The sequence below is a fragment of the Coregonus clupeaformis genome, unplaced genomic scaffold (genome assembly GCF_020615455.1).
Source record: "Coregonus clupeaformis isolate EN_2021a unplaced genomic scaffold, ASM2061545v1 scaf0660, whole genome shotgun sequence".
Lineage (NCBI taxonomy): Eukaryota > Metazoa > Chordata > Actinopteri > Salmoniformes > Salmonidae > Coregonus > Coregonus clupeaformis.
Window position 1 is genome coordinate 42,602 of NW_025534115.1, and position 72,089 is coordinate 114,690.

The 72,089-nt window shown below is 42.8% G+C and overlaps 1 protein-coding gene and 2 pseudogenes across 1 annotated transcript; all 3 read left to right on the forward strand.

Annotated features, from left to right (window-relative positions):
• The window catches only part of LOC123485354, a 21,277-nt pseudogene extending 15,953 nt beyond the window's left edge, over window positions 1-5,324 (forward strand).
• Window positions 5,325-31,506: 26,182 nt separating this feature from the next.
• LOC123485351 lies at window positions 31,507-43,972 on the forward strand (annotated as a pseudogene).
• Window positions 43,973-47,579: 3,607 nt separating this feature from the next.
• Window positions 47,580-50,064, forward strand: LOC121568085 (UPF0728 protein C10orf53 homolog). The gene is given in 5 exon segments (XM_041878675.2): window positions 47,580-47,733; window positions 47,909-47,932; window positions 47,935-48,027; window positions 49,954-49,973; window positions 49,975-50,064. Coding segments are annotated over 5 exon segments (321 nt in total). The 5' UTR covers window positions 47,580-47,639.
• Window positions 50,065-72,089: the final 22,025 nt, after the last annotated feature.

The window sequence follows — 72,089 nt, forward strand, 5'->3', positions numbered from 1 at the left end:
TGTGACAAACTGGTGTGATTATCCGGCTGTCTGCTGCATGTGTAATGCATTTAGCTAGGCTGGCCTGGCCCATTGTGTAATGCAGCCTGCATGGTTAATGGCTTGTCCAGGCTGGAGCAGAGCAGTGCTGGGAAAGCATTCAGCATTAAACCATCAGAGTCACCAGAATGCAGCTGATTGGTCTGTGGAGCTATAGCACTATACTACATCAAATCAAATCCAATTTTGTTTGTACAAACATGTGTTTAGCAGATGTTATAGCGGGTGTAGTGAAATGCTTGTGAGATAGAGACACGTAGGCGACTGTGTTCACATACACACACAGGGTCAAACAGCACACACAGGTCACCAGATGAGTTAATTAAACTGTAGGGTTACGTGTTTCACTGCTTTGTGTTGTTGTGTATTTTACTGCAGCCCTTTCAATTCCCTGTCTATAGCTAGGTTCCCATCTATTATTCAAACATCTGCATAAAAACAATATGTACATTTTCCCACCAGAGATGTGTTTCCATCACATTGATTTGTTGCGGATAATAAGCTGTGCGTGTTGACGTAGGGCATATCAAAATTACTTTTGCGGTTAAATTCCTATGTTCCGATACAAGTAAATGGGTTTCCATCGCATTTTCAACTCTACTGATGGTTTTGTCACAAAAAAATGTTGCGGTTGTTAAGCAAATGTGGTCTTTGCACGTGCGCTCTAGCCGACAGCTGTCAGATACAGTGCAGGTAGGCTACCTACATTATGAGATTATTATGGACAAAAAAGCAAGATTATTTGTCAAACAGCAGCCAAGCATCGATCATCATGTCACCATCAAGCTCATCACCGTGCACTTTTACCACCCTGGGAAGTTCATCATAACTTATTTCACCTGTAGCCTAATAAACTGCATGCTTTCCAGTCGTAGTGGAGGAACACACAACATATCATTGCGTGACACTAAGTTTACTTCAATATAATGGTTATATCAATATTTATGCGCGTAAAGGCGTTTCCCACCGCCATTTCTCACATAATACATTTTACAGAGACAAGATCCCAAGCATTTTGCTTGGGGACATTTGGAAAGTTTACCGTCAGGCCTGTGTGACATTTTAATCCGAGGTACTTTACTCCCATAAATAGGTTGGATGGAAACTTGGCTTTATGATGCTATTTTTACACGGTGATTTCATTTTATTCTATTTCTTTAGTGTTTGCCAAAAGGAACAAAAATTTGGAGGAGTTTGCAAGTAATCACCGGTTGAGGAGCGATTTACTGTTTTATGACATGTTCTTTTATTTTTCTCTGAAGGTACCCACCGTTTTTTGATGACAATCCTTTTGGTATTTATCAGAAGATCCTCGCCGGAAAGCTGGAATTCCCGCGGCATCTGGATTTCTATGTAAAGTAAGTCAGTACACACACACACACACCCAAGCACAGAGGATTGTGGGTGAAAAAATGGAGGCAAAGTACCCAAGGTCTACCACTACCTCGGCACAAATGCATTCCACTATGATACGTTATCGACGATAAGCCATCTTATATAATTTCAAGTTGTGAGGAGTCATCTGAATTTATGGAAGTTGATTTTCACATCACATTTCAATCAGACTTTTAGATTTAGGGTCTTGGTATGACTGACAATAGAGCCCCAAACACTTAAACAATCTATCTTTTGGCCACCAGACAGACAGAAGGGTTTTATTTTTTTAATATTCCCTCCAGCTATATCACTGTCACTTTGACCCTCTCCCATCCATCAGGGCTGATGGGTAGAACCTGAGGCAGAGGTGTCTGTCTGTCCATTGCACTAACTATTTTCTATCGCATAGAAGATAAGATGTGTTACAGTATTACTAAACAGGTATTAGACCTACTTATTGTAAGGTGTTATATGCCATTCAAAATATACTGTATTTAGTATCCAGAGTATAGCCTAATTCCACTGTGCCAGGTTTTCTGCATAGAAAATTATTTTTCAGGCCGCCTTAGTCCAAACCGATAGATAGGTATAAAATAATTTTCAGGATGGTAAAAATGTTTTCAGTGCTCTATTGATTTTGTTATAATGTTTGAGTCACTCAGATAGCATAAGAACACGCATAAGCCATGGCAAAATGTGTAGATTTGCAGGAAATTTGCTTTAAAACTGAAACAATATTCTCTCCGCCCATGGTATAAAGTGTAGAATTCCTCAAAAATGTTGGTGGTGACCGCATCATTGGACACGCCCACTGCCACACCCCTGCCATTCCCACCACCAAAGCCCCATTTTGATCCAGACAAAGCCCTGCTGTGTGGTATATTTCCATAGAAATGTACAGTGACATTGTTTATCGCCATATTGCGTAAGATATAATTCTCTCAGATTGGGCAATCAGTTGGGGGTTAAGGAAAGTCAGGCTTTATGACCATATTTTTATTTAACCAGGAAATGACTGTTGATGTTAGAAATGTATTTTGTGAGGGAGACCTAGCAAGATGTCAGCAGGAAGTAGTCAGTGTACACACCACACACAATACAATACATTGGAACAATTCAGTGACATTTTCTTTGATCAGAGCTTTAAACTCAGACACTCTCCTCTAGTTTTAAAGTATTTTGTAGTTCGCTCCAGGACCAAGGAGTATTATAGGAGAAGGATTGTTTCATTTCAGTCCTTGCCCTAGCAACTGCAAAAGAGAGCACTGAATGAGAGCGTAGGCTGTAGGATTGTGAAGTTGTTAGTTAGGAGGGTTTAAAAAGATAAAATGCACACTGTCAATATTCTGCTAGGATATTTACGTCTGTGCTGGCAGCTCGTTGGTTGTGTGATACGGCAGCTTTATTGAAAGCTCGCTCTGTCAGCGCCGGTCGCATATCATCGGAAAACTTACTGTCATTTTAAAGGCATTGTGAATCATCCCAAATTCATCCCTAAAGTATACCGCACGCCTAACATCTTTATAGTTGTGAAAAGTTGAACTTTAAAACCTGTCACTTTCCCTCAATTAAAAGAGGGAGAGAGAGAGCAATAGAGAGAGATGTTTCTGTCAGGATGCACCTCACACACACACACACACACACACACACACACACACACAGGATGTATGTCTCTGTTACCCCATGGCATCTTTATGAGTCCGTCGGGTTATCTGTTGTTCCAATGGCCAAGCTCATCCATCTTGTTGTCAGCTTTTGGACGGAGACGGACCTCTTGGCTTCTGACTGAAGCTGCAGAGCTGCAGCAGATCTGCTGTCTGGAGATAGATTGTTAGTGTGAACTCATTGTGTATGACTGTCTCCCCGACTGTCTTTCTATTGTTTTCCAGAGATCTCATCAAGAAATTCCTCGTCATTGACCGAGCCAGGAGGTTAGGCAATATGAAGGTGAGTTTCAAGATCAAAGCATTATTGAGATTCAGATTCAGAAAGCTTTATTGTCCCAAGCTGTACAAAAACATTACACAAGAACAGATACACAGTACAAATTAAACTGATTTAAAGTGTTTTGTTGACTCGGCAGGATGTGGAGGGAGTCTTTTGAGTTTGAAGTCACAGTCTGAACACAGACAGGAGAGGAAAGGGAGTGACTGAATGTCTGCATTTGGTTCCAATTAGCTGGATACATAGAGGAAGTTAGTTGTAGAGGTAGTTTGCACCCTTAAAGGGGGTGGGAGAGGGGGGCAGGGGAGTTTAGGGTGGATCACAGGAAAACAGATTTCCCCTTCCTCTGCACTGTCAGTTGAGTAGTTAATCACATGGAAGATCCAGGGTACCAGTTAATTACTTAGTCCTGCCATTTCAACAAATATATATATAGTATCTTGCTGAAAAGATGCCCCATTTGGTAGCCAGGATGTCCACTGTAGTAGTAGGAGTGAAGCCAGTATGCACAAGCCATCTGCACAGGAAATGTATAGAATGCGACAGAGAAGCTGTGTTTGCACAGTGAGCACTGGAGCCTCCTCCACAATGAACATGGTCTCTTGGTAACACCATATTCCCTTTATAGTGCACTCACGCTTGAACAGGGCCCATAGGACTCTGGTCAAAAGTCGCCTGGATAAGAGCGTCTGCTAAATGACTAAAATGTAATGTAAAATGTAATATGGTGCCATTTGGGACGCGGTGTCACTCAGTAGAGAGATCTGTAATTCCTCTTGAGTAAATGAATGTATTTTTACACCCCTGTTATGAATTTGCTCTCAGTTATAACAGGAGGGATTTTCTTTTTAAACTGCACAATGCTTCACATTCGACTAGACTCTTGTATAAAATGGGTAAAACATGTGAGAGATCCAAAGTAGGTGCTATGCACATCTTAAGTCTCATGACGCACTGATTATTCCTACTTTGCTTTCCACCGTTGTGTGCTTTATGTATGTATGCCTCAGGAACACAGCAGGCCTGGTTTTTACTCATCTACCAAAGATGGAAAGACCGAAAGTGAAAGAAAAAAACGAGTGTTTATCAGTTTTAGACTTCTAGTCCCTATAGACTACCGCCATGTTATGATTCATTAATTGGAATCATATATGTATCTGGCACTGACGTTCAATCAAATGATGATATCTGAGTGTTTTGAATTACGCTATTCAAAGGCATAAGAGTCAATGTGGGATTATATGAAGGCTCTTTTCAATATAACAACTGTTGGTAAGCACAATGATTAAATCAACAATTCACCACACAGTCTGTTATTAACTTGTGCCTCAAAGGGTTTTCTGATGAAAATGTGCTAGTTAGCTGACTAGCTAGCTGACTCATGGAGTGGTCTAGCTACACACTCGCAGTATACAGTGTGAATCACCACAGACACCACAAAGTGTTTAGAAAGAATGAAGTGTTTTGCTCTAATGATTATTATTTCAAACCATTTATTTCAGACGAGAAGAACGTATTCATCTTGATTCCAGATTGTATTGAATAGACCGCCCACAGACAGCTCTGATGCACAATGTCTTCTCTTGCAGAACGGGGCCGACGTATGTGAAAAAGCACAGATGGTTCAAGTCTATAGACTGGGATGGTGTTCCTCTGAGAAAACTGAAGGTCTGTCACGTTGGCTTTATTACACACACAAACATCGAGACACATCAATAGGAACACACGAAACGTACACTTTATTTTCAGTACATACTGTTTTCATTAAGCTCACCATTTTAGAGTTGATATACTTTTAGCTCTTTGATGTATTCAGCGTACATTATTTTGTTCCCTCAGCCACCCATAGTTCCCAAGGTGTCCACGAAGGTGACACGTCTAACTTTGATGCCTACCCCGAGGACGAGTGGAAGAAAGACGCACCTGTGCCTGCAAAGGATTTAGAAATCTTCAAGAACTTCTAGGAAAGGCGGAAGCAACGACAGATATACTTCAAAATACATATAGGTCTTGGAGAAGTAGAGAAGACTTCAATAACTTTTAGATCTTGGAGAAGGTGAGTGAAACTTCTAGATGTTGGAAAAAATAGAGAAAGACTTCTGGATCTTGCTGAATAACAGAAAGACTGGTAAATCATCTGAGATGTCACCATTGTATGGTCAGCAAGAGAACTTAAGCTTCCAAGTCCCAGAACTTTATCTTGCTTGAAGACATTGAAGTGTTCCCAAATTGGGTGGAAGAGAACTCAAAGCATCATCATATCGCCACAATATTTATCTATCATTCATTTCCTTTTTTCACTCAACTAAAACCTCGATCCTCAGTCCTCAGTTTATTAATTTTTTACGTTATGCAAAAAAGAAAATGATGGTCCTCTTTGAACCAAAAGGACATTGTTACTGAAATTAATATGTTTAAAATGCAATAATCAGGAATTTTATATTTTGTTGGGCCAAAAAGGTTCCAGTTTTCTTTGTTGGAACTTTTGGGACTCAACCAACCGAGCAAAGCTTATGATCCAAAAATTATTACGCATACAGTAGACTCAGTATTGAGCTGTACAATAAATGGAATTTAGGTATGTGATTACTATATCTTTACTTAGTAGTTTGTACTGGATATTTGTCAATGAGAAAGGATGAAACATGTACAGGAACGACTAATATCATGCCAAGCAAGCTTTGTAATATCATTTTATTGACTGGCCGCTAGTCAAATAGGCTGTTAAACTTTTCATTTTGAGCTGTAAGTACTTGGCTATCTATCAGCTAGACATCAGTGCATGTGTGCACTCAAGGCCAGACCAGAAAGCACTTGTAAAGGTGCCTTACTTACTTCAGGAGGTTGGATTTGACATATGTCTTCTTCTTTGCTCCTGACAAGCTATTTGATTTGAAGTCAGTGGTACTTTTTCAACTTTATTTATATAACACACACTGTTTATACTTGAGCTGTGCTGTTGAAAACGTTGACTGTTAATAATAGTATACGTGGAATAAGTGTCGTAGGACGAAGTGTAGCTAGCTACTATATGTGGACTCAGTTTCCTCCCATCTTTTTCTTCCATCCTCTTTGTTCTATTTTTGCTGTTCACACAATAACTAAAAAATGTCCCTGTATATTAACTGGTATGTCTATCTTTCTCATGTCTCTTTCACGTACTATAAAGAACTGTAGAATAGAGATCTCCAGCTGGTTTCATGTATAGCCACGCAGGTAGTAGTCTCAGCAGGACACTTGGCCATCTGCTTCAGGCAGCCAATAAACTCTGTTATCTTCTCTCCACCAATCATATCACTGGCCAGTAGAAGGCACATCATGACTAGACACATCATGGTACAATCACAATCTCTCGGAAATGGACTTAGTAACTCTCAATTATTTCTGGCCCTTCAGTCAACTTAAATTATTTGAATTGAACATTTGATTGCTTGTATGTAATGTTTTATGTAATTTTCTTAATAACCAATTATGGAACAAAACTCAGTGTGAGTTTATTGGTCTGTTTAGTGTAATTAGGACTTTTGGACAACGATGTATTGTTTTTTTACGTCTTGTTTTTTTTTCAGTGTGAAGTGTGTCTCTAGGGCATTTGTTTTACAATCCACAGCCTTTTGCCTTTTTTTTAAGATGATGTTTTTGTTTATGTATTAGCAAAAAGAAAACAAATAGGAAAGAAGGAATACTGTACTTTTAGGTCAATACAAGCGTATGATATTTTATACCCAATACCATTTTGCCAATGCCTTTTGTCAAAGTGTATAGATTGTTTTATTATTATTTAATAGCCTACCTTACAAACTTTGTATGGCCTTTCACGTGTTGATGTTGCAGTACTGTATTTAACTTCTTGAGATACTGTTTAAAAGATCCACACAACCTGGATTAAAAACACCACCTATCCACTGACTCAACAACTGATTCTCTTTCCTCTCAGAAGTGTGGTTATAATATACTGTAATGTGTTAATAGTGTGTTAACAATTTGGTAATTGCTATACTTTGCTTTCTGATAGGCTAGGTGGAATTCTTCATATTGCTTACATCTATGTAATTGTTTAAGATATACCAGAGTACTTGGGGTGGTAGGAGCCAGGGTTACATTTGAAATTCAGCATAGGATGTGATTTTCTAGTTCCACATTGGTTTTGTATGTACTGGTAGGTGACATGTAAGTGATGTGACTGATGGCTGTCTGGTATTGGCACAAAGCTATTAGAGTATCAACACCTTTAATCTTCTCTGATTCAATAACTCTTATCTGGCCTTAGAAGTATTAGCGACTCCTATTTCAAGTCAGTTAAGACAAATTAACTTTCCGAGTGTTTCCGTCGGTTGGTAATTTGTCTTCAAGTTCACCGGCCTAGTCTGTATCTACCCAACATTGTAATTGAGTTGCATGAACAGTTTAAACTGCACAGCAGTCATCAATTCTGGAGCTTTATTATCCCCTCGAAGGATCTCATTCATCCAAATGAATCTAAAAGTTATAATTTGGTCATATGAACGAATCTAGAGGCACCAATGTACCATTAAAGGTGCCCTATTTCAAGAAAGTCATTAGTGTTTACAGTGGAAAGTGACTGTGTTGTCTGGACCTCCTTGTGTTGCATGCTGGGTGATGACATCCAAGACCGCTCCAGAGACTCACAGCAGAGTGGAGCAGTCTGGGTAATAACTGACTATTCCCTTATATAGTGCACTACTTTTGACCAGGGCCCATAGGCCTTGGGTCAAGAGTAGTACACTATATAGAGAATAAGGTGCCATTTGAGACAGACACTCTTTCCTGAACATCCCAGGAAAGCTGTGTGTGTGTTCCTCTGGGAATATCACATCTTCCACCCGCTGCACAGTGCAGCTCATATCCTGTTAGTTACTGTAATGGGCGTGTGAAGTCATTTGTACATCTGTGTTTACCATTTATGTTTCTGTGTTGTTCAGCAGATGCTAACGGTGACTCATGTTTAACACATTGGGGGGTTGGAGATCTGGGGAGACAGGATCCAGTCCACCACCATGTATCACAATGACTCAACCATATCACAGTCTTACCATAGACACCCATTAGGCATTGAAGGAAATTAACTCTCTCTGAATCATTCCTCATTACGAATGATTGTGAATACGTTTATTTAATTAAACCCTTAAAAAAAGGATTATGTTCAGAAAATTGAAATTCAAGCCTTAGGAGACTAAGTGCTGTGTGGTACCTGTGCTCTGTCATTGACACAATGCTAGAGACCTAACAACACGCTTTAGTGTTAACCCCTCAACTCCAGTCGGGCGAAACAGGAGCCCCGGCTTGGACACCTGACCACCAATTATAAGACTAGAGTCTCTCCTTAGAGCATCCCCCACGTACCCCTTAATGACAAGCGGAGGTCCTTTCTGAGGCACTTTAAACGTTGTTAAGTCAGATTGTCAACAGCACCGTCATCAGTTTAGCGTTGCCTTGTGCCACTGCCTTGTCGAGAGGTGTAACAAGTACATGTACCCTCCTCAACGCTATACTTGACTTAACCACTGAATGAACGCATCAAGAAGACTAGGTGACAGTCAGCCACTGACGAGTTTTGACTTCAGTGTCTTGTGTCTCTCTGGTGATGGCAGCCTATAGCGGTGCGCTCACTATGACTTAGCCGGCAGTTCAGGATGGCTGCTAGGCCTGCTGTTGGTGGATGAATGCAGTTAGCCAGTTGTGAAAGAATACCTGAGACGGAGGACTGAGCTAGCAAATGACCTTAATTACAGGGGGTCTTTTAGTGGGAGCACGGAGCAGGAACCACTTTAATTTGAGAGGTAGCGTATGTCTGTGCCGCTGGGCCAATAGCCAAGGGGTGAATGGCCTAAGAGGATGGGAAAGGTCTGAATTTGAATTCCATTACTGATGTTCTCTACAAGGATTCATCACCCAGCTAGTATCACTATTCAGAGGTTGGTGGATTACATTTTTTTGAAATATATATAGTACCAGTCAAAAGTTTGGACACGCCTATTAATTAAAGGGGGTTTTCTTTATTTTCACTATTTTCTACATTGTAGAATAATAGTGAAGACATCAAAACTATTAAATAACACAAATGGAATCATGTAATAACAAAAAAGTGTTAAAAAAATCAAACAATATTTTAGATTTTAGATTCTTCAAAGTAGCCACCCTTTGCATTGATGACAGCTTTGCATACTCTTGGCATTCTCTCAACCAGCTTCACCTGGAATGCTTTTCCAATAGTCTTGAAGGAGTTCCCACATATGCTGAGCACTTGTTGGCTGCTTTTCCTTCACTCTCCGGTCCAACTCATCCCAAACCATCTCAATTGTGTTGAGGTCGGGTGATTGTGTAGGCCAGGTCATCTGATGCAGCACTCCATCACTCTCCTTGGTCAAATAGCCCTTACACAGCCTGGAGGTGTGTTTTGGGTCATCATCCGTTCACAAAGACACGGCGGTTGGAACCAAAAATCTCAAATTTGGACTGACTTCATGTCTTAAAGTAATGATGGACTGTTGTTTCTCTTTGCTTATTTGAGCTTTTTTAACATAATATAGAATCTGTCTTTTACCAAATAGGGCTATCTTCTGTATACCAGCCCTACCTTGTCACAACGCAACTGATTGGCTCAAACGCATTAAGGAGGAAAGAAATTCCACAAATTAACTTTTAACAAGGCACACCTGTTAATTTAAATGCATTCTAGGTGACTACCTCATGAAGCTGGTTGAGAGAACGCTAAGAGTGTGTAAAGCTGTCACCAAGGCAAAGGGTGGCTACTTTGAAGAATCTCAAATATAACATATATTTTGATTTGTTTAACACTTTCTTGGTTACTACATGATTCCATATGTGTTATTTCATAGTTTTGATGTCTTCACTATTATTCTACAATGTAGAAAATAGTAAAAATAAAGAAAACCCTTGAATGAATAGCTGTGTCCAAACTTTTGACTGGTACTGTACATACTGAACAAAAATATAAACGCAACATGCAACAATTTCTAAGATTTTACTGAGTTACAGTTCATATAAGGAAGTCAGTCACTTTAAATTCATTCATTAGGCCCTAATATATGGATTTCACTTGACTGGGAATACAAATATGCATCTGTTGGTCACAGATACTATTTTTTTTTAAAGTAGGGGCGTGGATCAGAAAACCAGTCAGTGTGTGATGTGACCACGATTTGCCTCATACAGTGCGACACATCTCCTTCTCATGGAGTTGATCAGGATGTTGATTGTGGCCTGTGGAATGTTGTCCCACTCCTCTTCAATGGCTGTGCAAAGTTGCTGGATATTGGCGGGAACTGGAACACACTGTCGCACATGTTGATCCAGAGCATCCCAAATATGCTCAGTGGGTGACATATCTGGTGAGTATGCAGGCCATGGAAGAACTGGGACATTTTCAGCTTCCAGGAATTGTGTACAGATCCTTGCGACATGGGGCGTGCATTATAATGCTAAAACATGAGGTGATGGCGGTGGATGAATGGCAGCGACAAGGGGCCTCAGGATCTCATCACGGTAAATCGATAAAATACAATTGTGTTTGTTGTCCATAGCTTATGCCTGCTCATACCATAACCCCACCGCCACCATGGGGGCACTCTGTTCATAACGTTGACATCGGCAAACCGCTTCGTCCATATGATGCCATACACGTGGTCAGCGGTTGTGAGGTCGGTTGACGTACTGCCAAATTCTCTAAAACGACGTTGAAAGAAGCTGGTAGAGAAATGTGCATTCAAATCTCTGGCAACAGCCTCTGGTGGACATTCCTGCAGTCAGCATGTCAATTGCACGCTCCCTCAAAACTTGAGACATCTGTGGCATTGTGTTGTGTGACAAAACTGCACATTTTAGATTGGCCTTTTATTGTCCACAGCACAAGGTGCACCTATGTAATAATCATGCTGTTTTCTCAGCTTTTTGATATGTCACACCTGGCAGGTGGATGGATTATCTTGGCAAAGGAGAAATGATCACTAACAGGGATATAAATAAATTTGTGCCCAACATTTTAGAGAAACACTATTTTTGTGCGTATGGAAAATTTCAGAGATTTTTGTTTTCAGCTCATGAAATTTGGGACCAACACTTTACATTACATTACATTTTTACATTTTAGTCATTTAGCAGACGCTCTTATCCAGAGCGACTTACAGGAGCAATTAGGGTTAAGTGCCTTGCTCAAGGGCACATTTACGTCATTTAGCAGACGCTCTTATCCAGAGCGACTACAAATTGGTGCATTCAATCCTATAGCCAGTGGGATAACCACTTTACAATTATATATTTTTTTATTTTTTGGGGGGTAGAAGGATTACTTTATCCTATCCCAGGTGTTCCTTAAAGAGGTGGGGTTTCAAATGTCTCCGGAAGGTGGTGAGTGACTCCGCTGTCCTGGCGTCGTGAGGGGAGCTTGTTCCACCATTGGGGTGCCAGAGCAGCGAACAGCTTTGACTGGGCTGAGCGGGAACTATGCTTCCGCAGAGGAAGGTGGGAGCCAGCAGGCCAGAGGTGGATGAACGCAATGCCCTCGCCTGGGTGTAGGGACTGATCAGAGCCTGAAGGTACGGAGGTGCCGTTCCCCTCACTGCTCCATAGGCAAGCACCATGGTCTTGTAACGGATGCGAGCTTCAACTGGAAGCCAGTGGAGTGTGCGGAGGAGGGGGTGACGTGAGAGAACTTGGGAAGGTTGAACACCAGACGGGCTGCGGCATTCTGGATGAGTTGTAGGGGTTTAATGGCACAGGCAGGGAGCCCAGCCAACAGCGAGTTGCAGTAATCCAGACGGGAGATGACAAGTGCCTGGATTAGGACCTGTGCCGCTTCCTGTGTAAGGCAGGGTCGTACTCCGAATGTTGTAGAGCATGAACCTGCAGGATCGGGTCACCGCCTTGATGTTGGCGGAGAACGACAGGGGTGTTGTCCAGGGTCACGCCAAGGCTCTTCGCACTCTGGGAGGAGGACACAACGGAGTTGTCAACCGTGATGGCGAGATCATGGAACGGGCAGTCCTTCCCCGGGAGGAAGAGCAGCTCCGTCTTGCCAGGGTTCAGCTTGAGGTGGTGATCCGTCATCCATACTGATATGTCTGCCAGACATGCAGAGATGCGATTCGCCACCTGGTTATCAGAAGGGGGAAAGGAGAAGATTAGTTGTGTGTCGTCAGCGTAGCAATGATAGGAGAGGCCATGTGAGGATATGACAGAGCCAAGTGACTTGGTGTATAGGGAGAAAAGGAGAGGGCCTCAGAACTGAGCCCTGGGGGACACCAGTGGTGAGAGCACGTGGTGCGGAGACAGCTTCTCGCCACGCCACTTGGTAGGAGCGACCGGTCAGGTAGGACGCAATCCAGGAGTGAGCCGCGCCGGAGATGCCCAGCTCGGAGAGGGTGGAGAGGAGGATCTGATGGTTCACTGTATCAAAGGCAGCAGACAGGTCTAGAAGGACAAGAGCAGAGGAGAGAGAGTTAGCTTTAGCAGTGCGGAGAGCCTCCGTGACACAGAGAAGAGCAGTCTCAGTTGAATGACCAGTCCTGAAACCTGACTGGTTTGGATCAAGAAGGTCATTCTGAGAGAGATAGCAAGAGAGTTAGGCTAAAGACGGCACGCTCAATAGTTTTGGAAAGAAAAGAAAGAAGGGATACTGGTCTGTAGTTGTTGACATCAGTGGGATCGAGTGTTGGTTTTTTGAGAAGGGGAGCAACTCTCACTCTCTCTTGAAGACGGAAGGGACATGGCCAGCGGTCAAGGATGAGTTGATCAGCGAGGTGAGGTAGGGGAGAAGGTCACCGGAGATGGTCTGGAGAAGAGAGGAGGGGATGGGGTCAAGCGGGCAGGTTGTTGGGCGGCCTGCAGTCACTAGTCGCAAGATTTTATCTGGAGAGAGAGGGGAGAAAGAAGTCAAAGCATAGGGTAGGGCAGTGTGAGCAGGACCAGCAGTGTCATTAGACTTAACAAACGAGGATCGGATGTCGTCAACCTTCTTTTCAAAGTGGTTGACAAAGTCATCCACAGAGAGGGGAGGAGGGGGGGGGGGGATTCAGCAGTGAGGAGAATGTGGCAAAGAGCTTCCTAGGGTTAGAGGCAGATGCTTGGAATTTAGAGTGGTAGAAAGTGGCCTTTGCAGCAGAAACAGATGAAGAAAATGTAGAGAGGAGGGAGTGAAAAGATGCCAGGTCGGCAGGGAGTTTAGTTTTCTTCCATTTCCGCTCAGCTGCCCGGAGCTCTGTTCTGTGAGCTCGCAATGAGTCATCAAGCCACAGAGCTGGAGGGGAGGACCGAGGCCGGCCGGGAGGATAGGGGACACAGGGAGTCAAAGGATGCAGAAAGGGAGGAGAGGAGGGTTGAGGAGGCAGAATCAGGAGATTGGAGGGAGAAGGATTGAGCAGAGGGAAGAGATGATAGGATGGAAGAGGAGAGAGTAGTGGGAGAGAGAGAGCGAAGGTTGCGGCGGCACGTTACCATCTGTGTAGGGGCAGAGTGAGAAGGAAGGAGGAGAGCGAGAGAGAAAAGGATACAAAGTAGTGGTCGGAGACATGGAGGGAGTTGCAGTGAGATTAGTAGAAGAGCAACATCTAGTAAAGATGAAGTCAAGCGTATTGCCTGCCTTGTGAGTGGGGCAATACATTTTGCATTTATATTTTTGTTCAGTAGATATACGTTGTGTTTTTTGCTTGCTGCTTAGTTTGAAATGTGACCATATTTAGTGACATTTATTTATTCTCACTCTCTTCTTCAAGTTTGTTCCTATCCTAATAAAGTGAGAGAGAAAGAGAGAGCGGGGTAGAGGAGATAGAGAGCATATTTGTATGTTTTAACTATTTTGCCTTAACTCTTTCACTAGTAAATGATTACATATGCTTCACACAAATCATCCATCAACATGACAGCTGAACAGCTGGATGTGATTGTGTCTCACAAAGTCTTGTCCCTAAGCTACGTCCTCTGGTGCTGAAGGCCCATATTGGAGCACTTTACAGGGAGCTAAATCATTCACGACTCCAAATACCTCAAATCTCAATGTGTTTTGAAATATTGGCATATTTTTCCAGCATCGTTATCCTTATTAGTGGAGGTCTATTTTCATAGTTTTGATTGGTTATTTGATCAGTTCTTAGGTCAGACGGTGCTCAGACAGCGGCTGTAGAAATGTTTGGATGTTCATACATGCTCGTTAAGAGTTAAAGCCGGGTAGCTTTTTAACCTATTGACACACTAAATAAGCAGTTTTGGCTGACGCCCTGGCATCGGTGTAATGGAGAAATGTCAAGCAAGATTTGGAATCATCTCCAAAAGAAATCTTCCTGGCACGGAGGAAGCAAACATTAAAACAGAGCCTGATGGCTGGAAGACAGCGGTGAAATGTATCATCCCTCAGGCAAGGAACAGGTCCAAACACAGCCTCTCTTCTGCCCACTGTCTCCTCCCTCTCTCCCTCTCCCCTCTTCTCTATTGCTGTCTCTCTCAAGCTAAGCTAACATATGGAATTGTTTTAAGTTGGTCATACCATGGATCATTTACCTGTATGATTTTGGATCCTTTAGCTGTTTGATTTGGAATTTTAGGACCCCTTTAGGTATCCCCCCAAAATATATAAAAATATTTGATACAATTTTGAATTTGGCCTTTGGTATTATAGCCAATAGAAACACATTGAATAACACATTTGTAAATGGCAAAAAAACACAGTCAAAAAAAGGAATCATAAGGAATACGTTTTGAAATGTCTGTCCTATATCTGGGAGATATAAGAAAGCTCAGAAAATACATTTGACACATATTTAACACCTTATTTTTTGTTGGCACAAAACTACCTCCATACTTCCATTTGTTTGTATGGGTTACCTTTAGACAAGTCCAAAACAGAGAGATTCGTGAGAGTCTCTCCCCTTTCCATGTTGGGGTCATATTAGTTTGTAGGCCAAATTGTTCGGACACTACAGATATTTCCGTGAGAAGACCGATTTTCGAGATGTCTCATGATCTGACAAACACCGCTGGAGCTCGGCCACCTTCCACCGCAGATGTGGATGACATAGGCGGATGCGGTGGATTGAGACACAGCCCATGGAAATAATATCTGTAGCTTAAACTGATGGATTTTGATGGGGATTGTTTTATTATGTTAGATTTACACACGGGTGCGTCAATAGACTCTTAATTAATATCCAAAGACAGTAGTAAATGTATTCTCTCGGCTATACCTAGGACAGACATCCAATAACGGCGGTGGCGATTTGAGACCTGGCTGGTTTGAGATGCTCTTCTTGTATAGTTTTTGGCAGGTTGAGAACTCCCCGCTTGTATAGGCTAGTAGTATAGAGCAGTATGTGAACGCCCTCCCTGTATAGTTGTATCATATAGGGCAGGTTGATCTTTTCTCCCCAAAGCAGTGACTGTCATCACCCTGTTATTATTGCCTGGCTGATTTAGTGTCCTCGTTCTCTCTCTGTCTCTCTCTCTCTCTCTATCATATTCATATTCAATATGCTTTATTGGCATGAAGGACAAGGTCAATTTTGCCAAAGCGAAGTGATACACATAAAAAAATATGAAAACAACAGTGACAACCATAACAATAGTAGATATTATACTAATGGAAAAATACATACACTGGGAAAAAAAGTATTTAGTCAGCCACCAATTGTGCAAGTTCTCCCACTTAAAAAAAGATGAGAGAGGCCTGTAATTTTCATCATAGGTACACGTCAACTATGACAGACAAATTGAGAAAAAAATCCAGAAAATCACATTGTAGGATTTTTTAATGAATTTATTTGCAAATTATGGTGGAAAATAAGTATTTGGTCACCTACAAACAAGCAAGATTTCTGGCTCTCACAGACCTGTAACTTCTTCTTTAAGAGGCTCCTCTGTCCTCCACTCGTTACCTGTATTAATGGCACCTGTTTGAACTTGTTATCAGTATAAAAGACAACTGTCCACAACCTCAAACAGTCACACTCCAAACTCCACTATGGCCAAGACCAAAGAGCTGTCAAAAGGACACCAGAAACAAAATTGTAGACCTGCACCAGGCTGGGAAGACTGAATCTGCAATAGGTAAGCAGCTTGGTTTGAAGAAATCAACTGTGGGAGCAATTATTAGGAAATGGAAGATATAGAAGACCACTGATAATCTCCCTCGATCTGGGGCTCCACGCAAGATCTCACCCCGTGGGGTCAAAATGATCACAAGAACGGTGAGCAAAAATCCCAGAACCACACGGGGGGACCTAGTGAATGACCTGCAGAGAGCTGGGACCAAAGTAACAAAGCCTACCATCAGTAACACACTACGCCGCCAGGGACTCAAATCCTGCAGTGCCAGACGTGTCCCCCCTGCTTAAGCCAGTACATGTCCAGGCCCGTCTGAAGTTTGCTAGAGTGCATTTAGATGATCCAGAAGAGGATTGGGGAGAATGTCATATGGTCAGATGAAACCAAAATATAACTTTTTGGTAAAAAACTCAACTCGTTGTGTTTGGAGGACAAAGAATGCTGAGTTGCATCCAAAGAACACTATACCTACTGTGAAGCATGGGGGTGGAAACATCATGCTTTGGGGCTGTTTTTCTGCAAAGGGACCAGGACGACTGATCCGTGTAAAGGAAAGAATGAATGGGGCCATGTATCGTGAGATTTTGAGTGAAAACCTCTTTCCATCAGCAAGGCCTTTGAAGATGAAACGTGGCTGGGTCTTTCAGCATGACAATGATCCCAAACACACCGCCCGGGCAATGAAGGAGTGGCTTCGTAAGAAGCATTTCAAAGGTCCTGGAGTGGCCTAGCCAGTCTCCAGATCTCAACCCCATAGAAAATCTTTGGAGGGAGTTGAAAGTCTGTGTTGCCCAGCGACAGCCCCAAAACATCACTGCTCTAGAGGAGATCTGCATGGAGGAATGGGCCAAAATACCAGCAACAGTGTGTGAAAACCTTGTGAAGACTTACAGAAAACGTTTGACCTGTGTCATTGCCAACAAAGGGTATATAACAAAGTATTGAGAAACTTTTGTTATTGACCAAATACTTATTTTCCACCATAATCTGCAAATAAATTCATTACAAATCCTACAATGTGATTTTCTGGAATTTTTTTTCTCATTTTGTCTGTCATAGTTGACGTGTACTTATGATGAAAATTACAGGCCTCTCTCATCTTTTTAAGTGGGAGAACTTGCACAATTGGTGGCTGACTAAATACTTTTTTTCCCCACTGTATATAGTACCAGTCAAAAGTTTTGACACAACTATTCATTCAAGGGTTTTTTCTTTATTTTTACTATTTTCTACATTGTAGAATAATAGTGAAGACATCAAAACTATGAAATAACACATATGGAATCATGTAGTAACAAAAACGTGTTAAACAAATCAAAATATATTTGAGATTCTTCAAAGTAGCCACCCTTTGCCTTGATGACAGCTTTGCACACTCTTGGCATTCTCTCAACCAGCTTCACCTGGAATGCTTTTCCAATAGTCTTGAAGGAGTTCCCACATATGCTGAGCACTTGTTGGCTGCTTTTCCTTCACTCTGCGGTCCAACTCATCCCAAACCATCTCAACTGTGTTGAGTTCGTATGATTGTGTAGGCCAGGTCATCTGATGCAGCACTCCATCACTCTCCTTCTTGGTCAAATAGCCCTTACACACCTGGAGGTGTGGTGGGTCGTGTCCTGTTGAAAAACAAATGATAGTCCCACTTAAGCGCAAACCAGATGGGATGGCGTATCGCTGCAGAATGCTGTGGTAGCCATGCTGGTTATGTGTGCCTTGAATTCTAAATAAATCACCGACAATGTCACCAGCAAAGCACCATCACACCTCCTCCTCCATGCTTCACGGTGGACCACACATGCAGCGATCATCCGTTCACCTACACTGCGTCTCACAAAGAGACGGCGGTTGGAACCGAAAATCTCAAATTTGGACTCATCAGACCAAAGGACAGATTTCCACTGGTCTAATGTCCATTGCTCGTGTTTCTTGGCCCAAGCAAGTCTCTTCTTCTTATTGGTGTCCTTTAGTAGTGGTGTCTTTGCAGCAATTCGACCATGAAGGCCTGATTCACGCAGTCTCCTCTGAACAGTTGATGTTGAGATGTGTCTGTTACTTGAACTCTGTGAAGCATTTATTTGGGCTGCAATCTGAGGTTGGTAACTCTAACTTATCCTCTGCAGCAGAGGTAACTCTGGGTCTTCCTTTCCTGTGGCGGTCCTCATGAGAGCCAGTTTCATCATAGGTTTTTGCGACTGGAGTTGAAGAAACTTTTAAAAGTTCTTGACATTTTCCGTATTGACTGACCTTCATGTCTTAAAGTAATGATGGATTGTCGTTTCTCTTTGCTTATTTGAGCTGTTCTTGCCAAAATATGGACTTGGTCTTTTACCAAATAGGTCTGTCTTCTGTATACCCCCTCTACCTTGTCACAACACAACTGATTGGCTCAAACGCATTAAGAATGAAGGAAATTCCACAAATTAACTTATAAGAACGCACACCTGTTAATTGAAATACATTCGAGGTGACTACCTCATGAAGCTGGTTGAGAGAATGCCAAGAGTGTGCAAAGCTGTCATCAAGTTAAAGGGTGGCTACTTTGAAGAATCTCAAATATAAAATATATTTTGATTTGTTTAACACTTTCTTGGTTACTACATGATTCCATACGTGTTATTTCATAGTTTTGATGTCTTCACTATTATTCTACAATGTAGAAAATAGCACAAAATAAAGAAAAACCCTTGAATGGGTAGGTGTGTCCAAACTTTTGACTGGTACTGTATATAACAAATAAAACAAATAAATATACAATACAGAAATGTAATAATGGTCAACGTTCAGACATATTGTCTATAACTTATAATACAGTAGTAAATGTTATGTTTCCTCCCTTAGCTTGTGACCAGCTGTGACATACCGTGCTGCCAACTCTAACATCAGACCTTTCCCCAAAAGTTATACAAAGTGTCTCTTTGTTTGATTGTTCTGTGAATTTAGAACTTTTCATTTTGAATTTGGGGACGAAGGTGTCTTTAATGAATATATATTTTGGGCAGGTGATTAGAAAGTGTTCTTCACTTTTTTATCTCTCCTGACACAGTGATGACAGAGTCTGTCCTCTCTGGCTAACCATGTTTTTTGATGACGTCCGGTTTCAGTTGCCAGGCTATGATCACTTATTCTGTATTTGGTTAACGTTTTTCTTTGTTTGGGGTCTTTTACAAGGGTTAGGTATTCATAAATGAAGTCTCTGTCCAATGTTCGGTAGCATTCCAACTTTCTCTGACCTTTGATCTCACTCCACCAATAGTTGATGTATGCATTCTTATTTTCACCTCCAGCTGTCTTAAGTTTTGCCCTTGGGGCCAGATCACTTGTGCTAATTTCCATCTTGTGTTTTTGGACCAGTTTTGTTAAGGGGTCACTCTCTGGGCAGAGACTGTTGTCCATAAATGCTCTGTCTCTCTTTCTCTGTCTCTCTCTGTCTGTCTGTCTGTGTCTGTCTGTCTGTCTGTCTGTCTCTCTCTCTCTCTCTCTCTCTCTCTCTCTCTCTCTCTCTCTCTCTCTCTCTCTCTGTCTCTCTGTCTCTCTCTCTCTCTCTCTCTCTCTCTCTCTCTCTCTCTCTCTCTCTCTCTCTCTCTCTGGCTCTCGATCTCTCACTCTCTCTCGCTATCTCACTCTCTCATTCTCTCTGTCAGGGCCTTTGAAGTACTATTGTTCACTTCAAGATGTCTTATCAATCCCGATTAAACTTCAAGGAAGGAGCGTTATTGGGTGGTTGAGATCGAGGTGATGTAATGTTATTGATGGTGCGTCTTTCAGTAATTGAAAGACTTTGTATCAGTTTCTCACTAGGAAACATTCCACTGGGCAAAAACTTGTGGGATTCAACGTTGTTTCCATGTCATTTCAACAGCAAAAATAATTATGTGATGATGTTGAATCAACGTGGAAAACTGATTGGATTTGCAAAAAGTCATCAACCTAAAGGAATTGTGTCTTTTTTTCACCCAACTTTTAACCTAAATCCAATGTCATGGTGAATTTTTTGGTTGATTTCACGTTGAATTCACGTTAGTTGACAACTCAACAAAATTTAAGTAAGTAGACGCTGTAAATAGACGTTGAACTGACGTCTTCCCAGTGGGATATCAAATTGGAGAAAATGTAGCGATATGTAACATATTATAAGCCTTTACAAGATGTTATAAAGGTTCATACATGCTTATAACAAGTAATAAAGCAGTAACCTGTCAGCTGTAAATTAAGTGTTACTCTCCAGCTGAGGGCTATTCCTAAGGCCATTCTCTCTCTCTCTCTCTCTCTCTCTCTCTCTCTCTCTCTGGCGGTGGTCCCACAATCCTCTTTCCATATGCTCACCCATCAGTGTTCCTCGAGAGGTACCCTCCCATGTGGCTATGTTTAAAAGGTGCATCCGTTGAGGTCCCAATGCACTGGGCTACTATTCCATCTGCCTCAGTTTTTTTGGAATCACATATTTTGTCATGAAGCGCTGCATCAATGTGTTACTGTTATGGTTATGCAAGCGATGCTGTGTCCAGACAACCATCCTGGCTTGGTCTTTCTTTTCCAGGAGTGGGGCTTTAAGCCAGACCCTCCCTCTATAGCATTGCAGAACTAGTATCTAATGAAGTTTAGATAGTCTGAAGAACCCAGCTTAGAGGAAGAATTATCATACTTTAGAATTCCTTAGAGTAAGTTTCCATTTGTCACGCCCTGACATTGAGATTTCTAGTTGGGTTGGTCAGGGTGTGAAATCTAATTTATATATTTCTATGTTGGCCGGGTGTGGTTCCCAATCAGAGGCAGCTGTCGGTCGTTGTCTCTGATTGGGGATCATACTTAGGCAGCCATGTTGCCTACATTAGTTGTGGGATCCTGTTTCTGTTTTGGCTTGTTTGATGTTTAGCCTTTTGAACTTCACGTTCTGTTGGATTTTGTTATTTTGTCGGTGTTTATTAAAATAAACGACTATAGTACGCATGCCACGCTGCACCATGGTCCGATCCTTTACACAACAGACGTGACAAAGATCCCACCACCAACGGACCAAGCAGCGTGAACAGGAGGAGCAGACATCATGGACATGGGAGGAGATATTAGACGGAAAAGGATCATGGACGTGGGAGGAGATCCAGGCAGGTATGGATCGCCTTCCTTGGGAGAAGACGGAGGCAGCGAGGGAGAAAAAACGGCGACTCAAAAGGTCCCGATCACGAAGGAAGCCCGAGAGGCAGCCCCAAGAAAAATAATTGGGGGGGCACACGGGGTGGTTGGCGGAGCAGCAGGAGGCCCTGGAAGGGCTGATTGTGGAGAGGGAGATGGCGATAGAAGAAGCCGCTATGATAGATGCCCTCCAAGACCTGCAGCTCAGTACTCTGAGAGAGAGACCACCGCCTTACGGTTAAGAGGGGAGCAGGAGCTCTCCCTTCAGAAGGAGGCGCTGCAGGAGGCCCACGGGGAGAAGGAGTCAGTGGATGCGCGGAGAGAGGAGCTGAGAGGAGGAGTTAACACTCCAGCAGCAGAGAGCTCGGTCCTTAGAGCAGAGGCTGGCGGAGCCAGGTTTAGCAGAACCAACTCCCGTACTCGCTTTGAGGAGCGTGTGACCGTGCAGGCACCAGGCTATGCGCGGCTACGCACTGTGCCGCCAGTGCACCTTCACAGACCCGGTGCGGCCCGTGCCTGCTCCTCGCACCAAACCAGTGGTGCGTGTCCCCAGCCTGGTACGGCCCATGCCTGCTCTCGCATCAAACCAGTGGTGCGTGTCTCCAGTCCAGTACGGCCCGTACCTGCTCCTCGCACCAAACCAGTGGTGCGTGTCTCCCCGGTGCACCCCGTACCTGCTCCTCGCACCAAACCAGTGGTGCGTGTCTCCAGTCAGTACGGCCCGTACCTGCTCCTCGCACCAAACCAGTGGTGCCTGTCGCCAGCCCGGTACGCCCGTACCTGCTCCCGCTCAAGCCTGTGGTGCGTGTTCCCAGTCGGTGCGGCCCGTACCTGCTCCTCGCACCAAACCAGTGTTGCGTGTCTCCAGCCCGGTGCGCCCCGTACCTGCTCCTCGCACCAAACCAGTGGTGCGTGTGTCCAGCCCGGTACGGCCCGTGCCTGCTCCTCGCACCAAACCAGTGGTGCGTGTCCACAGCCCAGTGCGTCCTGTGCCAGCGCCCCCACACTTGCCGGGCTCCTGTGATGATCCATGGCCCCGAAGCCTCCTGTGATGACCATGGCACGAAGCCTCCAGTGATGATCCATGGCACGAAGCCTCCTGTGATGATCCATGGGCCGAAGACTCCAGTGATGGTCCATGGCCCGGAGCTCCCTCCTGCGACGGTATGCAGTCCAGAGCCTCCAGCGACGGTCTGCAGTCCAGAGAGTCCAGCTCCGGCACCGGTGTTTAGTCAGCTCCGGTTATCTGCTCCACTCAGTGCCAGAGCAGTCCACTCCACCGGTGCCAAGTCCAGCTCCGGTCAGCTGCTTCACTCCAGTGCCAGAGCAGTCCACTCCACCGGTGCCTAATCCAGCTCCGGTTATCTGCTCCCTACCAGAGCCGGGGCAGTCCGCTTCACCGGTGCCCAGTCCGGGTCCGGTCGTCGGGGGGACTGCTCTGGCACTGGAGTGGAGGGGGGTACTGTCACGCCCTGACATTGAGATCTCTAGTTGGGTTGGTCAGGGTGTGAAATCTAATTGATATATTTCTATGTTGGCCGGGTGTGGTTCCCAATCAGAGGCAGCTGTCGGTCATTGTCTCTGATTGGGGATCATACTTAGGCAGCCATGTTGCCTACATTAGTTGTGGGATCTTGTTTCTGTTTGGCTTGTTTGATGTTTAGCCTCTTGAACTTCACGTTCTGTTGGATTTTGTTATTTTGTCGGGTGTTTATTAAAATAAACGACTATGTACGCATACCACGCTGCACCTTGGTCCGATCCTTTACACAACGAACGTGACACCATTGATGTTCAGTTGCCATCCATAGGCATATCCCTCCACCACTCTACTCACACCACACATACTGCCATACAGTCGTATATTCATGTAAACACCACGTGAACACTCCACAAATCTTCAATTACTGTCACATTATAACACACTGCATACAATGGCCTGTACAGTAGCATCATTTATTTAGCAAGCTGGTGCAGTAGTTTAGCAGAGTCAGTGGTAACTCAGTGGCAGTGCTCCACATGGTAACAGCTGGAGAGTTAATTAGCACTGCACGGTAGTGTCTCTCTGTCTCTGTCATTTTGCTAATGTTCCCATTACCCATTAGGTAATGTTCCATTGACTAACACATGGACCATGGCTCTGTCTCTAGTTCAGTTAGTATGCATACAGTATGTACTGTACTGTCATCTATGTGCGAGGGCCTTTGTTGCCTTTTATGATTCCAATTAGCCAGTAGCCTACATTGTTTGTGGAACTACATACTGTACCGCTAACAGGTAAATAAGATGCTTTATGGTTATATACCGTACAGTGTTACGACTAACAGGTACATAGGATGCTTTTATGGTTATATACCGTACAGTGTACACGGCTAACTCGTACATAGGATGCTTTATGGTTATATACCGTACAGTGTAGCATGGCTAACAGGTACATAGGATGCTTTATGGTTATATACCGTACAGTGTAGTACGGCTAACAGGTAAATAGGATGCTTTATGGTTATATACCGTACAGTGTAGCACGGCTAACAGGTAAATAAGATGCTTTATGGTTATATACCGTACAGTGTAGCATGGCTAACAGGTACATAGGATGCTTTATGGTTATATACCGTACAGTGTAGTAAGGCTAACAGGTACATAGGATGCTTTATACTGTATAGTGTATACAGCTTATTGCAACATTTATCATCAACTAGTTTCATTTTCATCTCTCTCCCCCTCTCGCTAGTCCTCTCTCCCTAAGCTCAGCTCAGGTCATCTACCCCCAAAGCCCAAAGGTTTTCACAGCTATTACTCTGAACAGTGTCAGTTCAGCAGCTTCGCAGTTCCTCCAAGGTTCCTTCAATATTCAACATTTTCCTGGCCAACCAACCTGACTCAACCTGTTTGCTTTAAGAAAGCTGATCTTGTTTTCTTTCTTCTTAAAATGTTTCATTAATGAGGCTCTTGCTGCTAACCTCCTTGACTAGGAAGAGATTGAATGGGATTGATGCATCAAACTGCCATTCCACAGATGGTCCTCATCAGGTTGCATTTTCATTATCTCAGGTGTGGCTCCCACCTCCGCAGGCCAGTTCATTAGCAGTGAAAAAACGATCGCAGGCAGACCCACATGGTCGGTCACACACACTGAGCTACACATGCACGTACGCACAGACACACACAGACGTAGAGTGCATGCTCGCACACACAGCCACACCCACACCCCCACACACACACACAAAGGGGGAGTTAGTCTGAGTTGGGGCTGGAGGATGAGGCTTGATATCCCCTGCCTCTTTGAACCAACAATGGTCGTTTGACAACCCTCTCCATTTTCTCAAAACAACAGAACCGATTCCCTCAGGCTATAACAGGTTAAAGCTTGCGAGGTACAACATAATCACATGATGGAAAACAAGAACACCGTGCCACATACTGTGCTTTATATTGCACGCCATATAGAATGATTACATCCTTCTGCGAGCCTGCAAACCTATAGTTAAATCATAATCAGAGGCTTTGAAAACAGGCAGCCATTCCTGTAGGCCTAGAGCAGTACAAGGTTAAGTGAAACTGTCGTCCCTGAGGTATGATAGAATGTTGAGGGTTATTCTCCAGGGCAGAATCAGTCTGTGATGCAGACAAATCAGCCTTTAGAGATTTCGCATCCATAGTGATGGGAATTGAGGTGCTGGTACACTGGGGATGGTAGATAGATATATAGAAACTCAATGCTATAGACTGTCTGCTCTGGGGGAACTGAGTTATTAACAGTGTAAAGTCTAGGGGAATCTGTGTCACTCTGAACTTATCCATCCGTGGTATTGAGATGTAAAATGACTGTGGGTAAAAAGAGTAATGTGAGATTTGACTGCAGACCAGAAATTAAATGAAATTGTAACTCTATACTTCAATTTGGATGTAGGCCTATTCAACTGTAGTTAAACCTGTTTAAATGTAGGACATACTGTATGCACACTCACGCACGCACGCACAGAAGGTTTCCTGTTTTTTAATGTAGCATAGGGAGCAACAATTCATTTAGACTTTGAACTCATCACTTGATACTTGATGGGTGATATACTTTCCCAACATAAATATAAATAATGATTTATCTCCATGATAATGATGAATAGGCATTATCACTATTGTCCTCTGTGTATGGCTGTATATTGGAACAACTGACAGCTGTGGGTGGGATGGCTCCCTACACAGATGATTCATAGATCCCCTGGTGAAGGGAGACTACTGACATGTAACTGGCTCCCACACCTGGCATCTAGTGGGGTGGACGTTGCCTCAACCTCAGCTGGGGCTGAGACTGGCCCCCAGCCTCAGCCCGGGCTTCAGCCTCTGCCTCAACCCCCAGCCCCAGCCCCAGCTCCAGCTTCAGCCCTACTCTATCCTCCCAACTACAGCCACGACCTTATACCTCATCCCCAGCCTCAGGTGGCTAATCTGCCCACCGGCGTCTCGAGCCGAGGAGAGCACAGCTGCAGCACAACAGGCTGTTGTTACCGCTGAGTCGTCCCGGGCCGACAGCCATATGAAGTAATCGGGCTCTGTGCCAGTAGGAGAAGACAAAAAGGAAGGAAGCAGTAGTTCAGACTCAGGGTGTGTCCCCAAATGGCAATCTATCCCCTCTACAGGGCTCTGGTCGAAAGTAGTGCACATAGGGAATAGGGTGGGGCCCTGGTCAAAAGTAGTGCACTATAAAGAGAATAGGGTGCCATTTGGGGACGCCCCTGACTCAGAGCTATGGAACAACTGACCTACAAACCTGTCTGTCTTCTCTCCACAAATAAATATCCACCACAAATTATTTTCATCTGTTTATTAGTTATTATAGTACTGGTAATAGTTGCTTACTCTGCATATTAATTGAGACACAACATTAGGTGCATTATGTCATGGGTGCAATAATAGCATACTGTACGGCTAGAATGAATAGCTGCATTAATCTTTGGTTTATTATTGCTGAGCTTGTGGTTGGTAGGTCAGATCATGGCAGCAGATGTCTCTCCTGAGGGAGAACATAGCATGTGTTTAGTGGTTGAGAGTCTGGGTCTGGGTCTGGCTCAGACCTGGGTTCAATTAGTATTTGGTTTCTATCAAATGCTTTGAGCGTTGATTGAGCCTGTCTGGAGTGCCAGATAGGCAAGGTTTGCATGTTTGGAACTACCCCGTTGGTTCAGTTGCGCCACGCCAGCTCAATCAAGTGCAGCTAAAACATTGAAAGAAAACAAATACTATTTGAACTCAGGTCTTCTAGATCATAGAGCAGTCACAGAACCCTGCCTGTTGTGTGGAAACTTTACCATTGTCTGACAAAAGAAGGGGGAAACGAGGAACACATTGAAGGGTTTTTAGAGACACTGTGTGTGCAGGAAATCGAATTAGAGTCACTGAATACCGTGAATGCATTAGATTAAAAAGGAGTTAATTAGTGCTAATTAAAATGTGATAGAAATAGTTTCCCATTCAGTAAGTTTTAAACAAATAAACTCAAAATTAGGTCTACATTGTGTTCGATTTTTATTTTTTTACGCAATAGCATTTCATTATTGTAGATTTCTTCTTTATTTAGTTAATTATATTTACTCTCCAACCTGGTTAGAAATAGTTTGAACTATAGTCATGTGGAATGGTTGTTGTTGAACATACTGAGGTATGTGCCAGCTCCGAGACTAAGTAGCATGTCAAATGGAAATCCTGTCGTCAATTTAGTGCAGCCAGGTAACACAAAGCAGCTCCCTGTTCTGAATGGCACCTGTCAAACCCCATTACACCTGGACGTCATTGGGTGGTTGGTAAAGGATTACGTCTCTACATGAGGTCACAACCTTTATAACCCCCAAACAGGAACGAGGTGAGAAATTGAATCAGTTCTGGGATGTTTTTGGACCTTTCTGGATGAGGTAGAACACGTATTGAGCAGGTGGACGTTTGATAAAAGTCTGTCTGAAAGGTGAGGAGGTCACCAGGAGTTTTCCACTGATCTATATGGTTCTGTTATCTCCATGATTCAAAGGCTGTTTCTACAACATGGCAGGTTTATGGAGAGTTTACCTTGGCCTCTGTAGTTAGGTATGCTTCTTCACAAAAAAATCACATCGCTCTTGCGTACTCAGACTTGCAGACAGGCTCTGCAGACGGGCTCTGACTTATATAAAGGTTTGAGTGTCTAAAGAATGGTGCCCTTTGTTAAAGTCAACTTAACTCATGGAAGGACCCGCCCGGTCAGACCTGGGTTCAAATATTATTTGAAATCTTTCAAATACTTTCAGTATTACTTTAGCATTTTCTATTGTTTCCATTGCAACAGGCAAGCTCAATCAAGTACAGCTATACAGTGTTGAACCAAGGTCTTGTCTAGACTCGGTTTCAACCATACACAAGGTCTTTCCCTGAAAATCTACTTTAAGACTTGAAGGATAGCACAGGTCATTGATCCCTTTCTCCCCTGTCAACATCATGACATTGGAACAACTAAAAAGGTATGAGACTGCAGACTGCAGGATTTCATGTCTCTTTCCAAGCGTTCGCCTCCTACCCCTCTCCGCTGGTGTTTGTGTAATTCAGTAGCCTCTAAGAGAATGATTCTGCTCTAACAAGCCAAAATCTCACCCTATTACCTATAGTGCACTAATTTGGCCAGCGCCTCTGAGGGGCTTCTAGTTCTAACAGGCTTTTTCCATGTTTTGACAGTGTCCTAGCGTCACCCTATTCCTAAGGCCAGCTCTGGCCAAAAAGATCTGCACTGCTCTGGCCAAAATGAGTTCACTATATAGGAAAGAGGGTGCCATTTCAGACTCGCCAGACAGTAAGATCCAACGATAGCCTTATTTCTGAGTAATTCGAATACTGTAACTAGGACACATCCGAAAGCCATATGTCCCAGCGAAAAAACACTCCCCCTTGGTTTATTTTCTGTATCGTTCGTCATGGTGCCTTGTTGGGTACAGTACGCCGCTCATTCGCTGTACCTCTGTGTATCCATCCCACACTGTTGCCATGGCGAGAGACGAGGAACTGGAGTAGTCTGGCATCCATTGCATCCTGACTCTCTCTGTGAGTCTATTCAACACACATTAAACACAGTCATGGTGTATGACTGGTCTAGCTCAGTTGACCTCCTACGCCCCTATGGGTATCTAGCAGGAGTGAGGCAAATGATTGCCCTACTGTTTTTATGGCCATCTTGTGGATGGGGTTTTATACCCATTGCTGGCTCAGTGATATGTGGACAAAGATGAAGATTAAATACCAGGGTGGGCTGATTTTAATTCAGTCAAATCAGGAAGTGGACAATTCCAAACCAAGACAACAGAACATACATGAGAACTCCTTCACATGCCTGACACCCTACTGTATTGTCATGTAAAATATGGCATGGATAATAACTTATTTGTTGCCCATCTGCCTCGATTTGTAAGCTTTATTTATTCATTATTAATGCTATAAGGCTAATCATCCCACTGTGCCTAATCGCTAGCGTATAAAGGCCTTTAAGTTTGCTACTGGGTTTTCTTCCTCAACAAAGCTATAGATTTCCTCTCTCCTTAATAACATCTTTGTTATTCTATAATTGACCATCATTAAAGCTTCCAAAGGTTTATCAGATTCTGTCTCAGGGTAGATGTTGATGTTGTTTACTCAGCTAACTTGAATGCCTGTTGTGGTCGATGCTTTTGCGAGAGAGAGAGCAAGAGCAAGCGAGAGAGACTAAGGAACAAGTCCTGTTGCAAAAGATTAAACACTGTAAACACAATTAACCAGTACATTGGTTTCTTAAATAAACACATTTATCATAATTAAACAAGCAAAATACCTTTCTGCAGGAGACTTCTTTGTGTTTCAGTGTATTTTCCCCGCCTTCTGCATAGCACTGCATCATAAAATGAAAATGCCAAAAACAAGTTATGAATTTTAATTATACTGTATCTGCTTCTACACAAAGCCAAAACTAATATTGGTGGCATGTTCAGAGATAACACTGTGTAGTAACTTGCATCCGCAAGGTAATGGCAAGTGCATAGCCATAATTCACAGCGATATCTTTCCACTCTTGGCAAAGGGTATGGTACCAGTAATTCTTCTGAGGGGAAAGTCTAATTTTGTGGCAGGCACAATGACCATCAATCAAGTATTTCCAATATTCATTTCATGATACATTTCTCATCTTATTTTACAGATCTCCAGAGTGGAAATCCCAGAACATTAACCCTCATAAAATCAAATCTACTATATGTGTGTGTATGCTCTGTAGAGGATATCTTTGCACAAACCATCTCCCTTTTAGGCCAATTTGTCAAGATACGCAATGTGTGTGGTGCTTGACTGAGCTGACTTTGTACTTTAGGTCCCTCTCTTGGCACTTTGATAATGGCCGCACCTACATGTGGTTTTGGTGCAGCTGTGTGCTATTGGCTGTTGAAGTGACATGGTGATGGATGTCCAGGACAGGATCACGGTCTGACATATCTCGCGGTTGGTCGAACACACAGCTTCTCAGCTCTCTGACCCTCTAGCAAACTTTGAACTCTTCACTCCTCAGGTTGACATGATCACACACAGCAGGTAAATACGGTCCGCTGCCTCCTTGCCACAAGGCTGGGTTAAAGGACTATTGTGATCAGTCCCCAGGGGTCAGTTTTTCTGAAATGTTATGTAGACTTCACCCTATAAGCATGCACGCACACAACGCACAGACGCACACACACACACTTGATCTGATTTAAATGTTCTAAAGGCTGTCCTATAAACCCCCAAAAACAACTTAGGGATATGAGGATAGAGCGGCCAGTGTGACATACTATTTGTGGTTCTGGAATGCATGCAAGTGACACATGTGCTTGCTGATGTAGTACTGTGTGTGTTGTGTGATGGAGGGGATGTTAAATGACAGGGCTGTAACACCAACATAAACTTTACCTTGGTTTGTCTGCTCCCTTCACTTGAGGTTACCTCACATGATGGTCTACAGCAGAGAAGTAAAACAGAGAAAAAGGAGTCGGATATTGGTATCTCTCGCCACAAATGGAACTTCCACAAAGGAGTTTGATGCTATGGACTTTCTCTTGTGTTCTTCATACAGTGTTGCTATGAATGTCTCATCTAAAGATTCACAATTGTGGAAGTTCCATTTAAATTAAATTAATTCATGAATTTGATGAATTTGATGAAGATAAAGTCTCAAATAGCGATTACTGTAAGTGGCCAACTGTCAATGTGATGACACAATGATTATGCACGTAGTTGAATGGAAAAACGATATCCTTATTGTAACGACCTACTGTAGCCTACTTCGGCCGTTGCAGTCTCTTACCTCTCTCTCACTTTGTCACCCCCTCCTAGGGTGCTTCTGCTCCTCAAGACTGACTGTATGTTGGAAACGGTTAGCCATTCACTCACCCCCTCGCTGTCGGTGGAAGGCACATCCTGCACTGTAAAGTTTTGGGCAAAAGTGCAATTTTCTTTTCTCGGTGCTACACACGAAACAAAACGGATACTTCAAACTATCTATCGAAGCCCTGTGCGCATTTCTGTCTACGGTTTTACATCGGAATTTCTTGTAACTATTTTCTTCTTTGAGTTTGTCATTATAGGACTGTACAACTATGGAGTTATGCGCTGCGTGAGGAGTGGCATTGAGGAGACACCAAAGCCATGGTAAAATGGGATACAGTGAGTCTGGCTCTAAATAAAAGTTACAAAAATTCTAAGGTGAGATGTTTAACTTTTTCATTTCGGTTCAGGTCATACCATGTTTGATGTGGGTAAAGATGCGTTCATACAGTGTGCACTAATTTCGCGCATAGTCTATCCATTTTCTCTACTGTGAAGTATTTTGTCAAATCACCTTTTCATTTGTGTTTGGGTACTACTGAAATAGGCCTATAATGAATCTGTAACCCTCGACCAGCTCCAGTGGTAGGAACACTTTTGTGGTGGATGGATGCGCAGCTGAAGATGGACCGTCCCGCCACGTTCATATTGATTATGTCGGTGCTGATGGTGCCAGTTACACGTCTCCCCTGCCCGCGCCCGTGTACGTGCCCTCAGGCCACAGAGGTGCACTGCACGTTCCGTTCCCCCTGCTCACGGTGCCCGCCGGCATACCCAGACAAGTGGAGCGCATAACCTGGGGGTAAGCCTGGTGGATTGGCTTTATTCAATGACCCTGCAATGAGACCATAGCCTAAAAACAGGCATCATACACAATAACTTATACCTTTAGACCTACACTTATGTGTAAAATGTGAAGTTAATAAAAGTATAAGATTGTGTATTTATGCATGTGCATTGTAGGTCAATAAAAATAAACAATAAGCAATCAAATATTCACTTTTCATTAGAGGCCTTTAGAATTGTTTACAGTTCAGTACCTATTCAAATGTGCTGAGCATGTGACTGAAATTAATCTCTCTGCAACTCACAAGTAAATATGCATAATGCAATATGCCTACAGTAAAGTCTGATCTAATCTTACTATATGCTTTTGTTCCCCATGCTTTTTTAATGAGTCATTTCACATATGAGCTTTGCCATATCTTAAAAAAGAACAGAAAGGCCCACCCACTTTATATATTCCCAGCTACCACCTTTATTGACAACGTTTTGATCCCAAGGTCTTAAGTTCCATCAGGTTTTTCACCATTTCTTCTTATATAGTCAGAAATGAAGGCACTTTGCTCCCACAAAGAGCAGGTCAAGTAAGTTAATAGTCAGTCATGAATTGCTTGTGTCGCTGTTGTTTCCTATAGGTTTAACACCATACACCGTGTGACTCAGACCTCTCTGGCTGGGCCTGAGGAAGCTGGAGCTTCTGATGATGCATGGGAATGATCTCACAACATTCCTAACGGGGCCTTTAGGGATCTCATGTCACTTACAGTACAGTAATAAACAGAAATGTTGATTAGCATGAAATATCACCTCAGTACCGTATAATAGGATATACAGTATAGGTTTCCCAAACTCGGTCCTGCGCCCTGGGGGCCACCCTGGGTCACGTTTTTTTTTGCCCTGCACTACACAGCTGATTCAAATAATCAAAGCTTGATGATGAGTTGGTTATTTGAATCGCTGTGTAGTGCTGGGAAAAAAACAAATGTCGAGGATCCCAGACAAGTTTGGGAAACCCTGCTCTATTCTATTAGAATGATAACTCACTCACCTCTGGTGTTCTTCCCCTCAGATGCTGAAGATTAGCTATAACAAACTGAAGAGATCCAACAGACACACTCTCCATGGTCTGTGGTCTCTGACCAGACTACACCTGGACCACAACCGTCTGGAGTTCATTCACCCAGACACCTCAGAGCCTCACCTCCCTTACGCCTCGTACAGCTGGAGGGAGCAACTGCAACACTCCACCCCTCTACCTTTTCCACCTTCTCCATGATGGGACACTTCCACGTCTCCACCCTCCAGGTGAAGTCTAGCATGATGAACTAACTACAGTACCCATATTCTTTGGACAATATCTGGTTTTATCTTAGTATCGGGCACTTTCTCAATTCACTTTCCTCTATTCTTTGCATCCTCTCTCCCTTACCGCCTTCTCAAAACCCATTGGAGAAGAAGGTCAGAGAGGGCGGGACCTTATATCTTCTCTAATGTAGTTGAAAATGAGGCAAGGAAATAGGATGTTGAGGATTCACGGAAAGGGGAGGGTGAGATGGAGCCAAGATGTTTCCCTGAAGCTAATGTTATAATGTCCCTTTTGTCTCTTATCGATAAATCAGGTCACCTGTTACCTGTCGGAGAGCAGGCTGACCTCACTGCCCCAGAAGCTGCTGGGAGGAATGCCCCAGCTGGAGAACCTCTTCCTGCATAGGAAGCCCCTGGACATGTGGCTGCAGGATGAAGTGGTTCCCCGACTGGGACAAAAACTCACCAGGTAATGTATTTTGTTACTAGCTACTCAGTGAATGTGCGTATTCATCAGTGATGACAGATACAATTGGATCAATGCTTTCCGAGCATAATGCAGCTGTCGTTTACACATTTTGTGCCTTGAAATGTATGTCCAAAACTTCGGAATAATGATGTTAGCGTTCCTTCTCGTGTTCCTTTCTTCATGGGTGTGCTGAAGTGTAAAAGGACAGGGCCTACCCAGGAGGTCAGCCTGCCCTGTGTGTTCCTCCCCCAAAGAATTTACTGAATGAAAGAAGTCCTGGGCCTGGACAGCCTGGTCTGCTCCAGGCCCGTTATCACCTCCCTGATCGACCTACGACCCCAGAGGACACAGAGACCGAGGTCATGACCCTGGAGGAGTTCAAGGGAGCCGTTTGGCAACATTACCCTAGGCCTGACGGACGAGCATGGACCAAAGTGGATCTGGAGTGCAGCGTCGGGGGGCCCACGCCAGGCGTCGTCTAAGGTCAGCTGGGAGCAGGTCAACCCTCTGCAGCCTTGGCCTCTAATGTGGTGTCTCCGTGGATCTGGAGTGTCCCATCACAGGGACAATGGTGAGGAGACTCTGGAGGCTGATCGCCTACTATAGCGACACGCCCGCTCACCTGCAGAGAGAGATCATGCTGTCTAAGGAGCCAGTGTCCAGCTACAGGTAGGCTGGATTAAGAAACCGCTTTGTAACTGATCATTATGGGCCAAATTCTAACTTCTACTTGGTAACATTTTTGCTTAGTCATGCATTGACATCAATACAAGTGAACATTGTGGAAGTTAGGATTTGCCCCTATGTGATTATTATGTGATTTAATATGTTCATTTCAAGTGGTCCTCAATACAGAGGGTGTCAAACTCATTTTCCCCACGGGCGCGTTCGGTCTTCACCGAGGTCTGGAGGGCCGCACTTAACATGTATTATATTTCCTCGCCATCAAAATGTGTAAAAAATAGTCTTCACTCTATTTTTTCAATGCTCCCCCTGACTGTCTAGCTTTGTTTCCATGACAGTTAGCTAGCTGGACAGAGTGAGCGTGACTGTAAGTGTAGGTCCATTATCATTTCTACACAGTCTCGATTTGGTTTTAGTAATTTCAATGTTGATTGGCGTTTTTCCCACAAAAGTAAAAATGTTAATAATAATCAAACCACCCCGGATTGAATGGGCCTTGAGTTCAACACATGATATAGACATCTAATTTCATATTATTATGTTATGTTTTGTTATGTTATCTTATGTTATGTGTTATATCTTTCTAATAAACTCAAACTTCTTGACCTCCAGGTACAGGCAGGACCTGGAGAGAGAGGAACTTACTATACAGGGGTCAAGGCTGACATGGTAGCTCAACCATCCTGGCTGATGCAGAGCTCTGTGGACCTGCAGCTGGACAGGCCCCAGTCCACTGGGAAGAGCGTCAAGCTGATCCTCAGCACCCGCCTCACACAGACCGTGGACCTCGAGCTGGAGGCAGACACCGCAGGACATGGGTCATGATAGAGAACACAAACACTACCAGGACGGTGCTGAGGTGTTGTAGTGGGCAGCCCTGCTGTAATGGACTGTAACGTGTTGAGCTCAGGAGACACGGTGGTTCGCTGGATGCTGCCAGACGGGAACCAGCTGGAGGCACCGTACAGCAGCCCAGACAATAGGGTGTCAGGTAGGGCACCCGTAGGTTGGATATTAAAGCTGTAGGACACTCCAGACTCAGGGATATATTGCTGTATCGCCCAGGTCTCTGGCGACCTCAGTGTCCTCCCTTTCCGCCTGGCGGTGGGAGTCCTCAGTCCTCCCCCTCTTGGAGGGAGGCAGCGCCCTACCCCGTAGAGGGGTTCACGGTGTCCCTCTCACCCTGAACTGTGTTGTGTCTGGCTCTCCTGACCCTGAGATTAACTGGATGCTTCCTGACAGCAACATAGTGAGTCACAGAGCCAGCTCTTCTAGAGCTCTAGTGTGTTCCAGCGGAACTCTGAGAGTGCCAGAGAGTCGACCCGACAGACAGTGGATATTATAAGTGTGTGGCGATGAACCAGCATGGTGTGTATTCCCTGGCTACTAAGGTAACTCTCACCAGGCAGTTAGGAGCAGAGATACGACCACTGAGGAGAATGAGGCCACAGTCTGCTTCGGGGTCAACACCAGGGTCAAAGCCCCCATGAGGACATGAGGAGGCATCAGGGGGACGGTGAGGACACACAGGAGGAAGTCCCCTCCTCGTCTTTCCTCCTCATCCTCATCCCCAGACGGTGGAGCTCATGAATCGGCGGAGAGGTCAAAAGTTCAAACAGGGGTGGTGGACATCCATTTAGAAAGACATGGAGACGGCCTGCTGTACCTAGAAAACCAACCACGACAGGGACAAATTATAAAGACAAGAAAAAACACAGTGGAGGCGAGAAGGAGGATTAACGTGGCAAACAAAAATATAGACCCAGAGAAGTGGGCGGACATTTTTGGCCAAAATCCGTGACAAGAACGGACAGGTAACACTAACATAACACCCAGCTCAACTCACCTCACCACAAAGAAGAAGCAGGAGTCAGCGACAACAGCCAAAGCTAAGCAGACAGAGTCTCCGGACAACATAGAGGATCAACAGTAGACCTACATGAGGAAGAGGAGGAGGAGCTAAACACACCCACTACTATACCGCATACACCCCTCGACACACTACTTACACCACAGACTCAGACGCGCGATACAGCCACAAATCGTGCACATTTCACGCAGCCGGTCACAGAGCCTGTCACATCTGTTCCCCAGCAGCTCAGTAACACTGTCACACACACAGAGGCGCAAGGCAGGCACACAGTCGCACACACACACTCCCAGACCCTGGGCCAGCTGCATATGAACGTCTGGACCAGTTCTTCATCCGACGATTCTTTACAAGGAGAAAATCAAAGCACCACCACCACCGCTATGACTACAGATGGTGATACGGTTACAAAGTCTGATATCTCACCCCCGTCTGAGTATAATCAGAGGGCGGGAAGGCAGCTAACTTGAACCCAGTGTTGTTAACAGCTATAATGAAGGAGGTGATGCATATTTAGACAGAGCTGAACTTGACCCATCAATCACCACCACCACAGTTGAGGTGCTCTGAATCGGAAACAGAGAGAGATGAATTTGATCCACTCTTTCACTGAGACTGAGAGCACAACAGCTAAACTAGACACACATACTCAGCTAAAGCAGCATACAACGTCCTAATATAACCCATCTTCCACTCACCACACCCTCTCCCAACCGAGCTCCCTTCAGCTGTGAATATGAGGAAGGAAACTCCAGGTGAGGTGTATACTCGACTCAGAAACCAGAACTCCAGGAGGGGAATGGGGGGTGGGGAACAGAGAAGACGGCCCAATACAGGTAGAAAAGAAGCCAAAGCCTGAGAATCCATTGAGAAGTGATTTTACATCTACAGCCATACCTAAGTACACCCTCCCAACAACTACCAAGGCAACCACTGCCACATGGACTAAAATAGAAACATCCGAAGCAAGTCCAAAAGCATGACGGCCAGGTTTAATGCCGCAGTTCCATCGGCGGGAAGCCAAGCAACGTCATCAGGCAGAGTGAGTCACCAAGAGAACACAGGAGTCTCTTTATGCGGCGACAGGATTACCCTTCAGTGAAACCTACAACAGCTCCAAGACAAAGGACACCCTTTCACCACCACGCCAAACCACTGTCCAGGAGCACAACTGCCCTAACGGCGTCTCCTACAACCTCTATAACAGAAACATATAAACAAACATCCCAGAACAGCCATCACATAACAGCCTCCAGCCCCAGAAGGAGCCTCTCAGACTCCAAACACTCAGAGCCCAGTCCCAGGCGCTTGTGCCCACAGCAGCCAGTCAGGGGAAATTTACAAGCATCCCCCATTCCTGCAGTTCCTGCAGAGACAACACAAAGGGGAGGCAGCGTTACGTAGACCTTCGCCCTGTTCCAAGTCCTGACAAGTCCCCGGAGAATCCCCACACTCGACCGGGAGTGCTGCCAGATGGACAGCTCAACACACCAGACTATCGAGATACAACTGGTACTACTGAGGTTAAAAGGTGCCGGTCAAAGAGATTGACAGCGTGTCTCCATCTATCCGCCATGAAATAACCAGAGCACACGGCACAGCTGCCTTCACGCCCCGGGTACCTCAGCAAAAGAGTCCTTTCGCGGGGAGGCAGGACATGAGAGGGTTCGGGTTAGCACCACTGAAAGCTGGTGACATCTGAAAGCTCTTATCACGGATCTGGTCCGCTAAAACAGTCACTGTTAAGCCGGAACAATCTTTGATGGGCGCTATAACATCAGAGAAAGCACTTCCACCACAGGCAAGACCGACACCAGTGGAAAATGTTGCAGTTTCTGTTGCTGCTAATACAACAAAGGATGTTACTCCAACTATGACACCTGTCACCTCCCACATCCAGTTAGGACATCCGTAGTATTCCCCTCTAGGGTGGGCCTCAGATCCCTGTACTAAACACTCCATCCACTAGGGTCAGGACCCAACCTTCATCCAGAACAGTGGAGGCTCCTCCAACTCCAACCACATCCCAGACAGTCACAGAAAGAGAGTCCTCATCTCTCAACCCGACCAGAGGAACAACCCTATCCTCAACAGAGGAGACTCCATCCTAATCACCAGATCTGACCCCAACAGACCACCACCCGGCTCCCACACCACTACTAAACTAGAGTCAGCTGACATCAAGCCTGAGCCAGTCACCGGTGTTAAACCAACCACCACAGAACCCAAACACCCCACAGGACAGTCACAAGCACAAACACCCAGACGGTTAAACAGACGGCCACTACAACCACTCTCGCTCCCACCACCACAAAGCGCATTTCTCAGACTTCATCAGTGTCTTCATCGAGGCCTCAGAGTCCGTCCAGGGGGGCCAGAAGGACAGAGCCCCCCACCCAGACACAAGGGGTATCAGGTGGGGTGTCGGGAGGGGTCAGAACCCTCGCCAGGGCCTGATGTAAGAGGACCCCAATCACAGTGGATGTGCGACAGTGACAGTGAATGCAGAGATGGATGCACAGCTACCCTGTGTGGCTGTAAGGGAACCCAAACCCTTCCTCTCCTGGACTAGAGTCCCCACTGGTATGTATAGCAGTACTTCTTTTCTGTTCTCCTCTCATCATAGAAGATCCTCCTTCACCCTCTGTTACAAAATCTTACAACTGTATGTAAGCCTGTTAATGTCAGAAAAAAGGAGAACCCTATTTTTAAGATATAAGCTATGCTCCATTCCTATGTGTTTCAACAGACAACATGTCTTTAAGCGTATATTATTTTTCATTCATGCAGAGCCACATTAGCCCAGAACACTCGGGTCAGAGGTTCGAGGTGCATCTCAGCGGCACGTTTATCATCCTAACACCCAGCCCCAGGACCAGGCCAGTACCTCTGTATGGTCCAGAACCAGTACGGGCGTGGACAAGATGGTGGTCACCCTGATGGTTCTGGCCCCAGCATCCCCAGAGTGCTCCCGCCGCGCTTCCGCGATGCCACCGTGTACCACGAGCGGCATCGATCTGGAGTGCCAGTACAGGACACCCCATGCCGCGGGTCACCTGGTGCTGCCTGACAGGGTCCACCTCGCTGCCCCCCCCTGCCCAGGGCCCTGCCAACCCAGCCAGTGGCCCCCAGCCCGGCCCTCAGTCTGGCCCCCAAGCGCGTGACCCTCCTCAGTGCGTACTCTCGATAACCCAGGCTAGCTCCATAGACAGAGGGATCTATAAATGTGGCCGGCAGCACCGCGGCGGGGCCGATCACAGTTTCTGTCCGTCTCCATGTGGCAGCCTTGCCTCCAGTCATCCAGCAACCTCGCTGAAAATGTCCCTCCCCGAGGCAGCACAGCCTACATCCACTGCACGCCTAAAGGAGCCCCTACGCCCATCATCCGCTGGTCCCACGCCCCGGCGGAGTCGGCTTCTCGCCACACAGTTTGTCAGCGGGACGTAATTTCTTTGTCTTCCCCAGCGGGACCTGTTCCGGGCTAGGCCAAGCGGCGGTGGGGGATATGAGTGTGTGGCCGGTAATGTTCGGTAGGAGCCTCCAGGGAACCAGTATTCTGACAGTACTGGGGCTCCCATCTCCACCAAGGCCAGGATTGCCTCCCGTCTCCCCAGGGACTGGCGTGGTCTAGGGGGGCTGGTGAGCTCGACTGCATCGCCACCAGGAAGCCCAAGCCCAATCGTCTGGAGGACTCCCTCTAAAAACTAGTGGATTCCCAGTACAGGTATGCATTTCTGGCATCTTTTTCACTCACTGTCTAATATGCCCTTCAGACCGTTGTCTGTATGTATAGTGCCTTCAGAAAGTATTCCATACCTTTGACTTTTTCCACATTTTGTTGTGTTACAGCCTGAATTTAAAATTGATTAAATTGAGATTTTTGTGTCACTGGCCTACACATAATACCCCATTATCTCAAAGTGGAATTATGTTTTTAGAAATCTTTACAAATTGATTAAAAAATGAAAGCGCAAGTATTCAACCCCTTTGTTATGGCAAGCCTAAATAAGTTCAGGAGTAAAAATGTGTTAACAAGTCACATATGTTCCATGGACTGTGTGCAATAATAGTGTTTAACATGATTTTTGAATGACTACCTCATCTTTGTACCCCACAAATATAATTATCTGTAAGGTCCCTCAGTCGAGCAATGAATTTCAAACCACGGATTCAATCACAAAACCAGGGAGGTTATCCAATGCCTCGCAAAGAAAGGCATCTATTGGTAGATGGGTAAACATTTAAAAGCAGACATTGAATATCCCTTTGAGCATGGTGAAGGTATTAATTATACTTTGGATGTTGTATCAATACACCCATTCACTACAAAGATACAGGCATCCTTCCTGCCAGAGAGGAAAGAAACGCTCAGGGATTTCACCACGAGGCCAATGGTGACTTTAAAACAGTTACAGAGTTTAATGGCTGTGATAGGAGAAAGCTGAGGATGGATCAACAACATTGTGCGTTACTCCACAATAGTAACCTAAATGACAGAGTGAAAAGAAGGAAGCCTGTATATAATTTAAAATATTCCAAAACATGCATTCTGTTTGCAATAAGGCACTAAAAGTAAAACTAAAAAATGTGGCAAAGAAATTAACTTTTGTCCTGGATGCAAAGTGTTGTGTTTGGGGGCAAATCCAACACAGCACATCACTGAGTACCACTCTTCATATTGTCAAGCAGACTGGGGTTTTTAGGTGGCTGCATCATGTTGTGGGTATGCTTGTCATTGGCAAAGGGAGTTTTTTTGGATAAAAAACAGAATAGAGATAAGCACAGGCAAAATCCTAAAGGAAAACCTGGTTCAGTCTGCTTTCCATCAGACACTGGGAGTCAAGTTCACCTTTCAGTAGGACAATAACCTAAAACACAAGGCCAAATATACACTGGAGTTGCTTACCAAGACAACATTGAATGTTCCTGAGTGACTTAGTTACAGTTTTGACTTAAATCGGCTTGAACATCTATGGCAAGACTTGAAAATGTCTGTCGAGCAATGATCAACAACCAACTTAACAGACTTTTTTAAAATAATAATGTGCAAATATTGTATAATCCAGGTGTGCAAAACTCTTAGAGACTTACCCAGAAAGACTCACAGCCGTAATCGCTGCCAAAGGTGATTCTAACATGTATTGACTCAAAGGTGTGAATAGATATTTCTGTATTTCATTTTCAATATATTATCAAACATTTCTAAAAACCTATTTTCACTTTGTCATTATGGTGTATCGTGTGTAGATGAGTGAGAAAAATATACATTTAATCCATTTTGAATTCAGGCTGTAACACAACAAAATGTGGAATAAGTCAAGGGGTATGAATACTTTCTGAAGGCACTGTATATCAACTATCATCATAAGATGCTATCATGAATGAAAGGTTTACTGTGAAATCATACAGCACATTTTCTTTTCCCTAAAGGTTAGCTGAAAAACCATAAAAGAAAGACCTAAGATGGTTCCTATTCACAAACAATAACAACTTGTTTTTTTGTTGGGGGGTTTTCAGCTTCGACCCCAGGATAAAGGTGTTACCTGCGGTTCTCTGGCCATCCAGGCCATGACAGAGAAAGACGATGGGGACTACTGTGGGGCCCGAAACAAGATGGGGGGACTACATGCTACTGAGGGTTAACGTGCTGACCAAGCCGGCCAAGATTGAGCAGAAGCAGCTGCTGGCCAGTCAGAAGGTCTGTCTTTTGTCTTAGTTTTCTTTCTGTAAATAATGGAGGGCGTCCCAAATGGCACCCCTATTCCCTGTATAGTGCACTACTTTTGACCAGAGCCCTATGGGCCTTTGTCAAAAAATAGTGCACTATATAGGAGTTAAGAGTGCCATATAAAGCACACTCGTGGTGTTTTTAATGTGATGTTTTTAATGTGTTATGTCATGCATATTTTTCGGTTGATTTTTCTGTCTAATGTAATAATAATAATAATAATAATAATACAAAATTAATTGTAAAGTGGTTGTCCCACTGGCTATCATAAGGTGAATGCACCAATTTGTAAGTCGCTCTGGATAAGAGCATCTGCTAAATAGGCGTAAATGTAATGTATGATTGGATAGATAATACATCTTTTTGAATTGGAATTTGAAGGTGATGTATGGAGGAGACCTGAAGGTGGATTGTGTAGCATCTGGCCTCCCCAACCCTGAGATCCGCTGGGCTCTGCCGTGGCGGCTCTCATGATCAACACACTCAACAACGGATAGTAGGGTTAGAGGTGGGCGCATCCGCAGGTACATGGTGTTTGTTGAATCACATCAACTTTACACATACCGTAATATGTTATTGAATCACATTAACTGCACAGTCGATAAGAATAATAACACTATTTTCAAACAGTCACCCAACCCCTCCCACCCCCCAGATATGTGGTGTTAGACAACGGGGACGTATCGCCAGCCGGCGTGGGGATGAGAGAGGAAAGACTATACCTGCTACGCTGAGAACCAGATAGAAGGATGAGATGAAGGTTCACGTCAAGGTCGTGGCGGACCCTCCGATCATCAGAGACAAAGCGCAAAGCCCTGAAGTCATCAGGGTTCTCTGTGGGGAGACCGTGTACTGAAGTGCACCTCCAAGGGAGAGCCGACCCCAGTCATCACATGGCTCTCCCCTACTAACCGCCATTGCCTCCTCCTCCGAAAGTACCAGGTCCATAATGATGGTACATTAGTGGTCCAAAAAGGCTCAGCGCTTTGATGCTGGTAACTACACCTGCACATCTAGAAACAGTGCCGGCCAGGACCACAAAGTCACCAGGGTGGGCGTCCTTGTGGGCGCCGCCAACCATAAACGGACTGAGAGGTATGGTCAGCACTAGAGTGGCGGCTATAAGGGACCAGCGCACCATGCTGGCCTCTGCGAGGCGGGGGACACCCCATCCCCCGGGTCACGTGGGTATTACCAGAGAACATCATCCTCCCGGCGCCGTACTACGGCAGCAGAATGGCAGTGCATCGTAATGGTACATTGGATATCGTTCGCGAAGGGGACGACTCGGCTCACTGAGCCTGCATTGCCGCAATGAGGGTGGGGGCCAGGCTGGTGGTCCACCTGGAGGTTAGAGAGATGGTAAAGGCGCCGCAGCTCAGAGGACCCAAAACAGAGAGCCCTCTCTCTCTAGCGGTGGGCGGTACCATGACCCTGAACTGCTCCTTTGAAGGAGGCCCAGCACCCCCAACGGTAACATGGATCCTCCCTAATGGTTTCCCCCTCGTGCGGTGCCCAGTTGTCCAAGTTCTTCCACCCGACCTGCGGCTCCTTGGTCATCACTAACCCCTCTGTCTCTGAGAGTGGTATGTACCGCTGCCTGGTGAGGAATGTGGCCGGGTTAGTGGAGCGTGCCATTACTCTAGCCCCGGGAGGAAGCCAGAGATCAATAACCGCTACAACTCCCCCATCAGTATTATGAATGGGGAGAGCCTCCAACTCCACTGTCTCTCCACGGGGGACCCCCTCCGGCTGACTTGGACCCTGCCCAGTGGGGTGGTCCTGGGGCGGCCACAGAGAGCCGGTCGCTACGCTGTCCTGGCCAATGGAGCACTCGCCATCCAGCAGGCGTCGTCTCCGACCGCGGCTCCCTCACGTCTGCCCGGCGGCCAGCGAGTGCGGCAGCGCCCCTGCTCTCCGTGCCTGTCATCATCACCGCGTACCTGCCTCGCATCACCCGCGGCCCTCCTCCCGTGATGTGCGCTCGCGCGGCGTGGCGGTCCAGTGAACTGTGTTGCCACAGGGATCCCCCGAGCTGAGATTGCCTGGGAGGCCGGCGGACAGGGCGCGGCTAGTGGTCAGCGCCCAGCCACGCCTCTTTGGCAACAAGTACCTCCACCCACAAGGCTCTCTCATCATCCAGAACCCCACACAGAGAGACCAGGCTTCTACAAATGCACGCCAGAACGCTAGGGTTGATACTAAAGTAACCTATCTACATTGGTCTGATTAGCCTTAGACAAATGGATTTTCATCATATGCCCAAGAAACTGCCAAAGGAGCTGAGCACAGCCAATGCTTTCATCCATTCACATGATGTTGGAGAGACTTTTAATCACTGTCAATGCAAGTAAAGATACATTTTCGAATCGGTAGCTAAACAACCGTGCTACTGTGTATGCAGTATCTGTTCTGTATGTGTCCTGTGCGTCATTCAAGCCCATGTTTCAGCTGCATTTCAAAAACCATTTTTGTGACAAAGCCATTTTTCACTCATCCAAAAAACACTTTGGTATGAGGACTTTAATGGAGAGCAAAAACTGTAGTACTATTATTTGTAGCATTTATACAGACTGTATGTGAGAGCATATTACTTTTCATGGTTGCTTCTCTTTTCCATCTCCTGCGCTGACAATGACAATTTATGTGCAAACTGTGTAGATAAGCATAGCTAAATATCTTTTTATGTTCGATCGATGAAAATATTCTAAATTATATGCTGTTGATACAGAAAATATCCAACATTGCTGAGATGGGGGCGATTTCAGGGGCCTAAGCAACAATGGTTGGTGTAACAATTATGAATAACCATCCATATCATCTTACAACCATCCATATCATCTTACTATCTTAATCAAAAGTATTTTTAAGGACTTGTAACCCTGCTATTTACAGGGGGACTCACACATTACCGTAACTGTGATTTTGTACATGCAATATGGTTTAGATCTGCTTGCAGCCCTCATAAGTGTCAACATCAGCTCATCCAAATAATACTAATATGTTTTAACATGTCCTCATTATTAAATTATTTGTCTTTAAAAGACTTGATGTATAGGAATTGTAAAAATGTTGAATAAAGAGAAGCTCAAAATCCATACGTCATCTTGTAGAATATGATTTATATTTTTTAAAAAATTGTGGGGTTGATCAGCTTTAATATTGCAGATAGATTGTAACTTCCATCAATAGAATTGTCTGCATCACTTCCAATCCCCCATATGTTTTCCCCGCATAAATATATATATATATATATATATATATATATATATACACACATATACATACTTATATACGTTTGAGAAAAAGACTATGGATGCATCCCAAATAGGAAATAGGGTGCCATTTAGGATGCATCCGTAGTCTATGGGCCCTGGTCAAAGTAATGCACTACAAAGGGTATAGGGTGCAATTTGGGACAGGAAGAACTTCGAACTAGTCAGCAGGACAGATTAGGGAGCCGTCTTCAAAGTAAACATTTTCAAACATAGCTCTGGGATATTATACAGTCATGTCCCTCTTTTTGCTAAAGGAGAACCACCTGGTTGTGTGGGGGGAAATCCCTATTAGTTCACTGGTTTCCCTCTGAAAGAATTACAGATTTAATATAGATTTAATTGTATCGGCTTTCATATTTATGAAATCCACTCAAACCGAATTGGTGCAGTACCACTGTGAGAGGGATGACATAGAACATGTGTTTCTTTGACTATTGATGGACCTGCTCTTCAGTAAATGGCCCGTACAATTGGCTGTTGAGCCCGAATAATAAATCTTCCCTCTTTTTGTTTCAAATAATCAAAAAATAAGGCTTTAGCTATCTCTCTCTGACCCAAGCCCAGGTCAAACACAGAGCAGAAACAACCTAGGGGCGCTGCTCATCTTGGACACACCTGTGGTCCTGTCTCTGCCAGTAATATAGTGATGAAGTCGTCCATTTGCCATTACAGTACCTTATTGTCATCAGCACTAAGTACTGCAGTCTTGCCTTGTTTAAGTGTTTATATGACAATGTCTTTCCATCTCCACCGAAAAGAGAGAGAGAGAGAGAGAGAGAGAGAGAGAGAGAGAGAGAGAGAGAGAGAGAAAAAAAAAGAAAAAAAAAAGAGACAGAGAGAGAGAGAGAAAGAGAAGAGTCATTGGTATTCCAGAGGCAGCTTTTACCCAGATGATGTTGATGCTACAGAATCAAGTGGATGGTGATTGGGGGTCTGGACTTTCCATTATCTGATTAAACACTAAAGATGTGGAGCACATTGTGGAAAGATTTTGGAGATTACCGGGGTTGAGTGAGAAATTACGTTTCACTTTTAATAGGTTTATTTACCTGCACTTCCCTATACTTATCAAGAAAATATTTATTACATACAAGTGATTTTAGAGAATGAATAAGGAAGACTAGTGTTAGAGGTTCCTAAATCTGATTGACAAAATCAGAAACATATTTCACAAAACATGGTCGTTTTTGCTGTGTTGTGATTGTACAATCATAAATGTGATATGTAACTCTGTGTTGTTATTTTTATCGCGCTGCTTTGCTTTATCTTGGCCAGGTCGCAGTTGTAAATGAGAACTTGTTCTCACGGCTTACCTGGTTAAATAAATAAAAAAAAAAATAATAATCTAAAAAAACTTCATTTTAAAGAGATTCCGTGATAGTCTGTGTTCAGAACAACTCTAATCACAGGAGACAATCACCCTCAGTCTCCTGTGTTCTAGGTCATGGGAGCAGAATAGAGGCCATTTGGAACAGGCTGTGAATGCTAAATTCCCACAATGATGAAAGCTGGAGTGTACCAAAACCCTCTTCCTCCCTGTGGTCTCTTAGATGTTGACAAATGCTGTTAGATGTAATGGTCTGTTCAGACACTGCGTGACTTTGCTAATTCATAAAATCAAGCCAAAAGACTCCAATTACATGGTATTCAATCAATTCAATCTCAGGGACAGGCAGCATCCCTCAAAAGTTTTCTCAGTTGCCTGCCTCACCCACAGACTAACCCAAAGTCAACTCAAAAGACTGCCTGGGCGGTGATGTCATTTGCTCCTATGGCTAGAGCAGGAGGTGTTTGGGAGTGTGGTGTGTTCCATGTTGAGGTGTGACCAGAGCACATTTATAACTTAACAGTGTCTGAGCTTGCAGGATAACATATGGCCCATAGATTACTGTAGTAACACAGGGAAAACGTAGCACCTGTAAATGCACAAACCTCTTGAGTGTAAAATGTAATCCTTTTACCATACATAGGAAACAATGACTGGGGAAAACTGCTATCGCTTTGTTGAGTGCAGGCTAGTTTCAACAGTGCAAACTGAATAGCCACCACAACAGTACAATGGCTGGCAGCCAGATGTTGCCAATGACTTAACGTAATTTATCCAAATTGAAATGTTTAACCAAAGACTCAGTAAAGGATCTTTCAAAAGAGGACAGCAACATCCATATGCTGATTTATTTGTTGATTATGACGTACAGCCACTATGCTGTCATAAATGCGTTAAACTCTGTGGTCGGCGCGTAAAGTAAGCTATGATTTTATAATAACTCATGCTGTATCTTGCAGGTAGCAGGTGTTTTGCCGCGTTCATGTATTAGTCGTATCCATGTGATAGTCGTATCTGAAACTCATACATTTCCGACTTACTATCTGGTAGAACGCGGCACTGTATAATTACAACCACTTATTAATTCTGAAATTTCCGGGTTTCCTGGTTCTGATAGCACGTGAATGCGGCAAACGTTGACCTTCACAGTGACGTCACAAACCTACAAATTACTTCCTTGGAGATGAGGGCGCGCTCCGTCGTTAGGGACACTGCTGTGCGTAATACCGGTCAGCAATTAATCCAGGACATTGAAGAAGTTTAGTTGGTAATAGGTGTTATCAGCAATAGTAACAATGCCTCAAAATGCAATAGTTATCGTGCGCTACGGCCCCTATGAATCGTGTGGAATCGTGGACCACAGAACGTTTCGTCTGATTGGCCTCCAAGGTAGATAGAATCCTTGGCTACATGCAAATAATAAACGTGCATATTGCAGTGTCATAAAGTGGCTTGCGTGCATTTATAAAGTGCCTTTTAGTTTTTATATAAGTGAGCCATTAGTAGCCTACGTTTAGTTTTCCCGATAATAATAGCAGTTATCCATGTCTTCTAACTCTCCTAGCTGCATTGAAAGAGGATGGACATCAAGTGTCTTGGAAAAAATGTCTGATTGGAACAAGGTGGAACTTGAGGTCAATGGAGAATGTGTCTACACATACAGCATAAAACAGCTGGAGTTTGGTAAATTCAATGTAGATACTGTAGCTTACTCTAGCAAATTGTACAGAATCTTACCTGTGGTCAATTATGACTAATTTATCGTTTTTAACAGAATGGGTAAGCATACTGTAACTGAATGCACATTGATTTAACCGTTGTCCACTCTGATTGCGACATCATCTGTGAAAAACATCATTCAATAGCAGGGGTTTTCAGCCCGGAGTCTGCCCTCCCCCTAGGGTCCGCGAAAATATATCAAAACAACAACAAAAAAAGTGGATTTTTTTTTTTTTTATGAATATCGCTCGCAACAACATAATATACACTTCGAATGACATACCTACAGTTGGACACATTTTGAATGACATACCTACAGTTGAAATGGAGAATATCTTATTTCTGATGATATCAACTTTATTTATCAAGATATTCTGATGATATCAGCTTTATTTATCAATCTGCCAATTTGGACAGTTAGGGAGAACTGGGACTAAAGTAAAACGTTTTGTTTTTGTTTCCTATTACTCAGAGTAATCGATAGAGCTAGAGACACCATATTATTATGACCGACAACTCCTCAACCATTAGACACTATAATTTAAGCCTCCATATTGTAAATGAGTTGGAGAAATTCAATAGACCCAAAAACAAATTCTACGCAATGTTACTTTTGTACACCGCATGCAGGAGGCAGTGAAACATTTCGGCCTTGGGACAGAAGTAGCAAGCTGGCGAGAAGTGCACAATAGTTGTTTCATCTCCATGTTTCTGGTTTGTAGTGCTCGTTAATTTCCAACAAAATGTACCATAATTTCATGTTTAGTGCCGATTTGAATAATTAATGCTATAGGTTCAACATTTGTAGAAAGTAACACATATGCGTCAACATTGCAATGTTGCGAAAGCTTACAGTATTTTACCTTACAATGTTCAATCGGAAAAAATGGATCACGTAATAGCTATTTTAAGCATAGTTTTCTAGTCTAGTTGTGCTTCAGCCCTGAGCAATCAGGTACCAAATTCGGCTGTCACTTGTCATGCCCGCCTTGTGTCTTGATAGAAACATGACTTTATTCTCTTCCACAAAAGCCAAACTCATCATGCTTATCACATTTCCATGGCTTGATACAAGGTTATTATGACCCCCAGAATCATAAAATATATTTTTTTAACCACTAACCTGTCAATAAAAGCTTATGTGAGAAGCTGATCCATCAGCCCAATTGATTAAAACATAATTCTAATGATATCATATATAATTTTCAAAATATTCAGTCACTTGTTGATATTTTGCTAACGATATAAAAGCTATATGTAACAACAAGAGACAATGACTAGTGCTTAAAAGTTAAAAATTTTATTTTATTCCAGGTCTTCAGTTTACATTAGTGTTACTTTCGTCCCAAACGGCTCTCCTTAACTTCTCCCAGTAACTTTTAAAGACTAGCCTAGCATAGATCATCAGAAACCTATGTGTCATTTGGTCACTAGATGGGTTAAGAAAATGACATGCACTACGCGACAAAAGTATGTGGACAACTGTTATTCGAACATCTCATTCCAAAATCATGGGCATTAATATGGAGTTGGTCTCCTCCTTTGCTGCTACCTAACAGCCCCCACTTTTCTTGGAAGCTTTCCACTAGATGTTGGAACATTGCTGCGAACACCCGCTTCCATTCAGCCACAAGAGTAGTAAGTGAGGTTGGGCACTGATCTTTGGCCATTTCATCCCAAAGGTGTTCAATGGGGTTGAGGTCAGGGCTGGGAGGAGGGTCTCTGGGCAAGAAAAGGTTGAAAACCCCTCTTTTGAACCTTCTATGTGAAGCCATCTTCATAGAGGGCTCTGATTAATCAGATTGTCAAAGTCACTGATTATGAAGTCACAGTATGCGTTGAGTACATTGTGTGTATCAGCGTAACAGTCCTTTGTTCTACCTTCCACAGGAGGAGATGGGAAACTGGACCCCCCTATGCAAGGAGGCCGTCGCTGCTGCTGCAGAATGCATACTGAGATACACACCCACACTCTACCAGGAGATTGGTCAAAGGGGATGAATCTATGCTAATCTAATAGTAAACCTGAAGAGTAACACAGCAACAGACACTTCTTTATTTTTTTATGACAAGCATTACAGTACCATACAATTATTCTCCAGCATTAAGTCAAGTGTTGTTGTATTTATTGCTACATAATCTCGGGAACCCAGAATCAAATCTGGTGTGTATGCTGGTCACATCTCAACAGTCTGTCACAAGAACTGCAACATGCTCAATTGCCATAACATGTAGTCATTATAGTTTCTTATGGTTTTATTTGATGGTGATTGACTGTGCATATAGTTACTATATCATTGTTGATATTGCCTCAGACAATTTTAGTGTCTGGTTCCTATCTGAAAACATACATTACAAAATCCGTAGAATTCCCTTAGCTTCTTTGGCATACACCATTCTTAGATATGCTTCCTGTGTTCCTCTCTCCTCATCAGAATATGATTACTTCTACCAATCCATTTCTCAATTAGCCTTATAGGAGGGATTGTGCACTATTAGAATCATACCCTATCGGGGTCAAACCACAGATGAAATTAGCGGACCAAATTTGCATTTGCAAAGCAAAACCAAATGGTCATACAACCACTGCCACACAGTCACAGGTCTTGGTTGCATCCCAAATAGCACCCTATTCTCTATGTACGTGATACTTTTGACCAGAGCCCTGGAAAAAGTAATGCACTATTGTGACTAGGTGCCATTTTGGGACACACCTCTGAGGTTAGGCTCAAAGTCAGCTTCAAAATTAACCTCAAACATATGGAGGTGCTTATAGGGGTTCATAGCACTTATCACATTTCATTTCCAATGCAATCAAGGCGTCCCACACACACACACAAAACACACACATTTAAATACAGTGCGCCCTCCTCTAGACCTACTTGGTTGTCCTCAAATACTTTATTAATGCTTTATCTACTAAAAGCTAGCCAGCCCAGAACACTTTCGTTTTGGTAGAATATCAGACAACAAAAGAACCCCTTATCTCCTGAAAGAGCCAAGAAATGATTACCTCCGTTTCTTCCTGTGAGGCATCAGTGTATGCATCCCAAATGTCACCATATTCACTATATAGTGCACTACTTTTTGACCAGAGCCAGTAGAAGTAGTGCACTATGTAGAGAATAAGTGCCATCCCGGGAGAACTGAGTGTCTAGCACTAGAAAACGTATTTAAGGGGAGTAAACAAAAGAAACAAACTGAAATATACTCTGGGGTCCCCGGCTCCTCACGCCTCCGCCCTCTGAGTTATTTCCTGAAGCTCCTGTTTTAATCGGTGCATGCAGTTTGCTAGAGTTTAATCCTGGGTGGGTGGATAGCACAGTTAATGTAAGCTATGGAATTCTGGGAAAACATCTGGGTGTCAAATAAAAAGAGATTGTCCAAAGCAAATAGCCTCAGGCAGTGGTGAAATTTCTTTTAGGAGGGTTATTGTGATGTCCAATACTATTGAATAACTTGGTAGAGAATACAGCCAGCTGGCCCCACTTCACTGATTAAAGGTGTGGCTGGTTTAGTCCATTTACGTGCAGCCTTAGATTACGTAAGGCTGCTGCTGTTCCTCAAATGGGAAGATGTGAAAGGACTGGAACGGACTGGACTAAGAGAGATAGTGAGCGGGGGGAAAGAGGGCTTGTTACTGTAGGTAGCCTATACGTTTTGGAAGAAAAGTTATTATTCTATTCAGTTTGAGGACATTGTATTTAGTCTTTCAGAATAGAGTTAACTTAGTTCTGTGCTGACCTTATACTCTACTTAGCCTCTTGTAGGCCTACACAGCCTTTCCCCAGACCCTCACAGTGAGGGGCTACCATTCTCTCCTAGAACCAATAGGGGTGTACAAAGCCTATAGATAAATATTGAGCCAACAACATCTATGGATAGGATCCCAGAGCCAATATTATTTATTCTTTTTCCCTAGTTTCCCTACTCTCTGGGTCTATGCAAAACTATCATGGCCCCTATAGGGCTGTTGGAGTTGATTGTGACTTTAACTTTGACCAGAAAAATATTTTATTTAAAAAGCCACAGTACCCTCTTGTGGCAACATAAAGACAATGTAAAATCTTTCAAGATATTTCCAAGAATAACATCAAAATAAAGGAATGCATTTAAACTTGATTCTAAGACCACATTTTTTATGAAATTGAATCAAGTTTATATATTTTATTTTTTTTTTACAGCAAAAGGACACAGAAAACCCTATTAGAGTGGTGGCTTCCACTACAGCAGACATAAACACACAAACATGAACTTGTGAGTACCACAGTACTATTGCTACAGTATCTTGCCACACAAAAAAGCCACCAATCTACAAAAATGGTCCAGTTTTTTTCTGGATGTGAAGTCGAAAGCGTCTTTGCCCAAGGTAGTCAGCTGGCCATCCTCCCATAGCCCGCGCTGCTCCAGATCATCCTCACTCTGTCTACTGAAGCAGTCTACAAAGAAATAACCAAGATATTATTCACTGGAAATATAACCGAGATGTAACAAAAAAAATACATTTGAAATAACCAAGATGATAAAAAGAGATTCAAAATAACCAAGATTATATAATAGATAAGTAACCAAGATGATTAATGATATTAGAAATAACCAAGATGATACAAAAAATAGATTAAGGTATCTCTATTTCCAATTCCACCATCAGTCAGAAGAGTAATAACAAATGTAAGATGGAGACATGAGGGACATACAAATAAATGACTAAGGAATAGTTACTGGGAGGCCTTGAGAAGCAATCCTGGTGATTTTTGTTGGGAGGTCAAATGTGTTAATACTGTTGTGCACCAGCAGAGAATGTTACTACAGTAGGGAATGCATGTATTTTGCCAGCAACAATGTTGATCCTTCAAACTTATGGACGATAGATGCGATAATTTCTTCAGAAATCAGTTCCTAATAGAGGCTTTGACTATACACTGAGTGTAACAAAAACTTATTGAACAACTACCTAACATTGAGTTGCAAGAACAGCCTCAATTCATGGGGGCATTCCACAGGGATGCTGGTCCATGTTTGCGCTCAATGCTTCCCAAAGTTGGATGGATGTCCTCTGGGTGGTGGACCGTTCTTGACACACCACAGGAAACTTGTTGAGCGTGGCTTAAAAACCAGAGTTGCAGTTCGTGACACACTCTTCGGATTCGCCCAGGCACTTAGTGCCATACCCTGATAAAGGCACTGGAAATCTTTTGACTCACCCATTCACCCTCTAATTGCCACATACCCAATCCATGTCTCATTTGCTTTAACCCATGTCTCCTCCCCTTCAGCACTGATTTAGTGGATTATAACAAGTGACATCAATAAGGGATCCATAGCTTTCCTAATGTTTTGTACACTCAGTGTATGTTAAGTGTAGACAGGTGGCCTGCAGTTCAAGTAGCAGGATCCTCCATGGTGTTGAGGCTGTTTAGTGACCTCTGACCCCTCCTCACTGGGTGGGTCCAGGTGGAGTTCCTGATTTGGCTTTTCTATCTCAGCTCCTCCCTCCTCCCCCGTTTGTCTGATGTTGGGTCGCACGCTGTAGGACAGGGACCAGGCACACATGGAGTGAGTTATGGCAGTGTCGTTCCACAACAACATCGCGCTAGAGACACCAAGACAACTAAAATTGTAAGCATTTGACAAGCATCCACTTTACAGATATTGTAATAGTTAAATGATACATATTTATATTAGAGTGGGTAATTAGTACCCACTGACAGTTTGTATTCTCGAGGTTCCAAGTGTGTGAAAACCTCCAATCTTATAGGTGCTGATCAGATTTCCAATAGGTTTGAGTTCATTTAGTCACTTTCTCACCCTGTTTCCTTCTATGATGCGTGTGACATGTGGCAGGGTGTGCACAGCCTCTAGAATCACAACCTTAAAGTGTGCCTCAACTGCGATAACCTTAACTTGCAAAATCCCTCAAGCTGATAGTAGTCGACTGGGTTTAAAGATATCAGACCACTAAGTCCATAATTAATTAATAATCGCTAATGAATAGATAATGCAGAGAGAGCAAAAGCTCTATCACCTTTTGGTAAAGCCTACCATTCCTCCTGGCTGTTGTGGGTGAATCGGGCCTCTTCTTCCCTCCTCTGTGAGCAGAGTGACTTCTCGGAGTAAGAGTTCTGTAGGTCCTCTATCCATCGACACTGCAGCCTCTCCCCCTTTGGTTCTCTTCTTCTCGCCACCTTTGGCTTCCTTCTTCTCTCCCCCTTTGGCTTCTCTTCTTCTCTCCCCTTTGGCTCTCTTACTCTCTCCCTGGCTCTGTGAAAAAAAAATTGGTGATGGTGTGTACTGTTTGGGAAAACCACCTGAGGTACGGTGGTAGAGGTGTGTAAAGAGAGGGAGAAAAGTACAGGGACAAAGTGCTGGACTCTGATCTCTCTCTGTGGTACATTTGCGTAGAACAACAGACCCTAGGAGAAAGCACACATGATGTCTACTAGGATCGTACATTCGTAGTCCCACTCTGAGTCTGTCAAATGCAAATATTTGCCAAGTGGCTTACTGCAAAGTATTCACCCCCCTTAGCATTTTCCTATTTTTGTTGCCTTACAACTGGAATTAAAATGAGTTTTGGGGAGTTTGTATCATTCGGTTTAGTGTGCTACCACTTTGAAGATGCAAAAAAAATACTAGGGGGGTCAAGAAATAGACCAAAAAACAGAACTTGCGTGCATAACTATTTTCACTTTTCCCCCAAAGTCAATGCTGTATGCAGCAATAGTTACAGCTGCAAGTCTCTTGGGGTTGTCTCTATAAGCTTAGCACATCCCTACACTAGGATTTTTGCCCATTCTTCAAAGGCAAAACTGCTCCAGCTCCTTCAAGTTGGATGGGTTCGTTTAGTTTTGACAGCAATCTTTCAAGTCGTACCACAGATTCTCAATTGGATTGAGGTCTCTGGGACTTTGACTAGGCCTGATCCAAGACATTTAAATGTTTCCCCTACCATTGAGTGTTTGCTTCAGCAGTATGTACTTGAGGTCATTTGTCCTGCTGGAAGGTGAACTTCAATCCCAGTCTCAAATCTCTGAAGGCTGAAACAGGTTTCCCTCAAGAATTTCCCTGTGTTTGGAGCCATCCATCAGTTGCTGGTTCTAATTCAGTTTCCAGTCCTAACTGCCAAGTAAAAACATCCCCCCAGCACGGTGCTGCCACCACCATGCTTCACTGTGGGGATGGTGTTTCTTGGGGTGATAAGAGGTGTTGGAGTTTCGAGTAGACATAAGCGTTTTCCTTGATGGCCAAAAAGCTCAATTTTCGTCTCATCTGACCAGCATATCCATATGTTTTAAGTCTCCCTACCTTTTTTGTGAGACACCAAGCGTTGTTTGCTTATTTCTTTCTTTAAAGCAATGTCTTTTTCTTTCTCCATTAAGCCAGCTCGGTGGAGTGTCACGGCTCACAAGTGGTCCATGGAAGAATGTAATCTCTGCTGTGTGGAGCTTTGTAGCTCCTTCGGGGTTCTCTTTTTGGTTACCTTCTTTGTTGCCTCTCTGATTAATGCCCTCCTTGCTTGGTCGTGGCTGAGTTTTGGTGGGCGGCCCTACTCTTGGGTTGTTGCTGTGGGTACCATATTATTTCTAATTTTTTATAATGGATTTAATGGTGCTCACGTGGGATGTTCAAGAAGTTTCTTATATTTTTTCATAGCTTAACCTGATCTGTACTTCTCCACAACTTTGTCCCTGGCCTGTTTGGAGAAGCTCCTTGGTCTTCATGGTGCCACTTGTTTGGTGTTGGTTGCCATTAGTGGTGTTGCCGGAGACTCTGGGGCCTTTCAGAAGGAGCAGGTGCTACCTATCTCACTGAGATCATGTGACAGATCATGGACCCATTCAATTGCACACATCTTGGACTTTTTTAACTAATTATACAGACTTCTGGAGGAATGATGGTTGCATCAGATCTTATTTAAAGGGCTTCATAGCAAAGGGGTTGAATACATAGTACGCTCCACTTTTCTGCTTATTTACTTTTTATGTTATTTCTTTCATTTCACTTCACCAGTTTTGACTATTTTGTGTATGTCATTACATGAAATCAAATAAAAAAACATTTAAATTTCAGGTTGTAATGCACACACTTAAATAGGGGGGATGAATACTTTTACAAGGGACTGTACCTATAAATGTTCTAAAATGTTGTATAAGCTCTGCTGTGACGCACTATGTTAGTTCACAGTATACATTTTACATGACACTGCAATGCTAAAACATTTTACACTTTGTTTTGTATGTGGTTATAGTTATAGAGTGCATATGAAGTATAGTGCATATACAGTATAGGGAAAAATCCATAGTCTCAGTTCTACTCTATACATGTTGCTTTGGCCCAGCATGTTGGATTGGCACAGCAGGTTCTTGATGGGACATTGTCTTTGTAAGGAGAAGTAAGTAAAAGTACTCCGTCCACCACTAGTAGACAAACTCTTCCCAGGGGGCTGTTGGTGTACTGATTGGTCTGTGAGTTGGGAGAACGGTGATACCATGGCTTGGCTAAACCCAGGAAGTGGACAATCTTAGCATTGTGACCATATCTGTGTGGGACCAGGATAAAGTACACCAGTCAACATCAGACCAAAAAAACAGTAGCAGGGTTGGAGTCAGGCTTGTAATAGGTACAAAATATGCTTTCATCAGAGAAATGCATATGTACTAAAATTATCAATTTGAAGTAAAATAATACTCACTCTTGATAAGCAGGTGAGTAAATATGAAATTTTAGACTGCGATGTGGCGCTGAGGTTGTACACAAAGGTAGGTGTTTACTGATATCTCCCAACATTGCCCATCACTGGCAGAAATGAGGCCCTGCCAGTCCCCACCCGAAAACACAGAGGATGTATACAGTAGAGTTACTGTCAGCACATATCATGAGGGAAGAGCCATTAAAACAGTAAGTGCAGATCATTTTATGTGCACTGTAATAATATTGTTGAGATAAGTAAAATTGCTATGCAAATTTGCGTTCCTAATATGGCGTTGCATGGTCTTCTATAACCGTGTGGTAGAGCTCATGTATTTCCTAAATGGACATCAAGTTCACATCAACTTATTTTCCAAATGTTTTTCAAGAAAAAACAGTTAAAAAGGCTAGGAGTCGCGTTGAGGGTTAGGGATGAATTGGGATAAAGGACTTGAAGCTAGGAGTTGAGGGTTGAGGTTAGGGTTGAACTGGGATGCTGGACTTGAAGCTCTTGAAGGGTAATCTACCACCATCCGAGCTCCGTGTTGTCGTGTGCTCCAGCAGCCTCGTAGGTGTCCAAGGGCCTGAACACAACCTCCCTGAGTTAAAACAGTCCGGCCAGCCAGGGTCAGGGCACATGACCAGCTCCTCCCGCCACAGCTCATCCACCCCACACAGCACCTACCACAGGCCAGGAAGGGTCCGTGAGTCAACAGGAAACAGAGCAGGTTAGTACATCAAAAATATCAAAACTCAAAGTCAAAGGTCAAGTTTATGGTGCCATTGCTTCAGTAGAGAGGACATATGTTGGACATTTTCTGCCACATGAACACAGATTTGATCGGCGTCAAGTTCCGGATCAAGTGTCAAGATGCCATTTGTGGTACAGCACACATACTTTTGAGAGTTTTTCCCGTGAGAGTTCATAACTTGATTATATCTGGTATTGTTGGTTTTATGTTTGGATGTGCTCATTATGTTTCATTTTCAGTTGAACTTCCTACACTTAGCCCTGTGACCAGTTGGGGCTCTATTTGCTTAGCCTTGACACTCAAACCAAACACGCCTCTCTGCCAGACATGAAAAGCCCTCTGACTTCTTTTTAAGCAAAAAATGAAGTTTGTCCCATGGGCGATTGTAACATTCATGTTAGCCGTGCACAGATTTACCTTTCAATAACTATGTTTGGGTCCACTATTGGTTATAGATCAATATTGCACAACTCAAATATCAAAATTGATTTGCTGGTAAAGATCAAGCTTGACATAGTAAGATTGATTCTTGGTTTCAAAATCAAATTGATTATTGAGTGGAGTGTTTATATTGAGAACAAGTGGTGTCTAGGGAGATTTCAGTACACTTCCGAGGTGTCTGCATCCAGGGAAAACACATTTGCTGTATTTGGGTGGGGGTCCAACAGTGGAGCTTGGTGAAATTGGTGACCCCCAGTTCTGGTAAAGTCCCAGCCAGATAGATGTGCTTGGTCTCCACTGTCCAGCACGTCCACTACCAGGACCTGTAGTCAAACACATGGCCCAGATCAGCACTGTGAGGAGGGGAACACAGAGGATTTATACAACTACAATCTGATTTTACATGACTCATACACAAGAAATACACTAGGTCCACAGCGCTTTCGGGACTGCAAAAGACTCCATCCAGTTAATCTAATGCCCCCTTAACTGATGAGAAACCAAATACTGCATTTGTCTGATAGCTTTTCTGGGACCTCTGTCACAGACACAAGTATAACTTTAATTCAAATTCCTAATAGGTCATGCGTCACTCTCTCCATACTGTGGCTCCCAGGTATCATATTATATTTCTGTCTGAGATGCAGGGACTTCTCTCACCGCGCCTGGTTAGAGACGGTGGAACCATCACAACAGTCTGAGCGTGTGGTCCTGTGTCGTCAAGTAAGCACTGTCCTACCACCCGAGCCCCCATGCAGTGGCTGTCTGTGGTAGCCAGGGTGACAAAAAGGCCTGATTCGCTGGTGGCACAGGAAGGAAGAGTGGGAGGTGTTATTCATTGCAAATAGATGACCCAACACCCAACAGAGTTGAGCAGTTTTACAGTACCATCATCATTACGTTTCTTTAGGAATTAAAAGTAGTTAATTTCTCAAGTTGTACACCCGATGGTCAAGCGCTTCCTGTTTTCCTCTTGCAGTCGGAACATAAGTGATCTCCAATCCAACTTGACACTGACAGGTTATATATTAAAATGTTTATGATATAATGATGAGTACTTACTGGCATGGTGTGACAGCGACTCCTCTAAATGAATAGCAACTTGAGGCAGAGGTAAAAGTGATAGATGGTAATAAAAGTGTCCAGTTGATAGATCCAGGTCCCGCACCACTGGCGAGGACTTGAGGCGGAAAATGCACTGATTTCCCCTAAAATGAAACGCCAATATGTTGATGATCACTGTAGTCCCACAGTCCAGCAGAGTCCAGCAGTAAAGTAACTGTCCACAAACAATAGATCCAGAATAATCAATACAAAGTAATCTATTTTTTTACAGCCATTTCGATTGGCTTTATAAAACGTATAGTAGTATTAGTTGTAAATGTAATATGAAGAGGTTATATCTAAAACCAGGGGGTGTAACCTCAAGCTGGTAGCTACCCCAACACTCCTTACGTCTGCCGCCAGTTTTTTAGAGCAAGAGCAAATCAGATGCAAACATAAGCAAGAGAGCAAATCAGAGAGTCTGTTTGAGTTCTACGGTCATGTGTCACTGGTCATTCAGCTAAAATGAAAACCTGCAGGGTTTAAGCAGGACCTTCAACAACTGACTCTACAGTCACAGTAGTCCAACCCCTGGAATAAGTGCATAGTACACTATGTGCCAGATGCATTCAATTCACTGTAGAACCGTCAGCCAATCTTCATGATATACAAATTAATGGTACTATGCACAACAACACTGATGTTGAATTTTTATGGAAAAACATGCATGAAATTAAAATACCAATCAATTGTAAAAAAAGTTAACTTTATTTAACAATAAGGTACAATAAGGTACATTACTCGACAGCCCTCCATCATCTTTCCAGAGAAGAATCAAGCTCCTTCAAAGCACACAAAAACAACAACTACAGATCAATTAAGCTCAACAAATGATTTCCTGTATTGGTAAAGAGAATAAGCGACCTACTTTTCAGTTACGGTTCCTTAAGTATTTTAATTACATGTACTCAGAAAGTTAAAAAGGAGAACAAAAATGCCGTACATCACACAGCAAAAAAAGCAGAAGCGCATTTTACACACATTCTTCATTAGTATTTACAGCACAAGTGACACTTGGTAGAATATGCTGGTTTTACTATACTGAATCAAAATAAATACAACGTGCAACAATTTCAAAGATTTGACTGGGGTTACAGTTACGTATAAAGAAGTCAGTCCAATTGAAATAAATGAATTAGGCCCTAATCTATGAATTTCCCGTGACTGTGAATACAGATATGCATCTGTTGAAAGTCGCAGATACCTTACACAAAAATGGAGGCTCACAGTGGGCCTCAGGATCAAATCAAACACAGTATTTCTGTGCATTCAAAGTACCATCGATAAAAATACAATTGTGTTTGATTTGTGTGGCCTGCACCTGCCCTTAACCATAACCCCCACCGCCGCCATGGGGCACTCCTGCCAAATTGACATCAGAAAGCCTGGCTCACCACCACGACCACCATTTACACGTGGTCTCTTGGTTGTGGGGCCGGTTAGCCTTGCCACCAAATTCTCTTAAGCGGCGTTGGAGCGACTTATTGAAGAAATTAACATTCAATTCTCTGGCAACAGCTATGTTGGACGTTCTGCAGTCAGCAACATACCAATTGCACGCTCCTTCAAAGCTTTGTCGTCTGTGGCATTGTGTTGTGTCGTGACAAAAAAACTTTACCTTTTATTGTTCCCAGCACAAGATTGCACCTGTGTAATGGTCATGGTGTTTAATCAGCTTCTTGATATGCCCACACCTGTCAGTGGATGGATTATCTTGGAAAATGAAAATACTCACTAACAGGGATGTGCACAAATGAGAAAATACAGATTTTTTGCCAAAGTTTGGAAACCCTAAGGATATTTTATTTCCAGCTCATAGAGCATGGGACCAGCACTTTGCATGCTTGCGTTTATATTTTTGTTCCAGTGTAGTTTGTTATCAACCCCAGGGTATCAATTTCTATTCATATCATGTATTACGTCAAAATCAAGCAATCATACATACAATCCTTAAACCAGTATAACCCAAACCACCATAACTTCACTTCTCGGTGTGTAAATGTTTTTTGCAAGTAAACATACACTATGCATTTTTTAAACATTTCTGGCTATTATTTACCATGTGCTCATTTCCGGTATCTTTCTCACATACACACTACCGAGTGGCTTGCACCCCAAACAATTAACTTACTAGATGACCAAAACATGTGATGCAGCTAAAAGTTCAGCTTCGAATTCAATCCTCATCTCAAATAGTACCCTACACATTCTTTTTATATCCACCAAAATGATCCCTTTTCTGACACTTTTTTCATTATACACTCAAGAGATTTGTGAAATCCTTCTATTAAATTTGAATCCAGTTAATAATTACGTGAATGTGCCATGTTATAAAGGTATCATTTGTGTGCATGGTTTGTTTTTGATTAGTGTAACTTACAGATTCGCCTGGGTTATATTTTAAAACAAGCGCTGACATTTTATACGCAGGATCCTGGCCTATCAGAGGTGAATCGAATATACATGGAGACAGTTAAAAGTAAAACAAATACAACAAAAGCTGTATGTGCAATGTAAACAGTCAAATGTAAAATGCAGTTATGTATACTAGCTAGACCTATAAAGTATGAAATGAAGAAGTAATGAATGTGATGAAAAATCACATCAGCATATTGAAAGACAATTGTTTGGTACTGAGACAATACTTACAATGAAAAGTATCAGCCCATTTTCACTGCAAAAACCATGTATTCAAGTTTGTAGAAATCTATCTAAGTGTCTTTACACAGCTAGATAGAGCAAAAAAAAAACAAGAAAACATATAACTAACATTCTCCAAATGTTAAAATTCCAAATAGAAAGACAAATGAAAAAATATATATATATATATATTTTTTTTAGTGTATTTTTTGCCCACTGGAAGTCCCCCCAGCAGACAGTTGAGTACCTGCTGATGGAAGAATGTGTTTCTTTGCTCAAGGTGCAGTTCCTCTATGATGATCTGATCGAGAGTTAAGATGACCTGAGCAAGTTGCTCATCACTAGAATCAGAGGAAGACTTAGAAATAATGGGTTATGTTATATTCTACAAAAAAATACACAAAAAATACATTGTAATTTAAAATAACTCCAAACCCTTCTCCAGCAGACCTTTTTCCAAGGGTTCCCTTGCCCTAATCTGCAGGAGCCGAAAAGGAGGCCAAGAGAAGTAAAGAAACAGAGGAGAAGCAAGACCCACCCAGAGAAAAGGTAGGAAAACAGAACAGGAATGCTAGATGGATATAGTAGGTAGGCAGTATATATATATATGAAGGTAGTAGATAATATAGGCAGTATATATGAAGGTAGTAGATATTATAGGTCAGTATATATGAAGGAAGTGGATAATATAGACGGTATATATGAAGGTGGTAGATAATATGGGCGGTATATATGAAGGTGGTAGATAATATAGGCAGTATATATATGAAGGTAGTAGATAATATAGGCGGTATATGTGGTAGATATTATAGGCAGTTATATGAAGGTATTAGATAATATAGGCGAGTGTATATGAAGGTAGTGGAATAATATAAGGCAGTATAGAGGTAGTGGATAATATAGGCAGTATATATTAAGGTAGTAGATAATATAGGCAGTATATGGGGAAGGTAATAGATAATATAGGCAGTATATATGAAGGCTGGTAGATAATATATAGGCAGTATATATGAAGGTAGTAGATAGTATAAGGTAGTATATTGGAGTAGTAGAGAGAGGGAAGAAAAAGAGTAGGACTAATGAGATCGGTATGTAATAACTAGTACTTGCCTTGGGGATCAGACTGAAGCTCCATGTGCGTTCTTTCCACATCTCTGGGTCTACACCTGAGTGGAAGAAATACATAAGCATTTTACATCGAAGGAGCGTAACAATGCGCCACAGACAGCTTTATAGCGGGACCTCTAGACCCTTGTGTCTTGCCCTACAGAGACATGGCTGTAGACACTTGGCTGCCATATAAGCGTCTACAGCCAGGGCAACCTTGTATCCCACCACTACACATACTGTATATTGCCATCCCCAGTCCCATTCACTCACCTCCCCTGAATCTTGAAACACAGTTTCTTCTTCAGTGGTAGCAAAGTAAGATGGAGGCAGCACCAAGAGGGGCCCATCTCCTTTCCACTCACTATGCCCAGCGATCTGACCCAGATTCAAGCTTCACCATGTACCCCTTCAAAGATCCATTGTTTGTTGTTGTTGTTTTAGTTGTTAAGGTTACCCTAGGCGTTTTCTCTCTGATTGATACTTAGAAAAAGTCTAACAAGAGAGTGTGTGTTAGTGAGGCTATTCATGTTATAACTTTTTTCAAAAAACACATGAGGCTGTAGCCTAGTTTCACACCAATTTAAATGGAAGTGGATGTAGTCTATCACAGTGCCATTCGTTTTTTGTCTCCAAAACCCATATACCCACTACCCACCACTGTGACCTGTACTTTGCTCTTGTTGGCTGGTCCTCACTACATGTTCGTCTCGTCAAACCTTACTGGCTCCAGGCCAAATATAAATAACTGCTAGGCAAATCCCACAACTTATCTTGGCTCATTGGTCACCATAGCAGCACCCACCCCAGTAGTCTGGCTCAACCGTATATCTCACTGGTCATTCCAAAGCCAACACCTCCTTTGGCATCATTCCTTTCAGTTCTCTGAGCAATGACTTCTGGAGCGAATTACAAAAATCTGTGAAACTGGAGACTCTGTTATCTCCCTCACTAACTTTAAGCATCTGAACAATCAGAGCACCTTACGATCTTTCTTCCTGTACCTGGCCCATCAAATTAGCCCACCCAACTTCCTCATCCCTTATTGTTGTTTTAAAGTGGTTATTGATGTGGTTATGTTGAGTATATGAGTTGAATTTATGAGTGTTATGTTCCCTTGCTAGTATGCTGACTTCCACGGTGTTATATTATGGTGATGGTTTCCACTCAGACTGGGATCCTTTTGCAGGCTGTTTGTTGTTTGGGAATAGTAGTTAGTATAGGGTATAAGTTATGAGTATTAAAACTAAAATTAATATTAATATATATAAGATTTTAGAAGGCCTACATTATATCTGGACATGAAATCCTGTTTAATAATAACTATTTAACTAATTTGCATTAGTGCAAAATGCATTCAATGGATCAGAGTTTTAGACAGCTGTGAGCAGCGCCACAAAACAGGGCAGAGTGGAGGAAGACGTACTCACCTGAATATGGTGGAGGAATGTTTATTACACCTTGCTTCATCAAAGTATAACATATCTACAGTAGGTGTATCTAGCAACAGATATAAAAAAAAAAGATCAAGAAATTTACAGAATCAAAGGCATCAGAAAGATCAAAAAGTTGTGGGACAAAGATGAATTACTATTGGTCAGCCACAATGTCTTAAGACAATGCCAACACACCTATTGGCAATAGCTGTCAACCCCATCTTAGCTAGCACCATACCTTGTACTCAACTTTAACTGTGTAAGCAAAAAGTTAATGGAACCACCAGTTGCTATGTGTGTGTGACTTTGATATTGTGATAGAGTTTGTGCTACTTAACAGCAGGTAGTACATCCTGTATTGGTTGCCTGGTGAGGTTTTGTTATGAGGAACTGGCCTTGCCTGGCATGCAGTCTGGTGCATTACAGACAGTTATGTGGAAAATGACTCATAGGCAGCTGAAACCAGAGCTGTTCCCAGAACACACTACTTTCTCTTACTCTGCCTTTGCTGTAGTTAAACCTTGGGAATTAACCAAGCTAAGACTGAGCCTAAGTAATAATTAACCAATTAACTAATTATTCAACCCACTTAAAATAGAGGCCTCCCAGTTTGGAATACATTTATATATATATATATATATTATTTAGCAGACGCTCTTATCCAGAGCAAACTTACATGAGCAATTAGGTTAAGTGCCTTAAGCTCAAGGGCACATCATTAGAGACTTTTCACCTAGTCGTGTTCGGGGATTAGAACCAGCGACCTTCAACATTGGCAATAACAAGCTTTAACCACTAAGCTACCTGCCACCCCACCACTTGCTTACTGCATTCGAACCTTTGACTGTATGAATATGTCTGAAGTGAAACTGGGGAGAAAACTCAGATAGTTGTTTATTACACTGTAAAACCATAGTGTTTAGGATCACACCATAACTAAACTAATACTTTCTCTGAAAAACGTTAACACGCCACAAGGATAGATCTTCAATGAAAAATCACAGTGTTTAGATTGTAAATACCAGAACATGTTTATGCATTGTAACACTTTTTTAAACACATGAACACGCTTATTCAGCACATGCGCTTTTAGGTTTAAACACTAAACACTGGTGTAATAAGTGGAAAATGTATGCACTCACTAACTGTAGCAAATAAGAGCGTCACAAAATGACTAAAATGTAATGTAAATGTGTATGGTTTAACACTAGGGAGTAAGTGTATTTGTAATACCAGCATGCCTTTCGAGGAATCGTGAGAAATGCCCACTCCATGACTGTGTTTGTTAGACATAGACATGCTTAAGTAATCATTTCTAATCCTGAAACCTTCACCAAGTGAATTCTTAAATTAATGCATAAGCCAACCAATTCAACCCTTTATGACATCATATTATACATTGAGTGTACAAAACATTAGGAACAATTTGCTCTTTCCATGACATAGATTGACCAGGTGAATTCAGCAGTACAGATCCCTTATTGATGTATACATATTCAATCAATCAATCAGATGAAGGGGAGGAGAACTGTTAAAGAAGGGCTTTTAAGCCTTGAAACAATTGAGACATGGATTATGTATGTGCATTCAGAGGGTGAATGGGGCAAGACAAAACATTAAAGCGCTGAACGGTGGTGGTGGTAGGTGAACTGCAACGCTGCTGGGTTTTTGACACGCAAATTTCCTGTGTATCAAGAATTTGTCCACCACCCAAAGGACATCCAGTCAACTTGATACAAACTGTGGGAAGCATCTGCCAACATGGGCTTTAGCATTCCTGTGGAATGCGTTTGAGACTTTGTAGGACTCTCCATGCCCCAACAAATTGAGGCTGTTCTGAGGCAAAGTGGGGGTCAACCTAATAGCATGAAGGTGGTTCTAATGTTTTGTACAATAATTAGTACATTCTGATAAGACCTAGTTAAGTGACCTAGTTATCTTCAACATTGTAGTCTGAAAATCTTGGCTTATGTGCCACATCAGACCCCAATACGGGTTGTAATGTGATTAGTAATTCCTATCAGAATCCAGCCAGAGGGAGGATATCCAAGAATTTGAACATTTTATCACCCACAACCTGCACTCAGAATGATCAGCACGGTGAAGGACTCATACAACAAGACAACCTAAACCAGTGGTTCCTAAACCAGGTACTAGGACCTACTTGGCCCATTCACAGGGGGTACTTGAGAAGACCCATGAAAGAGACCATCGGCCTACTGGGTAGTAATACTCTTTGAGGGCTAATCAGGGCTACTTGAGGGTGGGAACCATCTTAACTAGAACAACCATTCAGTAACGTAGAATAAATCAAACCCCCTCACAGATTGGATTAGTTTTTTTTTATTAAGCTATTTATCTTTGTATAGTATAACCAAAATCAATGTGTATGAGGAAACAGATTTTTAAACAAACTATTCTAAAAATCAACTGCAACAAAGCATGCTGGTAAATGATAATGAGGCCCTCCACGTCTTTTTCAATTTGTGAGCAAGTTAACAGAAATGAACTAAACACAGTCAAGCAACAACAACACGTGATTGAAAAGATTTCTTGAATCAAATGTCCTGACCAGCATGGTGAAAGACATTCCTAACACTGATCTGAATAAAAGGCATGGAAAGACACACATCAATTTCCCAATTACTAAAATGCACTCTAAACAGGATGATGGGAAAAGTAAACAAGTTTAAAATCAGAATACTTAAGAGTGATGCTGGCTGGTTGGAAACTGACTGGTAAAAAGCGACTATCAGGTTTGGTAATTTGGGTTATGGTTTAAATGAGAAATATTATTAAATGCAATGTTTAAGTTGTAAACACTGACATTTAGGTTATTAACTCCACAAGTGGGTTTACAGTGTAATTTTCAGAAGAAAGACCAACAAACCATTAAATAATAATCCAAGTAAATATAACCCATTCATACTCAATTATTTTCACTGTGTACTGGGCACTTGAGGTAATGGGATAAATAGTATAAAACAGTCTTTATCAGTTAGTCTGGCTTTTAAATCTAGGCATCACATGTCATCATGAAGACAGCGTGCCCATCTGGGTAGGGGTTTAGTATGCCTGGTTCCACACAGGAAGCCAAGCGACACAGTACAGGACGGAAATATATTTAGAATGTTATGTTTATTAAGTTAAAAGTATAACTCTACAGAGAGCCATAAGGCTAAAAAGTGTTTAAAGTCAATATTTATAGGCTCACATATGTATGATCTTAATTTGAGCTAGCTTTTATAAAAAATCCTGCAGCAACATAGGAAATGTGAATTATTAGGATTAGAAGGAAAATAAAGTTGGAAATTAAAGTGGAAATTACAATTCAGGTTTTTAATTTAAATACACTACAAGTTTAACATTTACATTGCAGTTTGAGGTTTTAAAAGGCTTATTATTGGAGCTGTTTATCGATTATTTTTCAACTGACACACCACTACAGAGAGCCTACAAAGAAAATAAGGTTGGCAGAGGGTGCTTGAAAGGCTCCTTTTAAATAAGAAAACCTGCATTTGTTAGGAGTTGTTAGTATGCAGTACAGGGAACTGTGGTCTGTAAACCACCCTTCTTACCTTTCAGCAATTAAACCTTGCTAGAAAACAAAACACTCTGGGTGTGCCTTTCACACTTGCGCTGAAGTTGTGCCCAGTTGTGCCAGTTAGCATTGCATGCACATGTGCTTCCATGAGCCAAAGATTTGATATAAAGGCAATTAGACACACCCTTGAGTCATATATCAACACACTAAGATGAGTCAGAACTCCTTCTGAGAGCTGGGATTATAAAACTGCAAGAAGTAACACCGTAGAAGCTCTCACACGTTTGTAACAGTGTTATAATTGCCTTGCTGTTATGGTAAATCGCATGTCGGCCTTCAGCTGCGCAACTAAAAACAATGAGTGGGATGGGAAACAAATGCATGCAACAGCCACGTGCCCTAACCTAAATAGACATAGCACATAACATGGGGGGAGGGGGAGTGCAGACATGGATTTTAGTCTATTTTCCTTGTCTAAATTCATAAACGTATTACTACTACTTAGGTAATCTTGTGTGTACTCTTGTCAAAGGATAGGCCTGGCGCTAGACGTGCATAACTTTAAATAGGCCTACGTTAACATCAACATAACAACAACAAGTAAACAACAACAATAGTCTGATGTTATTATCATCATATTATTATCATTATCATAATAAAATACCATAATAGGCCTAATAATGTGAAGTTGGGTTATGTATCTTGAGGAAAACCTTACTCTGTGTTTTGTCCTATAGCCAGAGTTAAAGCAAGGCAATCCATAAGCAAGATTTCATGTCTGCTGAATAGGAAAAAACAGTTTTCCGAATTATCCGATGCTGGATCGATATGGCTATTTTGTCAAAATAAATCGGTAACTTTAGGGTGTAACAATGTGCGGTGCCGTCCTTCTTGCCTACCAGAACTCGAGTAACCTCCAGTTACAAATTGGCAGTCAACTTTCTCCAACACGAATGAAAGAGCATTCAGGGTGGGGTGTGGTAACCCCATAAAATAGACGTTACCCTGGCCGCTCATGACGTCACAGCCCCATAACTTACTACATTCGCACACACTGTATACAGTATATATATTCTGTTGTATGAATATGGTTAATTATAAACTCGTGTTAGTTGTTTTTATCGCAATCGTTTGCTTTATCTTGGCAAGGTGCAGTTGTAAATGATTTCAACTGGTTTACCTGGTTAAATAAAGGAGAAATAAAAATTCTACTTAAAAAATACTTTCAAAATCTTAGCTAGAGTATATATGAATCAAGTCAACAATCTATGGTAAATCAATAATCCTTGTATATGAAGATAAATAATGAAGAGAATGTATAGATAAAACGCATCCGTGTTCACGGCCAATGGACATAAACATTACACAACAAATTGGAAATCACAACCAACAGTGAGTGGTTTGGGGAAGGAATCGGTGGTTAACCAGGCATTGGCAAAGCAATCACTAGCCTGCTATTCAGTGGAGTGGCTGCGTGGTCCACATCTGGGATTAAGGGTCTTTTTCAAGTTTAAATGATAAATATTCAACATTGGCCAAAGTTGTCAATGAAGCATGATTTGTAAACTCTGCCTAAAACAACTATTAACTTGAAACTGGGGAGTCTTGAACTCACTAAAGTCAAGTTAACTGGGAACTCGGAAAACGATGGGAAAAATACATTTTGAACAGTATCAACTCGGAATTGTAAATCTGGAACTCGGGCCTCTTTTCTAGAGCTACTACTGAAGATCACCGACCTCACTGGGATAGTTTTTTTAAGTCAATGTTTGAAAGCATCATAAATCAGAGAACGCCAGACTTTGATGACTAAATTTGCCTCAATGAAGGACCGCCACGCCACCTTCCTATGTTCAAGGAGCACAGTACAACAAGTGAGTCTAAAATGTATTGTATGCTGCTGCATAAATTATGTAATATGCCAGGGAGATATATATACTGTAACAAAGAAAGTATTAATAAGTAGTATGTTGTGTAGTAAGCTGTTAGTGTGTCTATGTGCCCTTCACCCTACTAATTTGAATATTTTTTTAATGTCGCCTACTCTTCTGACTTGGTGTTAAGCTTAACCTATTTTAGATAAATATAATCATCAAATATTGCAAGAGCTTCATTGTCTGCTTATATGTTCTTTATTTATCCCCTAGGTTTGGCTTGGTGTATATGATAACACTGTAAGAACGGCTATGTTTGAATTCTGTCACTGTACATTCTTAAAAGTGCTAAACAAATAGTTATATTGATTAGTCGTTTAGCTCGCTCATTAATGTCTTAATCGAAATTATGGATTGCCTCTTATCCGCTTGTGTCCCCTTTATGCCATAGTTTGTACATCCTGAAGCAGTCATTAGAAACCACATTTGCTTGGCAAGTCAGCTTTACTGCAAAGTGTAAAGGAGTAATGAGGCTGAATGAATTGTTTCGCTGCCAGACAAGGCTCCGCTTGATGCAGTTAGCAGTGGTAAAATGTTGGGACTGCTGTTGGGACTCTGGCAGGGACAGCTTTATGTAGGCCCTAACAGTTTGTGGGCACTGTTTGCTCACTGTTATAGTGCAATCTATGTATTGTTTTAGTGTTGTGTTGCAGTGTGGCTTTGCTGGTATCCATCCCACATTTTTGTTTCTGTTTGCCCCAACAAGATTTATATGCTAAAATAGGGCCACTGCTCTGATAACACCGAGGCTTACTTGAATCATGATTGTGCCACGAAGGAGATGTATGGGTTTTACACAATTTGTAAGGTGCCTTTCCATATTGTGCGGTGCGTGAAAGTGAAGAGAATGTAAGTATCAAGCTTTCATGGTGAAAATGGTATTGAGAAATAATGTAGTTGGCAGCTATACTACAACTCCTCTCACCCTAAGAGTGTGTAGTAGGTATGGCCTAATCGATGTAGGTAATAGTCTATAATAGGAAAATAACCAACATCGAATAACAGAGCACGATATTGAAAATTATGCTTATTATTTAAAAATGAATGAGATTTGAAATCGTCTCAGTTTATCAACATCTGAGGATTATGGAATCATGGCCAGTGTAGTCTATCTATAATGATTTATAATTGTAGTTGCTTCATGAGAATGTTGAGGTCTCTAAGGACAAAATGTATAGGTCAGTGGATGCCGGCGTCTGACTCTTCAAGCTGGCACGCATCAATGCAGATGCCAGGCGGAGGACTATAGGTCTCCAGGTGCCGTAGAGCAGAGAACGTGTCATCATTTCATCTATAAGAGCCGATAACAGAGCCTGTTTATTCCCCTCTCTTGCCTCAAGCGACATGCAGTTTTCTTGTCTCATTTAACAAGCTGCGATCTTTAGTGGAGGGGTATTTTTGCATCTTACTCATTCTTTATGTAATACTATGGTATATATGAGGATTATGACATTAGAATCTGACGCTTATCGAGAAAAGCAGACGATACCCCGACCTTTTGCTTATACGGAGATCGCGCCAGGTGACCGACAGCGGCGCGTTTGAGTGCTCTGACCATGCGCGCTACCAACCAACCGTAACATGGAAATCAAGGTTTGTATATATTGCCCATGCGGAGTAAAATATGTGCAGTTTCTTTTGCGGATTTGTAGGCTGAATAGCCTATTGAATTTTATCTCCAATGTGTTGCGCCATATTCGTAAAAGCAGCATGAGTTAGGCTATTGCAAAGCAGGGGGAAATGTTTTTTAATTCTAATTTAGAAATGTATAATAATATTTTTATAATTAGTAAAACGTATATTAGTGGGCAAGCTACATGTGTGACAAAGAAGGCGGGAAGGAGGATCAGGCTTACTGCCTTGAAGCATCCTGTACCCTTTATCCCCCGCAAATGTCCTGGTTGGTATCAACAAAAAACACTGCTGATAATTCATAAGAGACATAAGGAGGCACTGATAACATTTGAAATTCCCATTTAATCCTTCTGTTCTGATTCTGATTTTGGTTATCCACAATTGGAAAGTGTGATGGAATAGATGGGACTGGATTTTATTCTCTATGAATATTTCAATTTGGTGAATGTCTGTAAATATTTACCTTTAAAACAGCTCCGCTTTGATATTTTAGTTCATTTGACTCCTATACGGTGTCTTGTATCCAACATTAGATGTATTAACGCTGCAATAACAAAATCCCAACCTCTGCCTCTATAAATATATTTGCATTGAATCTTTAGGAGTAGGGAGCATTTTGATGCAGACACTCAGCATATAGCCTATTAATATTGTTGGGATAATAATTTAGGCCTACTGCCCTCAGTAGTTATTCTACAATAAATAAAAAGTATCATTTAATAATTCCACGAATTGAACTTCCCAC